Source organism: Maylandia zebra, linkage group LG19 (genome assembly GCF_041146795.1).
Source record: "Maylandia zebra isolate NMK-2024a linkage group LG19, Mzebra_GT3a, whole genome shotgun sequence".
Classification (NCBI taxonomy): domain Eukaryota; kingdom Metazoa; phylum Chordata; class Actinopteri; order Cichliformes; family Cichlidae; genus Maylandia; species Maylandia zebra.
The window spans coordinates 17,158,220-17,210,291 of NC_135185.1; the positions used below are offsets into that span (position 1 = coordinate 17,158,220).

Genomic DNA, 52,072 nt, shown 5'->3' on the forward strand with positions numbered 1-52,072 from the left:
TAAAAAAAATCTGTCTTCTACATTTATAGAAAGTAACCAATATTGGAATTTTGACTGATATCTGGTTAAAATGTAGTAAGTTCAACTAAATATGTTGCACCAGAAAAACACCCACAGTCTAAGCAAAAGACAAAGACGTCCTGTATACATACATTTACTATATATATATATATATATATATATAATTTTTTTTTTTTATGTATCAAAAAGCCTGCTGAGGGGAGATTGATAAACATTTAAGAATTTAAGAATTTAGCTTTAGTTTATCCTTCACATGATCAAGAATCATTAACTATGACTTCAGACATGTGTATTTAAGTTTTGTTTTGTTTTAATCAAGTATTTCTTACAGTTATTTTTTAAAAAGAGTTGGCCCATTCACATGGCAAGAACAAAGGCGCTGATGTTTTTGTTTTTTCTAATATTACTAGTATTAAACTACATTTAAGTCCCCAACAGATAAGGATTGTATGAATGAATGTTCAAATGTTAAAATTAATGACAGCACAAGAAGAAAAAACACTGAACAAGCACAGCTCGTTTGGGAGGGTTTTCATGAGAAAGCTTCTCTGATAAACATGGCAGCACTGCTTAGGTTTGTAAAGCAACATTTGATAAAACCACAAGACTTGTAGAGTAATCTGTTTTTTTACAGATGAGACCAAATTGAAGATGTTTGGTCATAATACACAGCACCACATTTGGAGAAAGCCAAACACCATGCCAACTGTCAGCACAGTGGTGGAGAAGTAATGATTTGGACCTGGGCATCACCTCGCAGTCATTGAGTTGACCAAAATCCCTCTGCATATGAAAGTAGCACAAGGTGACACTTTTTTGTTGTGCCATTCGCTTAGCTAGTTTCACCAATGTATAATTCGCAGCAATTTTCTTGGCACTTAGCACCAACACTGCATTTTCTCTTCCATGGCTGCTGTGTCTGTTGGGAAGGTGTTAGTTCTGTGTGGCAATGTCCTGATAACACAATGAGCTTGCATCAAGACGTTAGGTTAACTGCCCTTTCTAAATTGCCCATATGTGCAGATTCGAGTGTGCGTCTCTGTCTCTCTATTATGGCTTGTGACTAACTGGCAACCTGCCCAGTGTGTACTCCACCTATCACATTGCGTTACATGTGATGCCTTTCAGACTCTCCCACAACTTCAAGAATAAGTGGTCACGAAAGTGGGAATAAAATAATTGGCACATAATTTGCCCTTTTCAGGTAATGAAGTTACAGGCAAGTCTTACTGATAACAATACAGGAGCTGTCTATATTCAGTTACCTTGCAGCCTCTATGAAATATTCTTAGCTTCGTCTACACCTCACACCTGATATCTGAGGGATCTCATGGTCAGTGAACAGTTATATAATTTCAATATTTGTTGCTGTTATAACCATTGTATCCTTCTTGGAGCTCTATTTTATTATTCTGTAAACAACTTTGTAATTATATTTTGAAAAGCTTTACACAAAGCTTTTTAGTATATTAAGTTGTAGATCTCAAAGCCCACTAGGCCATAACTGTCTTCACAAATTATTAATCTCAGTGAGACCTACCTGAATAAATAAAGGATATAGATATTAATACTTTGACATTACTAGTGGTAACACTGATAGACTTTTTCACGACAGTTCATCAGGCAAAATCCCTTCTCTCAGATGAGGTATTTTGGACACTTTTGCCTACTGCTCTGCTTTCTGACTTTCATGGCTGCAGACACATAGTATAGACAGATGCCAAAGAAATACTTCAAGACCACCAATCAAATCTATTGATTGTGCTAGACAGCAGAGTTTCAGAGATTACTCTTTTGGGGAATATGCAATAAAAATGAGAGACCTTGTGAAACAATCCTTATTATTTCTAAAGAGGTGGAGAACTTTTGTGGACTCCTCCTGTCTTATGTGACCATTTTTTGTTTGTGTTATAAGTTCTGGTGTACTCCTAATGTAGGTATTTAAAACTTTCCTGAGGCTGCTATATGAGTCATCTTGTTAAGCCCCATCAAGGCAGGGTTTCAATTTAGAATTCCTAACATCAGTAAGTAAAGACACAACACAACTTCATTCAACTTCATTCGCTGACTTCATTAAACAATCAGAGTAAAAAAATGTGCTGGGTGTGTGTGGGAACTAAAACACTGGTCTAAAAATAAACACTTAAACACTGGTGGAATTATTCTGCGAAATTATAACTACAAACAGGTCAAATGTGCAGTAGGAAACCTCCGTGGTACATCCGTCTTACTGATTTATATAAGTCTTATTTTCTGACACCATGTGTGAAATATAGTGCCTTTGTTTAAATAGCTATGTTGCTGTAAGAATATCTACATTCCTCTGGTATTTTCTAAAAAAGTAAATTCTAAAGTAAAATGAGTGATTTTTTTTTCTGTCGTTGCTGTCATGTTATAAAGAAAGTACAGCGCAACCAAAAAACATTCAAGAACATTCAATCTTCCTAGAAGTTTTTGTCTCAGCAAATTCTTCCCAAGGTCAGACCATGCAGAGTGCAGATAATACGTAAGTTCAAGACTGTACTTTCCTCAGTTAGCATGATAAATGTTTGAGTTCGTGACAGTACAATCAGAAGAAAGCCTGAGCAAGTAACGGAAGGCTCGCCAGGAGAAAGGAGGATTTAAGTTTCTAAAGTTGATAAACCACAAGACCTCTGTAAAAATTTTGTCTGGATAGCTGAGATGTTTGGAGAAAAACAAACATCCCATACTGTCTGTAAAACATGGTGGTGGAATGTCTGTTTTGCAGTCACAGGACCTGTACAGTCATAAAGTAGACCAAGAACTCCTATGTATACTGTACCAAAGTGATCTAGAGTCAACTTTGAGGCCATCTAAAGCTTGGCTGAAATTCTATCATGCAATAGCAAAATGATCCCAAGGTGTCGTAATTATCCAGAAACTGTCCAGACCTCAACCAGATTCACATGCTGTAGGAGGGTCTTAGGAGAGACGTGGATAAACAAATGCCTTCAAACTTTAATGAACAGCATTTTAAAGAAGAGTGACCCAAAAGTCTTCTACAAGAACATGAGGAACTAACAAAGTTATTTTGCTGCTGAAGGCCATAATACACACTGTTGAGTGATGGGAAGTACCTTCTTTTGCTCCTTCATTTTGAGACATTTTTTGTTAAGTAAATGATACAGTGTAACACTGATAAGTGTAGAAATATGTATCCTCTATGGAAAATGTGGCATTTTAGGTAATGGATCTTACATAGAATGACCATGAATAATGCTTCCACAATACAAATCTAACCACTAACCAATAGAAATGTGGCATGAAATGACATGCTAATATATTCAACACTGGCCCAATGCACAAAAAAGCTTAACAAACCTAAATGAGCTAGATAAGGGGAAAACGTACAAATATTTGTTTAGGATGTCAAAAAGAAGATACTCTAGTCACTTTTAGCAACCAGTGGTTGCATGGGAAAAATGTTTATTCCACAGCTGGTTGCAGCTGGTTGTTTGACAGTCACTGTGAAATTGATTGCTAAAATAGTAACTAAGTCTCAAGACTGGTTAATGACTCAAATTCAAATCAAATTCAAATTTTATTTGTCACACACACACAACCATACACAGTATGACATGGGGGTGAAATGCTTGTAGCTGTACAATGCCCGACCATTAAATGACAGACGAAAAGTTTTACAATATTTACAATTTACAGTTTACTACAAAAATTTACAAATTAACTTAGGAATTTACAGTAAAGAATGTGCAAATAGCAGAAGAGATTATAAAGATAAGGATTATAAATTATAGGAATTATAGGATTATAGGAAATGTGTGGTGGTGCGTGTGGTGACGTGTGTGAGAGTCCAGTGTTATTGTGACGTGTGTGGGAGAGTCCAGTCCTACACCTGGTTCAGGGCCCGAATAGCCTGGGGGAAGAAGCTCCTCCTCATTCTCTCTGTTTTGGCCTTAAGGGAGCGGAAGCGCTTCCCAGACCTCAACAGTGAGAAGAGTCCATTGTTGGGATGGGAGAGGTCCATCATAATCTTCCTAGCTTTGGACTTGCACAGCTTGGTGTAGATGGACAGCAGGTCAGGGAGCTCTGATTGAATGATGCGTTCTGCCGAGCGCACCACCCTTTGCAGATCTCGTCTGTCCTGCTTGGTGCTGTTCCCAAACCAGGTGCAGATGTTTGCCGTCAGGACGCTCTCGATGGTGCAGGAGTAGAAGTTCTTGAGCACCTTCAGTGGCAGACGGAAGTCTCTAAGTCTTCTGAGGAAGAAGAGACGCTGACGGGCTTTCTTAACCAGGTAACCACCTGTTATGCTAACGTGTTTGTTTATCCACCTTGAGGAATCACCAGTTAAAACACTTTATTATGATTATTATTTATTAAAGCACTGAACAATTAAAAATTATCATGTACATGGATCTCTTCTGTTTAGAAATTTGATAGGCTGTAAAAGAGTTAGCTGGAGTCAATCTTCCCAGAAGAGAATAACCTCAATTCACGGATTTTTATATGAGAATTTGCATCTATCTGATCAGTTAAAACCGATGAGGAGAAGCTACTTGCTTTGCGGGACTGAGCTTTAGGAGGTGGCCGTGACCGATACCAGGCGCCAGTTATCGTGCCTTCAGCTGCCCCCGCACATTCTTTTATAGTAATATGTCTGCAGGTTTCTAAGTAATTATTCAATCAGTAAAAACTTATAGATTCTACTAATCCTAAATAAAGATCAAACCCATCAGCTGCTAGAAAATATTCATACTCTTTGGTCCAGTCATGACAGGCCTCAGTTACACAGGCCTAGAGACCAGTCAGCGACCCTCTATCCTTTATTAGTCTATAGAATATATTTCCTGACTGGTTAGTAAATGGTTGCTTGTAACGCGTTACTGTAATCTGATTACTTTTTTCAAGTAACGAGTAAAGTAAGGGATTACTATTGCAAAAACGGTAATTAGATTACCGTTACTTTCCCGTAGGAACGCTGCGTTACTGCATCACTAAAACCGTGATTTTTTTGCGAGAATGTCTCACGACAGTGACGTAAGCGAGTGCGCTGTTCGTGACAACAGCTGTGTGCAGATCAACAATGGATCACATATCGATTGTGGGAGAGAGTATGAGCGTGCAGCGTTTAAAGGGTGGAAGTACTGACCTTACTTTGAGTTTGATTCCATAAAAAGTGACAAAAACATTAGCGTCCATCGTGCGTGGGAAGAAAACTTCTTTTTACAGCGAAAAAAAACCCTAAACTTCCGAGCAAGCGCGGAGTGCGCTATGACGTAATGAGAAATTCACAGAGAAACTCGCGGATTCTTCCATTGACCGCGGCACACCTTTGACTTTATTTATTTTCTGCTGTGTTTTACTTGCATCTATTTGAAAGACTGAGTGTAAACACAAAAATATTTTATTTTATGTGCTGGAATGTATAGAAAATAGGTTTAAATGTTAAACTAATTTATTCAAGTCAGAGAATGTTGCTTATAGTTTAATTTTTACTTGATGCATAAAGTTAAAAGATTAAAACTAATAAAACAAGTTAAAAAAAGAGACTTTTCCATTTGATTACATTTTGTATGATGGATTATGCAGAAAAAGTAGAATTGGGCTGAAAGATCTATCTCTTTATCACCTATTCAGGTTGTAAATCGTGTTTTTAAAAAGTAACTAAGTAACTAAGTAATTAATTACTTTTGAAAATAAGTCATCAGTAAAGTAACGGGATTACTTTTTGGGGGAAGTAATCAGTAATTAGTTACTGATTACTTTTTTCAAGTAACTTGACCAACACTGCTCTTGATGAAATTATTCTTGTTGGGTTATATATAAAGTATTTCAAAGACAAACAAGTTTTTACTTGTACAAGTATGCTGGGAAATTCAATGATATCCATTCAATTTATTCATATGACTGTAGCTAGAGTATAACACTGCTCCAGTAGGCAGTATTACAAAAACTCCTTGCAGCCGTCTGACTTTTCTGCATGACACAACTGGTTTCTATGAGGTGCCGTAAGGGACATTATTACTGAAACGCTCTCACACACACAACTGAAACGCTCTCACACACACTACTGAAATTTTAGCTCTCACACACACTACTGAAACGCTCTCACACACACTACTGAAACGCTCTCACACACACTACTGAAACGCTCTCACACACACAACTGAAACGCTCTCACACACACTACTGAAATTTTAGCTCTCACACACACTACTGAAACGCTCTCACACACACTACTGAAACGCTCTCACACACACTACTGAAACGCTCTCACACACACAACTGAAACGCTCTCACACACACTACTGAAATTTTAGCTCTCACACACACTACTGAAACGCTCTCACACACACTACTGAAACGCTCTCACACACACTACTGAAACGCTCTCAGACACTACTGAAACGCTCTCACACACACTACTGAAATTTTAGCTCTCACACACACAACTGAAACGCTCTCACACACACTACTGAAATTTTAGCTCTCACACACACTACTGAAATTTTAGCTCTCACACACACTACTGAAACGCTCTCACACACACTACTGAAATTTTAGCTCTCACACACACTACTGAAATTTTAGCTCTCACACACACTACTGAAACGCTCTCACACACACTACTGAAATTTTAGCTCTCACACACACTACTGAAACGCTCTCACACACACTACTGAAACGCTCTCACACACACTACTGAAATTTTAGCTCTCACACACACAACTGAAACGCTCTCACACACACAACTGAAACGCTCTCACACACACTACTGAAACGCTCTCACACACACAACTGAAACGCTCTCACACACACTACTGAAATTTTAGCTCTCACACACACAACTGAAACGCTCTCACACACACTACTGAAACGCTCTCACACACACTACTGAAACGCTCTCACACACACTACTGAAACGCTCTCACACGCACTACTGAAATTTTAGCTCTCACACACACTACTGAAACGCTCTCACACACACTACTGAAACGCTCTCACACACACTACTGAAATTTTAGCTCTCACACACACAACTGAAACGCTCTCACACACACTACTGAAACGCTCTCACACACACAACTGAAACGCTCTCACACACACTACTGAAATTTTAGCTCTCACACACACTACTGAAACGCTCTCACACACACTACTGAAACGCTCTCACACACACTACTGAAATTTTAGCTCTCACACACACAACTGAAACGCTCTCACACACACTACTGAAACGCTCTCACACACACAACTGAAACGCTCTCACACACACAACTGAAACGCTCTCACACACACTACTGAAATTTTAGCTCTCACACACACACAACTGAAACGCTCTCACACACACTACTAAAACGCTCTCACACACACACAACTGAAACGCTCTCACACACACAACTGAAACGCTCTCACACACACTACTGAAACGCTCTCACACACACTACTGAAACGCTCTCACACACACAACTGAAACGCTCTCACACACACTACTGAAATTTTAGCTCTCACACACACTACTGAAACGCTCTCACACACACTACTGAAACACTCTCACACACACTACTGAAACGCTCTCACACACACTACTGAAACCAGAGGCATTTCCGCTGAACAGGAAGTTGTTTCCTGACAAGGAAACTGATGGAAAAAGTGGTATATTTCAAAACACTACAAGGATGTCTACTCAGCAACCTGCTAGTACAGCAGTCCCCAACCTTTTTTGCGCCACGTAAACGATATAAAAATAAAAAAACGATAAATACCATGAAAACCATAAATAGAAATGTGTTCGAATTTTTGTGGAGGAATAAAACCCATTACATAGAAAGATCTCAGCTTGTGAAGGGATACAATAAAGGTGGTATCAAAACTCCAGAATTAGAATTTATGGTTGGCACCCTTAGAATTAAATGGTTAAAATCTTGTCTGTCACAGCCAGACTCTACTTAGCTCCACATCCCATGATTCTTGTTTAATAAAATAGTATACAGGATTAGACTTTATTTTGAAATGTGATTTTGCGGCAAATAAAATCCCCATAAAGATATCAAACTTTCCAAAACAGACGTTGCATTTTTGGGAAAATGAGATTTACCCACAACTTCTCCCCATAATTCAACCTTATGGAATAATAGGGTAATAACACTTAATCAAAAATCAATTTTCAAGAGTGACTGGTTTGAACAAAAATATTATATTCATAACAGATTTGTTGGATGATAAAGGTGTCATTCTAAGTTACACAGAACTTTCAGAAAAATATTGTCTAAACTGTTCTCAAAGAGAATATAACAAATTTTGTGAACTGGTCCCACTGCCTCTGCTTCATTTGATTAAAATTTTTATGATATACAATAATTTCTCATCAGTGCTCCAAAATTTATTGCTAGGGCAATGTCAGCTGTTTGATAAAAATGCAATAAGAAATTTGTTAGTAGTTTCTTCAAAGACAAAATATTTCATAGTTACAACAGAATGGTTACATGGCATGGTTCTAATTTAGTTATTTCATATACACTGGATAAAGCATACTAAAAATTTATGAAATAGCCTATTCTACCTAAAGTTAAAGAAACACACTTTAAACAAAACGAATACTGTGGCAGAATTTCTAAAAAAAGAGATTTGGCTTTGAGGTGGATCAGTGTTCTTTTTGTACTGATGAAAATGAAACCCTAGAACATCTTTTTTTTTCTATGCCCTATCACACAATGTATTTGGTGCAACTTAAAAAATTCGATTTCCCTAAATATTAATTTGAAATTTTGTGAGGTTTCACCAGAGATTCTGGCATTTCGGGCAAAATAAATTTATATTAAAAAAATCGATTCAGGATTTTAATGAATCGATTTCACGTTATCCAAAGCCAGAATCGATTTTAATCAATAAATCGATTATAAAAACCCACCCCTAACTAACAGGTTGCTGAGTAGACATCTGTGTAGTGGTTTGTTTGAAATCTAACACTTTTTCCTTCAGTTTCCTTGTCAAGAATTAACTTCCTGTTTAACTGAAATGCCTTCCTCTTCAACTGAAACACCTTCCTGTTCAACTGAAATGCCTTCCTGTTTAACTGAAATGCCTTCCTGTTCAACTGAAATGCCTTCCTGTTTAACTGAAATGCCTTCCTGTTCAACTGAAATGCCTTCCTGTTTAACTGAAATGCCTTCCTGTTCAACTGAAATGCCTTCCTGTTTAACTGAAATGCCTTCCTGTTCAACTGAAACACCTTCCTGTTCAACTGAAATGCCTTCCTGTTTAACTGAAATGCCTTCCTGTTCAACTGAAATGCCTTCCTGTTCAACTGAAATGTCTTGGTTTTTCAGTAGTGTGTGTGAGAGCGTTTCAGTTGTGTGTGTGAGAGCTAAAATTTCAGTAGTGTGTGTGAGAGCTAAAATTTCAGTAGTGTGTGTGAGAGCGTTTCAGTTGTGTGTGTGAGAGCGTTTCAGTAGTGTGTGTGAGAGCTAAAATTTCAGTTGTGTGTGTGAGAGCGTTTCAGTAGTGTGTGTGAGAGCGTTTCAGTTGTGTGTGTGAGAGCTAAAATTTCAGTAGTGTGTGTGAGAGCGTTTCAGTTGTGTGTGTGAGAGCGTTTCAGTAGTGTGTGTGAGAGCTAAAATTTCAGTTGTGTGTGTGAGAGCGTTTCAGTAGTGTGTGTGAGAGCGTTTCAGTTGTGTGTGTGAGAGCTAAAATTTCAGTAGTGTGTGTGAGAGCATTTCAGTAGTGTGTGTGAGAGCGTTTCAGTTGTGTGTGTGAGAGCATTTCAGTAGTGTGTGTGAGAGCATTTCAGTAGTGTGTGTGAGAGCGTTTCAGTTGTGTGTGTGAGAGCATTTCAGTAGTGTGTGTGAGAGCATTTCAGTAGTGTGTGTGAGAGCATTTCAGTAGTGTGTGTGAGAGCGTTTCAGTTGTGTGTGTGAGAGCTAAAATTTCAGTTGTGTGTGAGAGCATTTCAGTAGTGTGTGTGAGAGCGTTTCAGTTGTGTGTGTGAGAGCATTTCAGTAGTGTGTGTGAGAGCATTTCAGTAGTGTGTGTGAGAGCATTTCAGTAGTGTGTGTGAGAGCGTTTCAGTTGTGTGTGTGAGAGCTAAAATTTCAGTAGTGTGTGTGAGAGCATTTCAGTAGTGTGTGTGAGAGCGTTTCAGTTGTGTGTGTGAGAGCATTTCAGTAGTGTGTGTGAGAGCATTTCAGTAGTGTGTGTGAGAGCGTTTCAGTTGTGTGTGTGAGAGCTAAAATTTCAGTAGTGTGTGTGAGAGCGTTTCAGTAGTGTGTGTGAGAGCGTTTCAGTAGTGTGTGTGAGAGCTAAAATTTCAGTAGTGTGTGTGAGAGCGTTTCAGTTGTGTGTGTGAGAGCTAAAATTTCAGTTGTGTGTGTGAGAGCTAAAATTTCAGTAGTGTGTGTGAGAGCGTTTCAGTTGTGTGTGTGAGAGCGTTTCAGTAGTGTGTGTGAGAGCTAAAATTTCAGTTGTGTGTGTGAGAGCGTTTCAGTTGTGTGTGTGAGAGCGTTTCAGTTGTGTGTGTGAGAGCTAAAATTTCAGTAGTGTGTGTGAGAGCATTTCAGTAGTGTGTGTGAGAGCGTTTCAGTTGTGTGTGTGAGAGCATTTCAGTAGTGTGTGTGAGAGCATTTCAGTAGTGTGTGTGAGAGCGTTTCAGTTGTGTGTGTGAGAGCTAAAATTTCAGTAGTGTGTGTGAGAGCGTTTCAGTAGTGTGTGTGAGAGCGTTTCAGTAGTGTGTGTGAGAGCTAAAATTTCAGTAGTGTGTGTGAGAGCGTTTCAGTAGTGTGTGTGAGAACGTTTCAGTAATAATGTCCCTTACGGCACCTCATAGGTTTTGTCACATTACCCACAATGCATCATTGTTGCTTAACAGCTTAACATTGAATACAGAACAGTGTGCAGTGGCCAATGAGATCTCTAGCCTTAATAAAGCTGTAGTTCTGCTTTAATCAGTTCATGACTTTCTTACGTTTTAGCCTCAAACCTCATTCCCTCACCCAGCTGGATTTTAGGTCGCAAGCCACCCAAAACTTGCTCCATGCACCACTCAGCAGGCCATTTGTAAATATGTGTACAAATGGTTGGTTTTTTGTACTGTTTTTATCAATAAATGTCAGCAACAAAGGACATACACCCATGTGTGTTGATTTCTCCCTAAGATGGCAAACTGAAACACTCCAAGTTGGTGACTTTTGGAGATTTGTTTCCCTGGATGATTGAGAATGCATCAAGATGAAACACAAAAGGAAGCTCACCGCTTTTAGCAGCTCCCCCACCCCGTCAATCACTCAGTGAGTGATTGAGGGGGTGGGGGAGTGGAGTGTTTCAGTGTTTCAGTTTGCCATCTTAGGGAGAAATCAACACATGTCCTTTGTATGTCCTTTGTTGCTGACATTTATTGATAAAAACAGTACAAAAAACCAACCATTTGTACACATATTTACAAATGGCCTGCTGAGTGGTGCATGGAGCATGTTCATTGGTTCATGGACCTCCCTGAACTAATGGCATTTATGGCAGCAACAAAAGCGGTGAGCTTCCTTTTGTGTTTCATCTTGATGCATTCTCAATCATCCAGGGAAACAAATCTCCAAAAGTCACCAACTTGGAGTGTTTCAGTTTGCCATCTTAGGGAGAAATCAACACACATGGGTGTATGTCCTTTGTTGCTGACATTTATTGATGAAAACAGTACAAAAAACCAACCATTTGTACACATATTTACAAATGGCCTGCTGAGTGGTGCATGGAGCATGTTCATTGGTTCATGGACCTCCCTGAACTAATGGCATTTATGGCAGCAACAAAAGCGGTGAGCTTCCTTTTGTGTTTCATCTTGATGCATTCTCAATCATCCAGGGAAACAAATCTCCAAAAGTCCAAAAGGTAACGACCTAATATACATATGAATGACTCCAGCATTTGACTGACTGCTCTCCGGCTTTTAAAGGTAGAAACGCAAAATGATGACTCCGCAGGGGTCTAAGGTAGAAAACCAAAATGACTGCTCTCCGGGGGTCTAAGTGTTAAAGCCAATGATTAGTTTCATGGAGCTGCTTTGTTTTCCCAAACTAATGAATCAGTGATGAAAAAAATATCTCACATATGTAGCAAATACTCACATCAGTCAGTCATATGAGCATGCACATAATCCCATTTGGAGTTTATATGACATGCTTTCAAGAAAGCAAAAGATGGAAGATGCTTGCACCTTCATGCTGTAAGTATGAATAGGTGTCAGTTATTATCCATCGAGAGTTTACTGACTAAAACAGTCCACTGCAGATTACAACTAACTGGTAAAGACGTACCTTTTTCTAGAACTTATAGAAGTTATTATATGAAATCTGGGTAGAGTTCATGCAGGATATTATTTAGGTATCTATAGTGAAAAGCTTGCTCTTATTTTAAATAGATTGTTTTAAATAGATGTTTTTTAAAATTTTCCTTTCCAGTCACCTTTCTCACTCACTATGTGTTAATAGACCTCTCTGCATTGAATCATATCTGTTATTAATCTCTGGCCGCCCCTCCCTGAGCCTGGTTCTGTCGGAGGTTTCTTCCTGTTAAAAGGGAGTTTTTCCTTCCCACTGTCACCAAAGTGCTTGCTCATAGGGGGTCATATGATTGTTGGGTTTTTCTCTGTATCTACTGTACAATATAAAGCGCCTTGAGGCAACTTTTGTTGTGATTTGGCGCTATATAAATAAAATTGAATTGAATTTAATTGAAAATTCATCTAAATCCTTGACCTACTCTGATGCATGCTCATGTAGCTGAGCACTTGAACACAGTTGAGTGCCACTGCCAGAAAGATGGAAAAATACAGGAAATCTTTAACCTCTCATAGCACCAGCAGTAACTTTCGATTTAAGCTCCTTATTGTATCATATTTTGACTTTGGTTTACTGAGCTCTTCACTTTTTCTTAAGTTTATTTTGTAATGTTCCATACTATATTGTATTTCTTTTACTGAGCAAATTTGTTTTTCATATTTTTCACAACACATAATATATACACAACACACAAAACAGTAATTTCCTAACATTGGCCATAGCTATTATCTTGGCGACCGTGGCTCAGGGGGTTGGGAAGCGCATCTCAAATCAAATCAAATCAAATCAAATCACTTTTATTGTCACATCACATGTGCAGGTACATTGGTACAGCACATGTGAGTGAAATTCTTGTGTGCGAGCTTCACAAGCAACAGAGTTGTGCAAAATACAAGAATGGCTACATCTGAAACGAATAAATATATGTACAATATATAATAGTATATGCATTTCTGGATGTTGTGGAGCAGGGAAATTATTTTACTGCTATTGTTAAATATTCATCATTATTACCATTGCATTAATAATATAATCTGGAGTTTATATTGCATTCAGGGGTTGAACAGTGTCTCTTTCAGAAAGACTGAGTTGCAGGCTGACAGGAAGTTGTATGCAGAAGTGAAAGCAGATAGTTATTTTGAGGAGCAGGCCAGACGAGGCCATTTGAATTACTAGGTTATTCAAAATGATCATTGCTTTAACAATGTAACAGATAGCTTTAAGAAGGCCTTAAGCAGTTATGACTATTTTATACACAATGCATATCTGTGCTTATTAAAGAGTTGGAGCTCGGTCAATTAATTGGGGGTCGGAAGCTTTGTTCGGCGCGATGTTCGGACAATCTATTGTGCAAGTGACTTGGAGCCATAGAAGGAATTGCAATACATGCTTACAAAACACTTATATATCAGATCATTTTATATTAAGGTTTTAGTAGAGGTTCTTGGTTAAAACATTTATTTAGTAGAAGACATACACATAGTCTCAGTGAGCTTCTGGTCTAGTGAAAGGTCAGAAGTGCAACAGGTGAATTGAGAAAGAGCATTTGAGGACGAGACACAGACAGTAGGTGAAGAGGTGACACAAAGAGCATGTGAGGTCAACACATACACACACATTAGTTAGATTTATTTAGAGAAGAGGTTACTCATGTCTGGCTGTAACTGCAAAAGTGTCTCGGTAAAAGAGGAACCGTTCCTTGTTGTCTCGGCAAGAAAGAGGAACAAGACAAGAACGGAAAGTACCAGCCATGAAAATAGAAGATGATCTTCTGGGGTAAAAGCCAGAAGATCATCTTGTATAAATCTATGTATAAAATGTATCTGTGACGCATGAAGGGGCGTCAGTAAATCAAACCCTGATGCTATAAAATATCTGTTCATGCTTTGATTAAGTCGAGGACTACTGGCTGTCTGCGTACAGAGTGTCTTCCCACACGTGTGTTCATTAAAATCATTGTTGGACCAAGATCCTCTGGACCAAGAGTGGTTTGTACTCTCCCTCCTCAATTTTGAACCTTAACAATGTGTATACTAAATATTTTTCTACATGTGTGTGTGTGTGTGTGTGTGTACACATATTTTACAAATTAAATAGAGTAAACAATAAATAAAATATATAAAAATATACAGAGTTGAGACATGTGCAAAACAGTGGCATTACTGTACAGTATGGAGTGCATAATGTTAAAGTTCCAGTAGTGAAGCTGAGGTGTCTATGACGTGTTCAGGAGTCTGATGGCCTGGTGGAAAAAGCTGTCTCTCAGTCTGCTGGTACGGGACCGGATGCTGCAGAACCTCCTTCCTGATGGAAGTAGTCTGAACAGTTTATGGCTGGGGGGACTGGAGTCCTTGATGATCCTCCTCGCTTTCCTCAGGCAGCGCTTCCTGTAGATGTCTTGGAGGGAGGGAAGCTCACCTCCAATTATCTATAACCGGAAGGTCGCCGGTTCGATCCCTGGGCTCTCTGTCCTGGTCGTTGTGTCCCTGGGCAAGACACTTTACCCTACTTGCCTACTGGTGTTGGCCAGAGGGGCCGATGGCGCGATATGGCAGCCTCGCTTCTGTCAGTCTGCCCCAGGGCAGCTGTGGCTACAACTGTAGCTTGCCTCCACCAGTGTATGAATGTGAGAGTGAATGAATAGTGGTATTGTAAAGCGCTTTGGGTGCCTAGAAAAGTGCTATATAAATCCAATCCATTATTATTATCTTACCTTACCAATGACCGGCTTGTGCTTTGAAGATTGTGATAGCTTCTCCTTAGCTTTGTGCAGTCTGTCAGTGTGCATTTCAGTGAGCATTTGAAAAATGTAGTCTTTTGTAACGTTATTCCTGAAGGTTTTGCACAATAGATATAACATAAACATCAAAACCCTCTCAAAATTTTCACAACTCTTTGCATCTCCTGGGCAACAAACGTTATCACTGAACATCTGATAACTATAAGATATTAATAAGTGATGGCAATGCACATAAGAAAGTGAAAATTTGTTTTTCTAGAATGTACCAAATTTTCAACGTCTTGATGCATGCTCAATCATCCAGGTGAGGAAAACATTAATTCTGTTCATCTAGACGTAACGTTTTCATTTCGTCACTCCTCCAAGTGACTTCTTGAGTCTCAGCTAACTGGAGGTTTCCCCAACCTTATAAACAGTACCTTTGCAAAATGACTGAAACTAGCACCACTGAATGAAACATGGGCAGTGAGGTCAGATTCTTGATCATTAATATGCAAATTGTCATGACCATTGATCAACAACAACGTCACAATATGACGTTTACAATTCTGGGTTCCAAAGATTATACTACCCCTTTTCCCTACTTCTTTTTAGACAATATGTGAAAATGTGTTTGAATGGGAATCCTGCTGCGTGGGTGTCACAGGGGTGAAGAACAGTAACGCTTTCAATAATTTAGTAATGACACAACAGTAATTGCACCTGAAAAAACAGGTTTAACTGTGGTTTTGCTTTTTAGGCGTGTCCTTTTTAGGCGTGTCCTATTTTAACACATTAGAGTTACTGGCATCAAAGACTAAGCGCTACGTTGGAATGTTAATAGGTGAATATGCGATTGTATAGGAATTTCTTTTCTTTATGTATTAATCACATTATTTTATTGTATAATGCCTTGGTGCCACCCATACTGAAGACAAATGATGGGGGTGTAGTAGGGCTGCACGATTAATCGTTAGAAAATCGCGATCTCGATTCATACTTATGTGCGATCTCATTTCCAAATGACAACGATTCAAAAAAAAAAAAAAAAAAAGACGACTATTGTACCGCATTTTGATCCGGGACGTAATCTGCATGAAAACAAGCGCTCACTCTTCCTGCTCAACAAATGACAAGGGTGGAGCCTTATACCACGTGATACAGAAGCTGTGCCGTGTGGTGCTAAAATTAGCAGGGAAAAAACAACGGAGAGCACGTCAGGGATGACGAAAAAGTGACAGGAGAAAATCCGTCCCGGTCAACCACCCAAACATCAATAACGGGAACCTTATACAGCGCTTCCCTATACCCGTCGAACTCCCGCAGGCACAAAGAAATTTTGGAGGCTATCACTTATCACCTGACCAAAGATATGGCTCCCATCAACACTGTGCAAAACGAGGGATTGATCAACATCCTAGACAAACGCTACACAGTGCCGTCCCGCAACTATTTTTCTATTGTTGCACTACCTGCTCTATACACTCAGTGTCTAGCAATGGTGGAGACGGAATTTCAAGCAGTACAACATTTTGCGGCAACAGCAAAACGTGAGACATTTGTTGTTTTTATGTTTGTTTATTGTTTTTATGTTCAGTCTCAACTGTTACGAAGTTGATGTGCAGTTAATAAGTGCAATAAATATTTATACTGGAAAAGAAAATCGTGAGAGAATCGTGATCTCAATTCTAAGCCAAAAAATCGTGATTCTCATTTTATGCAAAATCGTGCAGCCCTAGGGTGTAGTAAGGAAGTTGGGGGAAGCAGACCAGAGTCTTTTGTCTCTTTGAGGACTCTGGGAAGTAGCAAGGGAGTGTGAACCTTAAGGTGTGAAACAGCTGTGTACTGCCTTTTGTTCCTGAAGAAGGTATTTAACTGAGAGCCATTCTAGGCTCAGTGAGAACTCTGCTGACCGTCTGTCCCGCGGACATGCAGGGGCTCCATCTAGTTTGGTTGTCTGTTGTCTTTGTGTGTTTGGATTAAAGAATGTTAGCTACTGCTCACCGCTCGTCTGCAGGCTTTATTTAAATGGAAAACTTCCACAACACTATCTGAAATGGTGTCACGTTTTATCACCACATAATACAACGCTGCATTTTCTGTACATGCTCTGGTCACGTGTCAGATTGATTATTACAATTCTATCCTTACAAACGTCTCTATAGACATCAACTGGTGTAAAATGCAGCTGCTCATCGTATTACCAGACCTTTCTATAGAAAATATTAATACTTTCTTTCAACAGCTTCACGGGCTCCCTGTAAAAATACTGCATAAATGTTAAGATTCTGTTTCTTACTTTCAAATCTCTCCATGATCTCATACCTCCATTTATCTCTGATCTTCTGCACATGGCCACTCGTTCCTGTACTCTGAGATTTTCCTTTTCGGTTGCTCTTGTTATATTCCCTGCTCGCCTGACTATCTGAACACTATGAGCTTTCAGCCAAGTGGTGCCTCATATTTGGAACTCTTTCACACCACATTTGCATTATTGACCCCCTATCTCCAAAGCCAATGTTAAAACACATCTTATCAAGCGTTCCTATTCTCTTTGATTCTTTATTGCTGACTTTTTAATTATATGATGTTTTCCAACTGTTGGAACCTCTTGCATATTGTGATTTTGGTAGTTATTTCCCCAAAAGTTCATCTGGAAGTAGCGTTTTCAGTGGGATAAACATTTCATTACTCATCACAGTGACTTCTTTAGGTATTTAATTGCTTGTAAGGTGTCTTTGAGTGTCTTGAAAAGCACTTTGGTCTCAGAATCTCATCTCTGCTTTTCTGGTTCTGTTGGCTTCATCGGGTGATGGCCTCCAGCTCGCACTGGAACGGTTTGCAGCCGAGTGTGAAGCAGTGGGAATGAGAATCAGCACCTCCAAATCTGAGGCCATGGTCCTCATACGGAAAAGGGTGGAGTGCCCACTCCAGGTCCGGGACGAGTTCCTGCCCTAAGTGGAGGAGTTTGAGTATCTCGGGGTCTTGTTCGCGAGTGACGGGAGAAGGGAGCAGGAGATCAACAGACGGATTGGTGCTGCAGCCGCAGTGGACGCTGCACCAGTCTGTTGTGGTGAAGAGGGAGCTGAGTGTAAAAGCGAAGCTCTCAATTTACTAGTCGATCTACGACACTACCCTCACCTATGGTCACGAGCTGTGGGTACTAACCGAAAAAACAAGATCGCGGATGCAAGCAGCGGAAATGGACTTTCTCCAAAGGGTGGCCGGCCTCTTCCTCAGAGATAAGGTGAGAAGTTCAGTCATCCAAGAGGGGCTCAGAGTAAAGCTGCTGCTTCCTCCACATCGAAAGGAGTAACAGTTTTAATAATTTAGTAATGACACAACAGTAATTGCACAGCTTCACTTTACTTTCGGTCGTAAAACCAAAACTTGACGATGTTACTGTTTTATTGTAAATTTTGTGAATGGTTTTGTTGGGACGTATCAGTATAACTTTCTGACCAGTTTTATAGTCAAAAATATAACCATGTCAACAACAGCTCCAAACGACACTCATGTAGCCTACGTAGATTTTGCATAACATTGAAACTCATCAACCCGGTTGTACTAGTGTTTGTTGAGCCCAGAAGCAAATTCTTTACGATCTTCCAACTACTACTAAACAACTACAGTGACTGGGCAGAAACAGTGATGTGTTTCAGCTTTTAAGAAGTATGTTTGGTCTCAAGAAAAGTAAAGTCAAAATTAAGGAAGGTGTTTTTGAAATCTTTTCCTAAAGTCCATGAACTAATGCTTAATGATGAGTTCAAAAGAAAAAGCCAGCTGAATTAAAAGCTTAGGAAGCATTCAAGCAGATAGTCCAGAATTTTCATGGCAATTACAGAACAGAGATTTATGCTAGACTTGTGTATAAGATCCTAAAAGCATATCAGGTACCAAATCTGGGAAATGTCAGTGATAAGGACACAGAATTGAGGATATTTTCAGGTAACGAGATTATTATTTGAGATGCATGAGATTTGCCTAGGTGCCTAGGTGAAGGAAGAAAAAACCAATGGAGGCTAGATTGAAGACCAACTCAGGGAATAGACAGTTCATGCTTGCATCGAAATTATTGCCAGTACCACTACAGTATATGTAAACTCTAAAAGGTAACGATGGACTGCCTTCATAAGGGGTAACAATTTTATTACTCAGCAGTTGCTGAGTAATGTGAGACTGAGGTGGAAAAAAGGAGGTCTAGGTAACCCAAAATGATATCCTTTTTGTTTTCTTTTTAGCCATAAACATTGATTTTGCCAAACTTTATCCAAAATCATAACATTTCCTTTAACCCCGTTGTAGGTAGTTATAAACAAAGCATTTACATATCAACAGTCCTTAATCATATTTCGCAAATTTCATGTTCTGTTGACTGAATAATGATCATCTATCCAAAGTGTAGTCCATACTGTTTGTGCACAGTGTTTGGCAATGTGTTTACCCAATGGAATCTTTTAGAACATTCTCAGCATGTTTTGCTTCATCTGCTCTAATTTTCTTTTACTCCACCCAGTATATACCTGCTTCACCACTAACAGCGATCTTCAGTCTTCTCTCACAGAGTGAAGGAGTTCGAGAGGTGAGTTCAACCAGTTAAACATCTTTCTATGGCTTATCTTGCTTTCTGATATACTCTGTTATTAATTTATAATCACTATACAGAAGTAAGAAATAATCCATACTATTTAATCTTGCTTTTAGCTTTGGAGGGATTAAAAAGAAAATGTATGTATTGTGTATGTATAACATGTCATTCAAACGTCATACTTTTATGTTCTTTACTATTGAGTTTCTGTATCAACAATTCTTAGATCTAATGCACTGCAATAATTAAAATGCACTTTTATCACTTCATTTTTCTTTTCCAGTATCACTTTACATCTTTATCTAAAATAAAAATTAAATAATCTGAAAATCAACTGAGGGGCACAAAAAAAAAGTGAGAACTGAGTTCTCACGATGGGTGGCATAAAAATGTCAGTGCAAGTTCTGCTACTGTCATCTATTGGCATTGGTAAGTATCTCTGAACATTCAATTAGTCATTTAATAGAATATATATCCTTATCTAACACTTTTCTTTTTTATAAAAAAAATCTATTGTATGTATGTCAGGACTGGTCTCTGCAACTGTAAGTGTTTTTTTTTTCAAGATTAAATAATTAAATCAAAAACAATGAAATGCAATGAAATACTGAATTAACATGTTCTTCTATAAATTTACATTACAGTCCAACACAACAGAAGGTAAGTTTTTTTTATACATATAAACCATATGCAATTTTATATGGATATAAAATAAAATGTCACCTTTTTCCTCTTTTAAAAGTTAATCCATTAACATCATTCTTATCCATTTTCCATTAATTATTAATTTGAAAATGTTAATACATGTGTTCATTCATTTTCTTTTTTGCATTTTATAGGACCAGGTTTATCTGAAAACAGGTAGGCATGCAAACTCAAATAACAATTTGTAGACATAATACATTCCAGGGATGTTATTTTAGTTAAAGATGACTTTATTATTCATTTCTGTTACCGTGTTTTTTCTTCTTTAAGCAAAGCCACCACTCATACCAACGGTTTCCAGGAAACTTGCCATGCAGCAAATCTACAAGATGCCATTCAAAGAGTAAGCCTTTTGGAATTAATTTGAGTAAAAAATGATAAATTCATCTTTAAACCTTAAATTATTAAATGTCACCACAAAGCATTGTTGATAAATGACTCCCCCTTGTGCTAAGTTACTGACAGTAACCCAGTCCTTTCACCTGGTCTATGTGTTCTTAGATCTCTGCTGCAGTGGACACACTGACAGGCGAGCTATCCTGTAAAAGGGGTAAAAATGCAAGCTTAACAGATGAAAAGTCGAGGATGGTGGAACAAAATCTCAGGCAGATTGTAGAGTCGACTTTACAAGTGTTCTTTGACCTGGTAAATGAGCTAATGCTTTACTTCAGTATAGTGTAGGTGTAAAACATGTAACAGCTTTTAAGAATGGTAAATGGCAAATTTGTCTTGTAACAGAACAACAATGTCCCTGGATTTGATGTTCTGGATATATTTGGAGTTCTGGACAGCCTTCGTTTGGGTAATGACAGTGACCCCGAATTCATCAGGCTGTGGTTCTCTGTGAAGATGATTCCTCTTTTGCCTTATGTCAATGGAAACTTCCTAAACCAGCTCAGCAAGCAGAACTTCAGCTGCACCTCTTTCCAAGAGATGTAAGTGAATAAATTCCATTTTACCAATTATTGCTGGTGACTGCTGTTAACTGCTTATGGAAATCATTAAAGACATAAACAATTTTAATTGAATATTCTAACATGTAACACATTTCTCACTGTGTATTGCATTGAATGTTGATGTCAGGGTCCCAAAGTCCACTGAAATCACTACTAAAAGGAAGAAAGAAATATGTATATCACCTGATTGTTAAATTACAAGTCAGACCAAACAAGTTATGACTGTGTGACCCAGCTGTTGTAGAAGAGGCATAGACCTTAATATAAGGTGGTCGTTCGTGAAGCTGTTTTCTTTAAAATAAGAATGTTATATAATGATTCAAAAATTATGTAATTGAAAACAAGTCAATAGGAGAATTTCAACTGAAAATTGCTACCCACGATGTAAAACGCGGTTGGAAACTTTTCCAGACATGAAAAGACTGAGGTTAAAAGAGTTCACTATCCCATATTAGAATACCATATGAAATTAGCAAATTATCAAAGGAAATGAAAGTGTGGATGAATAAACGAAAGAAAAAAAGGTCTTATTCTGTGTAGAAGAGGTTGTGACAAAATGTACCAATTTGTTGATTACGATGATTTAAAATATCAATGGGATTTAAGTTTGAAATGTTTGTGATTGAATTATGTTGAATTTTGAATATGTTGAGTAATTAGTTATTGAAAGCTTTCTCTCAAATGTAGCATTCAGGCATTTGGAAGCCAAAAGGCATCCATGGACAGAGACACACAGCAAGCAGTCTTCACTCACTTCATCAAACCGTTCTTGTCAAGAAATGACTCAACAGGTAAAAGGAGAAACTCAAGCTCACTTTGGTTTTTCCATGACATCATGTGGTATATTACCCTGTCAATAACTTTCTTGCTTTTTCTGCAGATCCTGGCTGTGTCTCATCTATCACGGGGAGCCAAGCGTGGCTAAAGGCAAACCTTGGCGACTTCTCTGATTTTGCAACTGTGCAGGACTTGCAAGCCTTCAATCCTAATTTGTCCACTGTGAGTGCCAACTGCAGATGTACATCTTCCTGTAAACGGAATTCTTTTACCCAGAACATTTCCATGACTGCTGTCTTATATTATGCTGGTTCTCTTTTGTAGGCTGAATTGTTGTCAGTCCTCAGTCCTTCTCAGGTGGCACAGCTGGTACTGAGTTTGGGAGCCTCCAATAACACAGATTTGATTGATCGTGTGTTTGAGCGACTGCAAGAGGGCAACGCTCTAAAAAATGTGGATGGATTCCTCACACAACTGACAACCAATGGACAGGTATGCTAGGCTTCTAAAAGGGTGAAGGAGGACAATCCTGGTGTTTTATTCCAGCAGGATAAGACAGAATAAGACATTTGCTAAACCGCTACACAAGTCTTCAAGGAGTCTATCATAGAAAAGAATTGCTTGCAGCCTTTGTGCTGTGTTGTATGAGTACATTTGCAACATGCAGTCTCTGTATTGCTTAGCTTCTTTTCCACCTCAATTTCACAGATGCCAATTTTCGAGCCTGTTGTGAGAGATCGGATCATGAATACGACCTTCATCATCATCAGTCCACATTTCTCCACTTTCACGACAAACGACTATGAACTTTGGTTCCATGTGAAACTGATTCCTATCCTTGCCAGTTTTACTCCAGAAATGCTCATAAACGCAACCACAAAAATAAGCTGCACGAACTACCAAGTCATGTGAGTAGCTTTCTTGGAGCAATCAAGATTTTGTTGCAAATGAAAATGACAATAGTGACAAAGAACAGCATGAGAACGTTTTCTTTCAACTGTTGCAGTGTGAGTGGGTTGGCTTTAGTTATCCAGGAGATGCCACTGTACAGACGGCAAGAGATCACACATGGTCTGCTGGGCTATCTAAGAAATGCTGAAAATGCCATCAATGAGCCAGGTAGGGCAGACATAGGGTGCGTTATGTGCTTTCCAGTGTGAAATGTCTTGAAAAGCACTCAGACAAAAAACTTGCCCACAAATTCTTTCATGTCTACCAGTCAGAAACTTTCCTACATTGAGCACATCCTAACTTTTGTTTGTATGCCTTAGCTTGCAGGCAACAAAATGAGAGTGATGCCCAATGGGTTAAAGCAAATCTGGGTCCATTCGTCCAATATACAGCGTACTCTGACCTCAAAGACTTCAACATCTCTACGGTAAGCCCTACATTGCACTTCTAGTCCTCCCTTAAGAACAGGAAAACAAAATTGTAGACTTAAGAAGACAAACACAGGAGTTTATTTTGCCATATAAAAAATACAAGCAAATCATAGAGCACACTTTCTTTGGTTGCAAACTATAATCCTTTACCCACAGCATTGGTCATTACTGCTGTCTGATATTATGTTGATTCCTTGTTGTAGGCTGGATTGTTGTCAACGCTCAATCCCTCTGAGGTGGCACAGCTGCTACTGAGCTCTGGAGCCTCAAATAACACAGATTTTATTGATCTTGTGTTTGAACAACTTGAACAGGGCAACGCTCTAAAAAATGTGGATGAATTCCTGACACAGCTGACAGCCAATGGACAGGTAGGCTAGCCTCCTAAAAGGGTGAAGGAGGACAATGCGGATATTTGATTCCAGAAGTAAATACAGAATAACACATCGGTCTCAACCGCTACATCCATTGTTGGCTATTGTATCTTAGAAAACAAATGGTTACAGCTTTTGTACCATGTTGTATGGGTGTACTTCCAACATGCAATCTCACATTTGCTTATGTCTTTTTCCACTTTAATATGACAGACCCCACATTTCCAGCCTGTTGTGAGAGATCGGGTCATGAATACGACCTTCATCATCATCAGTCCACATTTCTCCACTTTCACGACAAACGACTATGAACTTTGGTTCCATGTGAAACTGATTCCTATCCTTGCCAGTTTTACTCCAGAAATGCTGATAAACACAACCACAACCATCAGCTGCACGAACTACCAAGTCATGTGAGTAGCTTTCTTGGAGCAATCAAGATTTTGTTGCAAATGAAAATGACAATAGTGACAAAGAACAGCATGAGAACGTTTTCTTTCAACTGTTGCAGTGTGAGTGGGTTGGCTTTAGTTATCCAGGAGATGCCACTGTACAGACGGCAAGAGATCACACATGGTCTGCTGGGCTACCTAAGAAATGCTGACAATGCCATCAATGAGCCAGGTAGGGCAGACATAGGGTGTGTTATGTGCTTTCCAGTGTGAAATGTCTAGAAAAGCACTCAGACAAAAAACTTAAATTCTTTCATGTCTACCAGTCAGAAACCTTCCTAAATTGAGCACATCTTAAGTTTTGTCTGCATGTCTTAGCTTGCAGGCAACAAAATGAGAGCGATGCCCAATGGGTTAAAGCAAATCTGGGTCCATTCATCCAATATTCAGCGTACTCTGACCTCAAAGACTTCAACATCTCTACGGTAATCTTCATATTACTCTTCCTGTCTTTCTTGAGAATAGCAAAGCAAAATTCTGGAAATTATACAAAAGACATGCATTTCATGAATTCTACTTTTTTGTATCCATAGCTGACAGTTCTGGACGTTCTTTCACCATCGCAGAAGGCTGAACTAATCCTAGATCCAAACAGTGGTGCTTTAAACGATGCACATGTTGTAAGGGAGGTGTTGACAAGCTTGACAGAGACCAGTGATTATGAGCAGCTCAACCAATTCTTCCAGGCTTTTGCAAACATCAACAAGCAGGTGAATTCTCATTGGTAACCTTACCTCAGTGCAAACATCAACAAATGTTAACAGTGTTCTTTCATAAGCCTGCTCAAGTGTTTAACTCAAAATGATCCATTTCTGATATGCTTCATGCCTTGAGGCATCCCTGCTGTACAGAAGTACAAAGATTTAGTTTAGATAAGCTCCCCCTCACCTCCACATTTCCACAAAGACTTCAGGACTTCCTCTCTGACCTTATTATGATCCCCTTCTCTTTTCAGAGAAATGTCACCTTCATCCAAAATCCAGATGTGCGAGACACCATTTTGAACCTGACCTTGACAGCCCTTGCTCCTCAGCTTAAAGACTTTCAGCCAGAAGACTATCAACAGTGGTTCCGGGTTTATTTGGTTCCTGTGATGGCGAGCATCCTTCCTAGCAGCTTGCGGGTGATCCCCAGTAACATCACCTGTGAATCCTACCAGGCTATGTAAGATATTTCTGATATCCACAGTTAGACATTTGGGTGTGCACAATGCCAAGCTGAGGCTCCTGACAAGTCACAATGAATTCTTTTCTTCCTTTAGATACGATGGTCTTGCGCAGAGTTTGGCAGCATTGCCACTGGACCTTTCACAGGGCGTGAGATCAAGCAAGCAGTACCTCCAGGACACATTCCCACGTATGTGGCAAATAGGCTTTCCTGACTAAACTTTTCTCAAAAGCCCAGTACCAGCACTGTAATGACTACTCCATTGATTTATTTCCTTTCTTTTTCTTCCCAAACAGGCTGCTCAGTTCCAGCTTCCTTTGTGGTAAGATTAGTTTTTTGGGGTGTGTGTGTGTGTGTGGGGGGGGGGGGGTGTCTTGCATGGGTTATCCAATATTTGATCCAGGTTTGGCACACTAATTGGGCCAACTGTGACAAAGTCAAGGTATTTACACTTGAAGAAGATGTTTCCACTATACTAACAATCATATTTTCTTTGTCTTCAGTGCAAGGTGACCCCAGTTCATGGTGAGTCTGTCTAAAAGTAGACATTTCAACTCTAAGGATATAAATGCATTCTGAAGGACTATTATCTGACACACAACCATTCTCTTTTCACAGTGAATCTCATTTGTGATGGAGTTGATGGGTGGGTGAAATGCCGTTTTGTTCAATGTTGATTCTGTCTAGGTAAAATTCGTTAACACAGTGCAATTAAGGGGACATTGGATTTCAATTTATTGTGTTTTTTCCACAGTTCAAAACTTGAACAAATCCTGTCAGCTGGCAATTCCTCGGCAGCCCTGTGCAATTTCACCATCACAGAACATGCCTGTTCCTCTGTAAGATTCCTTTTTAAACTCCAAAAACAGAACATAGATTTTGCCCCATTATGGTTCTGAGACAAATCTCCATGAGCTCTGACAAAATGGCTGTATTCTTTGTCAACTTTCTTTTTCAAGGCTCCCTATCTCACATCCAGCAACTTGGTCACACTGCTGAACTGCACACTGAAAAGCCAAAACATATACCCAGTAGAAGTCTGGAAGCTTTTCTTCCAAAAAGCCTCTGCTGTACTGGACCAGGCCCTTGAGACATTTGCTAACATGGTAAGTACAAAATCACATTTTCACAATATTGCCGTTTCCCTGCGTGAAGTTTGGGTCCAGCTACAATTATTTTTCTGCCAATTCAAGGCCAGCAACAACACTTACCCGACCTCGTCAAATGTGCTCGAGGCTCTTGGAGAAGTGAGAATTGACAACTTCAACCAGGCACAACTACAGAGTGAGGAGTTCATTACCAGCTGGTTCAAAACAAAGATCCGTCCGTTTCTGGCCGTTCCATCTTTCAACTTCCTATTTTGCCTTAGCTCCAAAAACTTCAGCTGCCAGACATACCAGACTGTGTAAGTAAATATGAGACATATTGCTCTATTCTGCAAACTTGCAGTTGACTAGAAGTTTAGATGTTGAAAGCTTTCTCTCAAATGTAGCATTCAGGCATTTGGAAGCCAAAAGGCATCCATGGACAGAGACACACAGCAAGCAGTCTTCACTCACTTCATCAAACCGTTCTTGTCAAGAAATGACTCAACAGGTAAAAGGAGAAACTCAAGCTCACTTTGGTTTTTCCATGACAACATGTGGTATATTACCCTGTCAATAACTTTCTTGCTTTTTCTGCAGATCCTGGCTGTGTCTCATCTATCACGGGGAGCCAAGCGTGGCTAAAGGCAAACCTTGGCGACTTCTCTGATTTTGCAACTGTGCAGGACTTGCAAGCCTTCAATCCTAATTTGTCCACTGTGAGTGCCAACTGCAGATGTACATCTTCCTGTAAACGGAATTCTTTTACCCAGAACATTTCCATGACTGCTGTCTTATATTATGCTGGTTCTCTTTTGTAGGCTGAATTGTTGTCAGTCTTTAGTCCTTCTCAGATGGCACAGCTGGTACTGAGTTTGGGAGCCTCCAATAACACAGATTTGATTGATCGTGTGTTTGAGCGACTGCAAGAGGGCAACGCTCTAAAAAACGTGGATGGATTCCTCACACAACTGACAGCCAATGGACAGGTATGCTAGGCTTCTAAAAGGGTGAAGGAGGACAATCCTGGTGTTTTATTCCAGCAGGATAAGACAGAATAAGACATTTGCTAAACCGCTACACAAGTCTTCAAGGAGTCTATCATAGAAAAGAATTGCTTGCAGCCTTTGTACCATGTTGTATGAGTACATTTGCAACATGCAGTCTCTGTATTGCTTAGCTTCTTTTCCACCTCAATTTCACAGATGCCAATTTTCCAGCCTGTTGTGAGAGATCGGGTCATGAATACGACCTTCATCATCATCAGTCCACATTTCTCCACTTTCACGACAAACGACTATGAACTTTGGTTCCATGTGAAACTGATTCCTATCCTTGCCAGTTTTACTCCAGAAATGCTGATAAACACAACCACAAAAATCAGCTGCACAAACTACCAAGTCATGTGAGTAGCTTTCTTGGAGCAATCAAGATTTTGTTGCAAATGAAAATGACAATAGTGACAAAGAACAGCATGAGAACGTTTTCTTTCAACTGTTGCAGTGTGAGTGGGTTGGCTTTAGTTATCCAGGAGATGCCACTGTACAGACGGCAAGAGATCACACATGGTCTGCTGGGCTATCTAAGAAATGCTGAAAATGCCATCAATGAGCCAGGTAGGGCAGACATAGGGTGCGTTATGTGCTTTCCAGTGTGAAATGTCTTGAAAAGCACTCAGACAAAAAACTTGCCCACAAATTCTTTCATGTCTACCAGTCAGAAACCTTCCTAAATTGAGCACATCCTAACTTTTGTTTGCATGCCTTAGCTTGCAGGCAACAAAATGAGAGTGATGCCCAATGGGTTAAAGCAAATCTGGGTCCATTCGTCCAATATACAGCGTACTCTGACCTCAAAGACTTCAACATCTCTACGGTAAGCCCTACATTGCACTTCTAGTCCTCCCTTAAGAGCAGGAAAACAAAATTGTAGACTTAAGAAGACAAACACAGGAGTTTATTTTGCCATATCAAAAAGTACAAGCAAATCATAGAGCACACTTTCTTTGGTTGCAAACTGTAATCCTTTACCCACAGCATTGGTCATTACTGCTGTCTGATATTATGTTGATTCCCTGTTGTAGGCTGGATTGTTGTCGACGCTCAATCCCTCTGAGGTGGCACAGCTGCTACTGAGCTCTGGAGCCTCAAATAACACAGATTTTATTGATCTTGTGTTTGAACAACTTGAACAGGGCAACGCTCTAAAAAATGTGGATGAATTCCTGACACAGCTGACAGCCAATGGACAGGTAGGCTAGCCTCCTAAAAGGGTGAAGGAGGACAATGCGGATATTTGATTCCAGAAGTAAACAGAATAAAACATCGGTCTCAACCGCTACATCCATTGTTGGCTATTGTATCTTAGAAAACAAATGGTTACAGCCTTTGTACCATGTTGTATGGGTGTACTTCCAACATGCAATCTCACATTTGCTTATGTCTTTTTCCACTTTAATATGACAGACCCCACATTTCCAGCCTGTTGTGAGAGATCGGGTCATGAATACGACCTTCATCATCATCAGTCCACATTTCTCCACTTTCACGACAAACGACTATGAACTTTGGTTCCATGTGAAACTGATTCCTATCCTTGCCAGTTTTACTCCAGAAATGCTCATAAACGCAACCACAAAAATAAGCTGCACAAACTACCAAGTCATGTGAGTAGCTTTCTTGGAGCAATCAAGATTTTGTTGCAAATGAAAATGATAATAGTGACAAAGAACAGCATGAGAACGTTTTCTTTCAACTGTTGCAGTGTGAGTGGGTTGGCTTTAGTTATCCAGGAGATGCCACTGTACAGACGGCAAGAGATCACACATGGTCTGCTGGGCTACCTAAGAAATGCTGACAATGCCATCAATGAGCCAGGTAGGGCAAACATAGGGTGCGTTATGTGTTTTCCAGTGTGAAATGTCTTGAAAAGCACTCAGACAAAAAACTTGCCCACAAATTCTTTCATGTCTACCTGTCAAAAACTTTCCTAAATTGAGCACATCCTAACTTTTGTTTGTATGCCTTAGCTTGCAGGCAACAAAATGAGAGTGATGCCCAATGGGTTAAAGCAAATCTGGGTCCATTCGTCCAATATACAGCGTACTCTGACCTCAAAGACTTCAACATCTCTACGGTAAGCCCTACATTGCACTTCTAGTCCTCCCTTAAGAACAGGAAAACAAAATTGTAGACTTAAGAAGACAAACACAGGAGTTTATTTTGCCATATAAAAAATACAAGCAAATCATAGAACACACTTTCTTTGGTTGCAAACTGTAATCCTTTACCCACAGCATTGGTCATTACTGCTGTCTGATATTATGTTGATTCCCTGTTGTAGGCTGGATTGTTGTCAACGCTCAATCCCTCTGAGGTGGCACAGCTGCTACTGAGCTCTGGAGCCTCAAATAACACAGATTTTATTGATCTTGTGTTTGAACAACTTGAACAGGGCAACGCTCTAAAAAATGTGGATGAATTCCTGACACAGCTGACAGCCAATGGACAGGTAGGCTAGCCTCCTAAAAGGGTGAAGGAGGACAATGCGGATATTTGATTCCAGAAGTAAACAGAATAAAACATCGGTCTCAACCGCTACATCCATTGTTGGCTATTGTATCTTAGAAAACAAATGGTTACAGCCTTTGTACCATGTTGTATGGGTGTACTTCCAACATGCAATCTCACATTTGCTTATGTCTTTTTCCACTTTAATATGACAGACCCCACATTTCCAGCCTGTTGTGAGAGATCGGGTCATGAATACGACCTTCATCATCATCAGTCCACATTTCTCCACTTTCACGACAAACGACTATGAACTTTGGTTCCATGTGAAACTGATTCCTATCCTTGCCAGTTTTACTCCAGAAATGCTCATAAACACAACCACAACCATCAGCTGCACGAACTACCAAGTCATGTGAGTAGCTTTCTTGGAGCAATCAAGATTTTGTTGCAAATGAAAATGACAATAGTGACAAAGAACAGCATGAGAACGTTTTCTTTCAACTGTTGCAGTGTGAGTGGGTTGGCTTTAGTTATCCAGGAGATGCCACTGTACAGACGGCAAGAGATCACACATGGTCTGCTGGGCTACCTAAGAAATGCTGACAATGTCATCAATGAGCCAGGTAGGGCAGACATAGGGTGTGTTATGTGCTTTCCAGTGTGAAATGTCTAGAAAAGCACTCAGACAAAAAACTTAAATTCTTTCATGTCTACCAGTCAGAAACCTTCCTAAATTGAGCACATCTTAAGTTTTGTCTGCGTGTCTTAGCTTGCAGGCAACAAAATGAGAGCGATGCCCAATGGGTTAAAGCAAATCTGGGTCCATTCATCCAATATTCAGCGTACTCTGACCTCAAAGACTTCAACATCTCTACGGTAATCTTCATATTACTCTTCCTGTCTTTCTTGAGAATAGCAAAGCAAAATTCTGGAAATTATACAAAAGACATGCATTTCATGAATTCTACTTTTTTGTATCCATAGCTGACAGTTCTGGACGTTCTTTCACCATCGCAGAAGGCTGAACTAATCCTAGATCCAAACAGTGGTGCTTTAAACGATGCACATGTTGTAAGGGAGGTGTTGACAAGCTTGACAGAGACCAGTGATTATGAGCAGCTCAACCAATTCTTCCAGGCTTTTGCAAACATCAACAAGCAGGTGAATTCTCCTTGGTAACCTTACCTCAGTGCAAACATCAACAAATGTTAACAGTGTTCTTTCATAAGCCTGCTCAAGTGTTTAACTTAAAATGATCTATTTCTGATATGCTTCATGCCTTTAGGCATCCCTGCTGTACAGAAGTACAAAGATTTAGTTTAGATAAGCTCCCCCTCACCTCCACATTTCCACAAAGACTTCAGGACTTCCTCTCTGACCTTATTATGATCCCCTTCTCTTTTCAGAGAAATGTCACCTTCATCCAAAATCCAGATGTGCGAGACACCATTTTGAACCTGACCTTGACAGCCCTTGCTCCTCAGCTTAAAGACTTTCAGCCAGAAGACTATCAACAGTGGTTCCAGGTTTATTTGGTTCCTGTGATGGCGAGCATCCTTCCTAGCAGCTTGCGGGTGATCCCCAGTAACATCACCTGTGAATCCTACCAGGCTATGTAAGATATTTCTGATATCCACAGTTAGACATTTGGGTGTGCACAATGCCAAGCTGAGGCTCCTGACAAGTCACAATGAATTCTTTTCTTCCTTTAGATACGATGGTCTTGCGCAGAGTTTGGCAGCATTGCCACTGGACCTTTCACAGGGCGTGAGATCAAGCAAGCAGTACCTCCAGGACACATTCCCACGTATGTGGCAAATAGGCTTTCCTGACTAAACTTTTCTCAAAAGCCCAGTACCAGCACTGTAATGACTACTCCATTGATTTGTTTCCTTTCTTTTTCTTCCCAAACAGGCTGCTCAGTTCCAGCTTCCTTTGTGGTAAGATTAGTTTTTTGGGGTGTGTGTGTGTGTGTGTGTGTGTGGGGGGGGGGGGGGGGGGTGTCTTGCATGGGTTATCCAATATTTGATCCAGGTTTGGCACACTAATTGGGCCAACTGTGACAAAGTCAAGGTATTTACACTTGAAGAAGACGTTTCCACTATACTAACAATCATATTTTCTTTGTCTTCAGTGCAAGGTGACCCCAGTTCATGGTGAGTCTGTCTAAAAGTAGACATTTCAACTCTAAGGATATAAATGCATTCTGAAGGACTATTATCTGACACACAACCATTCTCTTTTCACAGTGAATCTCATTTGTGATGGAGTTGATGGGTGGGTGAAATGCCGTTTTGTTCAATGTTGATTCTGTCTAGGTAAAATTCGTTAACACAGTGCAATTAAGGGGACATTGGATTTCAATTTATTGTGTTTTTTCCACAGTTCAAAACTTGAACAAATCCTGTCAGCTGGCAATTCCTCGGCAGCCCTGTGCAATTTCACCATCACAGAACATGCCTGTTCCTCTGTAAGATTCCTTTTGAAACTCCAAAAACAGAACATAGATTTTGCCCCATTATGGTTCTGAGACAAATCTCCATGAGCTCTGACAAAATGGCTGTATTCTTTGTCAATTTTCTTTTTCAAGGCTCCCTATCTCACATCCAGCAACTTGGTCACACTGCTGAACTGCACACTGAAAAGCCAAAACATATACCCAGTAGAAGTCTGGAAGCTTTTCTTCCAAAAAGCCTCTGCTGTACTGGACCAGGCCCTTGAGACATTTGCTAACATGGTAAGTACAAAATCACATTTTCACAATATTGCCGTTTCCCTGCATGAAGTTTGGGTCCAGCTACAATTATTTTTCTGCCAATTCAAGGCCAGCAACAACACTTACCCGACCTCGTCAAATGTGCTCGAGGCTCTTGGAGAAGTGAGAATTGACAACTTCAACCAGGCACAACTACAGAGTGAGGAGTTCATTACCAGCTGGTTCAAAACAAAGATCCGTCCGTTTCTGGCCGTTCCATCTTTCAACTTCCTATTTTGCCTTAGCTCCAAAAACTTCAGCTGCCAGACATACCAGACTGTGTAAGTAAATATGAGACATATTGCTCTATTCTGCAAACTTGCAGTTGACTAGAAGTTTAGATGTTGAAAGCTTTCTCTCAAATGTAGCATTCAGGCATTTGGAAGCCAAAAGGCATCCATGGACAGAGACACACAGCAAGCAGTCTTCACTCACTTCATCAAACCGTTCTTGTCAAGAAATGACTCAACAGGTAAAAGGAGAAACTCAAGCTCACTTTGGTTTTTCCATGACAACATGTGGTATATTACCCTGTCAATAACTTTCTTGCTTTTTCTGCAGATCCTGGCTGTGTCTCATCTATCACGGGGAGCCAAGCGTGGCTAAAGGCAAACCTTGGCGACTTCTCTGATTTTGCAACTGTGCAGGACTTGCAAGCCTTCAATCCTAATTTGTCCACTGTGAGTGCCAACTGCAGATGTACATCTTCCTGTAAACGGAATTCTTTTACCCAGAACATTTCCATGACTGCTGTCTTATATTATGCTGGTTCTCTTTTGTAGGCTGAATTGTTGTCAGTCTTTAGTCCTTCTCAGATGGCACAGCTGGTACTGAGTTTGGGAGCCTCCAATAACACAGATTTGATTGATCGTGTGTTTGAGCGACTGCAAGAGGGCAACGCTCTAAAAAACGTGGATGGATTCCTCACACAACTGACAGCCAATGGACAGGTATGCTAGGCTTCTAAAAGGGTGAAGGAGGACAATCCTGGTGTTTTATTCCAGCAGGATAAGACAGAATAAGACATTTGCTAAACCGCTACACAAGTCTTCAAGGAGTCTATCATAGAAAAGAATTGCTTGCAGCCTTTGTACCATGTTGTATGAGTACATTTGCAACATGCAGTCTCTGTATTGCTTAGCTTCTTTTCCACCTCAATTTCACAGATGCCAATTTTCCAGCCTGTTGTGAGAGATCGGGTCATGAATACGACCTTCATCATCATCAGTCCACATTTCTCCACTTTCACGACAAACGACTATGAACTTTGGTTCCATGTGAAACTGATTCCTATCCTTGCCAGTTTTACTCCAGAAATGCTGATAAACACAACCACAAAAATCAGCTGCACAAACTACCAAGTCATGTGAGTAGCTTTCTTGGAGCAATCAAGATTTTGTTGCAAATGAAAATGACAATAGTGACAAAGAACAGCATGAGAACGTTTTCTTTCAACTGTTGCAGTGTGAGTGGGTTGGCTTTAGTTATCCAGGAGATGCCACTGTACAGACGGCAAGAGATCACACATGGTCTGCTGGGCTATCTAAGAAATGCTGAAAATGCCATCAATGAGCCAGGTAGGGCAGACATAGGGTGCGTTATGTGCTTTCCAGTGTGAAATGTCTTGAAAAGCACTCAGACAAAAAACTTGCCCACAAATTCTTTCATGTCTACCAGTCAGAAACCTTCCTAAATTGAGCACATCCTAACTTTTGTTTGCATGCCTTAGCTTGCAGGCAACAAAATGAGAGTGATGCCCAATGGGTTAAAGCAAATCTGGGTCCATTCGTCCAATATACAGCGTACTCTGACCTCAAAGACTTCAACATCTCTACGGTAAGCCCTACATTGCACTTCTAGTCCTCCCTTAAGAGCAGGAAAACAAAATTGTAGACTTAAGAAGACAAACACAGGAGTTTATTTTGCCATATCAAAAAGTACAAGCAAATCATAGAGCACACTTTCTTTGGTTGCAAACTGTAATCCTTTACCCACAGCATTGGTCATTACTGCTGTCTGATATTATGTTGATTCCCTGTTGTAGGCTGGATTGTTGTCGACGCTCAATCCCTCTGAGGTGGCACAGCTGCTACTGAGCTCTGGAGCCTCAAATAACACAGATTTTATTGATCTTGTGTTTGAACAACTTGAACAGGGCAACGCTCTAAAAAATGTGGATGAATTCCTGACACAGCTGACAGCCAATGGACAGGTAGGCTAGCCTCCTAAAAGGGTGAAGGAGGACAATGCGGATATTTGATTCCAGAAGTAAACAGAATAAAACATCGGTCTCAACCGCTACATCCATTGTTGGCTATTGTATCTTAGAAAACAAATGGTTACAGCCTTTGTACCATGTTGTATGGGTGTACTTCCAACATGCAATCTCACATTTGCTTATGTCTTTTTCCACTTTAATATGACAGAGCCCACATTTCCAGCCTGTTGTGAGAGATCGGGTCATGAATACGACCTTCATCATCATCAGTCCACATTTCTCCACTTTCACGACAAACGACTATGAACTTTGGTTCCATGTGAAACTGATTCCTATCCTTGCCAGTTTTACTCCAGAAATGCTCATAAACGCAACCACAACCATCAGCTGCACAAACTACCAAGTCATGTGAGTAGCTTTCTTGGAGCAATCAAGATTTTGTTGCAAATGAAAATGACAATAGTGACAAAGAACAGCATGAGAACGTTTTCTTTCAACTGTTGCAGTGTGAGTGGGTTGGCTTTAGTTATCCAGGACATGCCACTGTACAGACGGCAAGAGATCACACATGGTCTGCTGGGCTACCTAAGAAATGCTGACAATGCCATCAATGAGCCAGGTAGGGCAAACATAGGGTGCGTTATGTGCTTTCCAGTGTGAAATGTCTTGAAAAGCACTCAGACAAAAAACTTGCCCACAAATTCTTTCATGTCTACCTGTCAGAAACTTTCCTAAATTGAGCACATCCTAACTTTTGTTTGCATGCCTTAGCTTGCAGGCAACAAAATGAGAGTGATGCCCAATGGGTTAAAGCAAAGCTGGGTCCATTCGTCCAATATACAGCGTACTCTGACCTCAAAGACTTCAACATCTCTACGGTAAGCCCTACATTGCACTTCTAGTCCTCCCTTAAGAACAGGAAAACAAAATTGTAGACTTAAGAAGACAAACACAGGAGTTTATTTTGCCATATAAAAAATACAAGCAAATCATAGAGCACACTTTCTTTGGTTGCAAACTGTAATCCTTTACCCACAGCATTGGTCATTACTGCTGTCTGATATTATGTTGATTCCTTGTTGTAGGCTGGATTGTTGTCAACGCTCAATCCCTCTGAGGTGGCACAGCTGCTACTGAGCTCTGGAGCCTCAAATAACACAGCTTTTATTGATCTTGTGTTTGAACAACTTGAACAGGGCAACGCTCTAAAAAATGTGGATGAATTCCTGACACAGCTGACAGCCAATGGACAGGTAGGCTAGCCTCCTAAAAGGGTGAAGGAGGACAATGCGGATATTTGATTCCAGAAGTAAACAGAATAAAACATCGGTCTCAACCGCTACATCCATTGTTGGCTATTGTATCTTAGAAAACAAATGGTTACAGCCTTTGTACCATGTTGTATGAGTGTACTTCCAACATGCAATCTCACATTTGCTTATGTCTTTTTCCACTTTAATATGACAGACCCCACATTTCCAGCCTGTTGTGAGAGATCGGGTCATGAATACGACCTTCATCATCATCAGTCCACATTTCTCCACTTTCACGACAAACGACTATGAACTTTGGTTCCATGTGAAACTGATTCCTATCCTTGCCAGTTTTACTCCAGAAATGCTCATAAACACAACCACAACCATCAGCTGCACGAACTACCAAGTCATGTGAGTAGCTTTCTTGGAGCAATCAAGATTTTGGTGTAACAGAAAATGACAATAGTGACAAAGAACAGCATGAGAACGTTTTCTTTCAACTGTTGCAGTGTGAGTGGGTTGGCTTTAGTTATCCAGGAGATGCCACTGTACAGACGGCAAGAGATCACACATGGTCTGCTGGGCTACCTAAGAAATGCTGACAATGTCATCAATGAGCCAGGTAGGGCAGACATAGGGTGTGTTATGTGCTTTCCAGTGTGAAATGTCTAGAAAAGCACTCAGACAAAAAACTTAAATTCTTTCATGTCTACCAGTCAGAAACCTTCCTAAATTGAGCACATCTTAAGTTTTGTCTGCGTGTCTTAGCTTGCAGGCAACAAAATGAGAGCGATGCCCAATGGGTTAAAGCAAATCTGGGTCCATTCATCCAATATTCAGCGTACTCTGACCTCAAAGACTTCAACATCTCTACGGTAATCTTCATATTACTCTTCCTGTCTTTCTTGAGAATAGCAAAGCAAAATTCTGGAAATTATACAAAAGACATGCATTTCATGAATTCTACTTTTTTGTATCCATAGCTGACAGTTCTGGACGTTCTTTCACCATCGCAGAAGGCTGAACTAATCCTAGATCCAAACAGTGGTGCTTTAAACGATGCACATGTTGTAAGGGAGGTGTTGACAAGCTTGACAGAGACCAGTGATTATGAGCAGCTCAACCAATTCTTCCAGGCTTTTGCAAACATCAACAAGCAGGTGAATTCTCCTTGGTAACCTTACCTCAGTGCAAACATCAACAAATGTTAACAGTGTTCTTTCATAAGCCTGCTCAAGTGTTTAACTTAAAATGATCTATTTCTGATATGCTTCATGCCTTTAGGCATCCCTGCTGTACAGAAGTACAAAGATTTAGTTTAGATAAGCTCCCCCTCACCTCCACATTTCCACAAAGACTTCAGGACTTCCTCTCTGACCTTATTATGATCCCCTTCTCTTTTCAGAGAAATGTCACCTTCATCCAAAATCCAGATGTGCGAGACACCATTTTGAACCTGACCTTGACAGCCCTTGCTCCTCAGCTTAAAGACTTTCAGCCAGAAGACTATCAACAGTGGTTCCAGGTTTATTTGGTTCCTGTGATGGCGAGCATCCTTCCTAGCAGCTTGCGGGTGATCCCCAGTAACATCACCTGTGAATCCTACCAGGCTATGTAAGATATTTCTGATATCCACAGTTAGACATTTGGGTGTGCACAATGCCAAGCTGAGGCTCCTGACAAGTCACAATGAATTCTTTTCTTCCTTTAGATACGATGGTCTTGCGCAGAGTTTGGCAGCATTGCCACTGGACCTTTCACAGGGCGTGAGATCAAGCAAGCAGTACCTCCAGGACACATTCCCACGTATGTGGCAAATAGGCTTTCCTGACTAAACTTTTCTCAAAAGCCCAGTACCAGCACTGTAATGACTACTCCATTGATTTGTTTCCTTTCTTTTTCTTCCCAAACAGGCTGCTCAGTTCCAGCTTCCTTTGTGGTAAGATTAGTTTTTTGGGGTGTGTGTGTGTGTGTGTGTGTGGGGGGGGGGGGGGTGTCTTGCATGGGTTATCCAATATTTGATCCAGGTTTGGCACACTAATTGGGCCAACTGTGACAAAGTCAAGGTATTTACACTTGAAGAAGACGTTTCCACTATACTAACAATCATATTTTCTTTGTCTTCAGTGCAAGGTGACCCCAGTTCATGGTGAGTCTGTCTAAAAGTAGACATTTCAACTCTAAGGATATAAATGCATTCTGAAGGACTATTATCTGACACACAACCATTCTCTTTTCACAGTGAATCTCATTTGTGATGGAGTTGATGGGTGGGTGAAATGCCGTTTTGTTCAATGTTGATTCTGTCTAGGTAAAATTCGTTAACACAGTGCAATTAAGGGGACATTGGATTTCAATTTATTGTGTTTTTTCCACAGTTCAAAACTTGAACAAATCCTGTCAGCTGGCAATTCCTCGGCAGCCCTGTGCAATTTCACCATCACAGAACATGCCTGTTCCTCTGTAAGATTCCTTTTGAAACTCCAAAAACAGAACATAGATTTTGCCCCATTATGGTTCTGAGACAAATCTCCATGAGCTCTGACAAAATGGCTGTATTCTTTGTCAATTTTCTTTTTCAAGGCTCCCTATCTCACATCCAGCAACTTGGTCACACTGCTGAACTGCACACTGAAAAGCCAAAACATATACCCAGTAGAAGTCTGGAAGCTTTTCTTCCAAAAAGCCTCTGCTGTACTGGACCAGGCCCTTGAGACATTTGCTAACATGGTAAGTACAAAATCACATTTTCACAATATTGCCGTTTCCCTGCATGAAGTTTGGGTCCAGCTACAATTATTTTTCTGCCAATTCAAGGCCAGCAACAACACTTACCCGACCTCGTCAAATGTGCTCGAGGCTCTTGGAGAAGTGAGAATTGACAACTTCAACCAGGCACAACTACAGAGTGAGGAGTTCATTACCAGCTGGTTCAAAACAAAGATCCGTCCGTTTCTGGCCGTTCCATCTTTCAACTTCCTATTTTGCCTTAGCTCCAAAAACTTCAGCTGCCAGACATACCAGACTGTGTAAGTAAATATGAGACATATTGCTCTATTCTGCAAACTTGCAGTTGACTAGAAGTTTAGATGTTGAAAGCTTTCTCTCAAATGTAGCATTCAGGCATTTGGAAGCCAAAAGGCATCCATGGACAGAGACACACAGCAAGCAGTCTTCACTCACTTCATCAAACCGTTCTTGTCAAGAAATGACTCAACAGGTAAAAGGAGAAACTCAAGCTCACTTTGGTTTTTCCATGACAACATGTGGTATATTACCCTGTCAATAACTTTCTTGCTTTTTCTGCAGATCCTGGCTGTGTCTCATCTATCACGGGGAGCCAAGCGTGGCTAAAGGCAAACCTTGGCGACTTCTCTGATTTTGCAACTGTGCAGGACTTGCAAGCCTTCAATCCTAATTTGTCCACTGTGAGTGCCAACTGCAGATGTACATCTTCCTGTAAACGGAATTCTTTTACCCAGAACATTTCCATGACTGCTGTCTTATATTATGCTGGTTCTCTTTTGTAGGCTGAATTGTTGTCAGTCTTTAGTCCTTCTCAGATGGCACAGCTGGTACTGAGTTTGGGAGCCTCCAATAACACAGATTTGATTGATCGTGTGTTTGAGCGACTGCAAGAGGGCAACGCTCTAAAAAACGTGGATGGATTCCTCACACAACTGACAGCCAATGGACAGGTATGCTAGGCTTCTAAAAGGGTGAAGGAGGACAATCCTGGTGTTTTATTCCAGCAGGATAAGACAGAATAAGACATTTGCTAAACCGCTACACAAGTCTTCAAGGAGTCTATCATAGGAAAGAATTGCTTGCAGCCTTTGTACCATGTTGTATGAGTACATTTGCAACATGCAGTCTCTGTATTGCTTAGCTTCTTTTCCACCTCAATTTCACAGATGCCAATTTTCCAGCCTGTTGTGAGAGATCGGGTCATGAATACGACCTTCATCATCATCAGTCCACATTTCTCCACTTTCACGACAAACGACTATGAACTTTGGTTCCATGTGAAACTGATTCCTATCCTTGCCAGTTTTACTCCAGAAATGCTGATAAACACAACCACAAAAATCAGCTGCACAAACTACCAAGTCATGTGAGTAGCTTTCTTGGAGCAATCAAGATTTTGTTGCAAATGAAAATGACAATAGTGACAAAGAACAGCATGAGAACGTTTTCTTTCAACTGTTGCAGTGTGAGTGGGTTGGCTTTAGTTATCCAGGAGATGCCACTGTACAGACGGCAAGAGATCACACATGGTCTGCTGGGCTATCTAAGAAATGCTGAAAATGCCATCAATGAGCCAGGTAGGGCAGACATAGGGTGCGTTATGTGCTTTCCAGTGTGAAATGTCTTGAAAAGCACTCAGACAAAAAACTTGCCCACAAATTCTTTCATGTCTACCAGTCAGAAACCTTCCTAAATTGAGCACATCCTAACTTTTGTTTGCATGCCTTAGCTTGCAGGCAACAAAATGAGAGTGATGCCCAATGGGTTAAAGCAAATCTGGGTCCATTCGTCCAATATACAGCGTACTCTGACCTCAAAGACTTCAACATCTCTACGGTAAGCCCTACATTGCACTTCTAGTCCTCCCTTAAGAGCAGGAAAACAAAATTGTAGACTTAAGAAGACAAACACAGGAGTTTATTTTGCCATATCAAAAAGTACAAGCAAATCATAGAGCACACTTTCTTTGGTTGCAAACTGTAATCCTTTACCCACAGCATTGGTCATTACTGCTGTCTGATATTATGTTGATTCCCTGTTGTAGGCTGGATTGTTGTCGACGCTCAATCCCTCTGAGGTGGCACAGCTGCTACTGAGCTCTGGAGCCTCAAATAACACAGATTTTATTGATCTTGTGTTTGAACAACTTGAACAGGGCAACGCTCTAAAAAATGTGGATGAATTCCTGACACAGCTGACAGCCAATGGACAGGTAGGCTAGCCTCCTAAAAGGGTGAAGGAGGACAATGCGGATATTTGATTCCAGAAGTAAACAGAATAAAACATCGGTCTCAACCGCTACATCCATTGTTGGCTATTGTATCTTAGAAAACAAATGGTTACAGCCTTTGTACCATGTTGTATGGGTGTACTTCCAACATGCAATCTCACATTTGCTTATGTCTTTTTCCACTTTAATATGACAGAGCCCACATTTCCAGCCTGTTGTGAGAGATCGGGTCATGAATACGACCTTCATCATCATCAGTCCACATTTCTCCACTTTCACGACAAACGACTATGAACTTTGGTTCCATGTGAAACTGATTCCTATCCTTGCCAGTTTTACTCCAGAAATGCTCATAAACGCAACCACAACCATCAGCTGCACAAACTACCAAGTCATGTGAGTAGCTTTCTTGGAGCAATCAAGATTTTGTTGCAAATGAAAATGACAATAGTGACAAAGAACAGCATGAGAACGTTTTCTTTCAACTGTTGCAGTGTGAGTGGGTTGGCTTTAGTTATCCAGGACATGCCACTGTACAGACGGCAAGAGATCACACATGGTCTGCTGGGCTACCTAAGAAATGCTGACAATGCCATCAATGAGCCAGGTAGGGCAAACATAGGGTGCGTTATGTGCTTTCCAGTGTGAAATGTCTTGAAAAGCACTCAGACAAAAAACTTGCCCACAAATTCTTTCATGTCTACCTGTCAGAAACTTTCCTAAATTGAGCACATCCTAACTTTTGTTTGCATGCCTTAGCTTGCAGGCAACAAAATGAGAGTGATGCCCAATGGGTTAAAGCAAAGCTGGGTCCATTCGTCCAATATACAGCGTACTCTGACCTCAAAGACTTCAACATCTCTACGGTAAGCCCTACATTGCACTTCTAGTCCTCCCTTAAGAACAGGAAAACAAAATTGTAGACTTAAGAAGACAAACACAGGAGTTTATTTTGCCATATAAAAAATACAAGCAAATCATAGAGCACACTTTCTTTGGTTGCAAACTGTAATCCTTTACCCACAGCATTGGTCATTACTGCTGTCTGATATTATGTTGATTCCTTGTTGTAGGCTGGATTGTTGTCAACGCTCAATCCCTCTGAGGTGGCACAGCTGCTACTGAGCTCTGGAGCCTCAAATAACACAGCTTTTATTGATCTTGTGTTTGAACAACTTGAACAGGGCAACGCTCTAAAAAATGTGGATGAATTCCTGACACAGCTGACAGCCAATGGACAGGTAGGCTAGCCTCCTAAAAGGGTGAAGGAGGACAATGCGGATATTTGATTCCAGAAGTAAACAGAATAAAACATCGGTCTCAACCGCTACATCCATTGTTGGCTATTGTATCTTAGAAAACAAATGGTTACAGCCTTTGTACCATGTTGTATGAGTGTACTTCCAACATGCAATCTCACATTTGCTTATGTCTTTTTCCACTTTAATATGACAGACCCCACATTTCCAGCCTGTTGTGAGAGATCGGGTCATGAATACGACCTTCATCATCATCAGTCCACATTTCTCCACTTTCACGACAAACGACTATGAACTTTGGTTCCATGTGAAACTGATTCCTATCCTTGCCAGTTTTACTCCAGAAATGCTCATAAACACAACCACAACCATCAGCTGCACGAACTACCAAGTCATGTGAGTAGCTTTCTTGGAGCAATCAAGATTTTGGTGTAACAGAAAATGACAATAGTGACAAAGAACAGCATGAGAACGTTTTCTTTCAACTGTTGCAGTGTGAGTGGGTTGGCTTTAGTTATCCAGGACATGCCACTGTACAGACGGCAAGAGATCACACATGGTCTGCTGGGCTACCTAAGAAATGCTGACAATGCCATCAATGAGCCAGGTAGGGCAGACATAGGGTGCGTTATGTGCTTTCCAGTGTGAAATGTCTGGAAAAGCACTCAGACAAAAAACTTAAATTCTTTCATGTCTACCAGTCAGAAACCTTCCTAAATTGAGCACATCTTAAGTTTTGTCTGCATGTCTTAGCTTGCAGGCAACAAAATGAGAGCGATGCCCAATGGGTTAAAGCAAATCTGGGTCCATTCATCCAATATTCAGCGTACTCTGACCTCAAAGACTTCAACATCTCTACGGTAATCTTCATATTACTCTTCCTGTCTTTCTTGAGAATAGCAAAGCAAAATTCTGGAAATTATACAAAAGACATGCATTTCATGAATTCTACTTTTTTGTATCCATAGCTGACAGTTCTGGACGTTCTTTCACCATCGCAGAAGGCTGAACTAATCCTAGATCCAAACAGTGGTGCTTTAAACGATGCACATGTTGTAAGGGAGGTGTTGACAAGCTTGACAGAGACCAGTGATTATGAGCAGCTCAACCAATTCTTCCAGGCTTTTGCAAACATCAACAAGCAGGTGAATTCTCCTTGGTAACCTTACCTCAGTGCAAACATCAACAAATGTTAACAGTGTTCTTTCATAAGCCTGCTCAAGTGTTTAACTCAAAATGATCCATTTCTGATATGCTTCATGCCTTGAGGCATCCCTGCTGTACAGAAGTACAAAGATTTAGTTTAGATAAGCTCCCCCTCACCTCCACATTTCCACAAAGACTTCAGGACTTCCTCTCTGACCTTATTATGATCCCCTTCTCTTTTCAGAGAAATGTCACCTTCATCCAAAATCCAGATGTGCGAGACACCATTTTGAACCTGACCTTGACAGCCCTTGCTCCTCAGCTTAAAGACTTTCAGCCAGAAGACTATCAACAGTGGTTCCAGGTTTATTTGGTTCCTGTGATGGCGAGCATCCTTCCTAGCAGCTTGCGGGTGATCCGCAGTAACATCACCTGTGAATCCTACCAGGCTATGTAAGATATTTCTGATATCCACAGTTAGACATTTGGGTGTGCACAATGCCAAGCTGAGGCTCCTGACAAGTCACAATGAATTCTTTTCTTCCTTTAGATACGATGGTCTTGCGCAGAGTTTGGCAGCATTGCCACTGGACCTTTCACAGGGCGTGAGATCAAGCAAGCAGTACCTCCAGGACACATTCCCACGTATGTGGCAAATAGGCTTTCCTGACTAAACTTTTCTCAAAAGCCCAGTACCAGCACTGTAATGACTACTCCATTGATTTGTTTCCTTTCTTTTTCTTCCCAAACAGGCTGCTCAGTTCCAGCTTCCTTTGTGGTAAGATTAGTTTTTTGGGGTGTGTGTGTGTGTGTGTGTGTGTGTTGGGGGGGGGGGGGGGGGGGGGTGTCTTGCATGGGTTATCCAATAGTTGATCCAGGTTTGGCACACTAATTGGGCCAACTGTGACAAAGTCAAGGTATTTACACTTGAAGAAGATGTTTCCACTATACTAACAATCATATTTTCTTTGTCTTCAGTGCAAGGTGACCCCAGTTCATGGTGAGTCTGTCTAAAAGTAGACATTTCAACTCTAAGGATATAAATGCATTCTGAAGGACTATTATCTGACACACAACCATTCTCTTTTCACAGTGAATCTCATTTGTGATGGAGTTGATGGGTGGGTGAAATGCCGTTTTGTTCAATGTTGATTCTGTCTAGGTAAAATTCGTTAACACAGTGCAAATAAGGGGGCATTGGATTTCAATTTATTGTGTTTTTTCCACAGTTCAAAACTTGAACAAATCCTGTCAGCTGGCAATTCCTCGGCAGCCCTGTGCAATTTCACCATCACAGAACATGCCTGTTCCTCTGTAAGATTCCTTTTTAAACTCCAAAAACAGAACATGGATTTTGCCCCATTATGGTTCTGAGACAAATCTCCATGAGCTCTGACAAAATGGCTGTATTCTTTGTCAATTTTCTTTTTCAAGGCTCCCTATCTCACATCCAGCAACTTGGTCACACTGCTGAACTGCACACTGAAAAGCCAAAACATATACCCAGTAGAAGTCTGGAAGCTTTTCTTCCAAAAAGCCTCTGCTGTACTGGACCAGGCCCTTGAGACATTTGCTAACATGGTAAGTACAAAATCACATTTTCACAATATTGCCGTTTCCCTGCGTGAAGTTTGGGTCCAGCTACAATTATTTTTCTGCCAATTCAAGGCCAGCAACAACACTTACCCGACCTCGTCAAATGTGCTCGAGGCTCTTGGAGAAGTGAGAATTGACAACTTCAACCAGGCACAACTACAGAGTGAGGAGTTCATTACCAGCTGGTTCAAAACAAAGATCCGTCCGTTTCTGGCCGTTCCATCTTTCAACTTCCTATTTTGCCTTAGCTCCAAAAACTTCAGCTGCCAGACATACCAGACTGTGTAAGTAAATATGAGACATATTGCTCTATTCTGCAAACTTGCAGTTGACTAGAAGTTTAGATGTTGAAAGCTTTCTCTCAAATGTAGCATTCAGGCATTTGGAAGCCAAAAGGCATCCATGGACAGAGACACACAGCAAGCAGTCTTCACTCACTTCATCAAACCGTTCTTGTCAAGAAATGACTCAACAGGTAAAAGGAGAAACTCAAGCTCACTTTGGTTTTTCCATGACAACATGTGGTATATTACCCTGTCAATGACTTTCTTGCTTTTTCTGCAGATCCTGGCTGTGTCTCATCTATCACGGGGAGCCAAGCGTGGCTAAAGGCAAACCTTGGCGACTTCTCTGATTTTGCAACTGTGCAGGACTTGCAAGCCTTCAATCCTAATTTGTCCACTGTGAGTGCCAACTGCAGATGTACATCTTCCTGTAAACGGAATTCTTTTACCCAGAACATTTCCATGACTGCTGTCTTATATTATGCTGGTTCTCTTTTGTAGGCTGAATTGTTGTCAGTCCTTAGTCCTTCTCAGATGGCACAGCTGGTACTGAGTTTGGGAGCCTCCAATAACACAGATTTGATTGATCGTGTGTTTGAGCGACTGCAAGAGGGCAACGCTCTAAAAAATGTGGATGGATTCCTCACACAACTGACAGCCAATGGACAGGTATGCTAGGCTTCTAAAAGGGTGAAGCAGGACAATCCTGGTGTTTTATTCCAGCAGGATAAGACAGAATAAGACATTTGCTAAACCGCTACACAAGTCTTCAAGGAGTCTATCATAGAAAAGAATTGCTTGCAGCCTTTGTGCCATGTTGTATGAGTACATTTGCAACATGCAGTCTCTGTATTGCTTAGCTTCTTTTCCACCTCAATTTCACAGATGCCAATTTTCCAGCCTGTTGTGAGAGATCGGATCATGAATACGACCTTCATCGTCATCAGTCCACATTTCTCCACTTTCACGACAAACGACTATGAACTTTGGTTCCATGTGAAACTGATTCCTATCCTTGCCAGTTTTACTCCAGAAATGCTGATAAACACAACCACAAAAATCAGCTGCACAAACTACCAAGTCATGTGAGTAGCTTTCTTGGAGCAATCAAGATTTTGTTGCAAATGAAAATGACAATAGTGACAAAGAACAGCATGAGAACGTTTTCTTTCAACTGTTGCAGTGTGAGTGGGTTGGCTTTAGTTATCCAGGAGATGCCACTGTACAGACGGCAAGAGATCACACATGGTCTGCTGGGCTATCTAAGAAATGCTGAAAATGCCATCAATGAGCCAGGTAGGGCAGACATAGGGTGCGTTATGTGCTTTCCAGTGTGAAATGTCTTGAAAAGCACTCAGACAAAAAACTTGCCCACAAATTCTTTCATGTCTACCAGTCAGAAACCTTCCTAAATTGAGCACATCCTAACTTTTGTTTGCATGCCTTAGCTTGCAGGCAACAAAATGAGAGTGATGCCCAATGGGTTAAAGCAAATCTGGGTCCATTCGTCCAATATACAGCGTACTCTGACCTCAAAGACTTCAACATCTCTACGGTAAGCCCTACATTGCACTTCTAGTCCTCCCTTAAGAGCAGGAAAACAAAATTGTAGACTTAAGAAGACAAACACAGGAGTTTATTTTGCCATATCAAAAAGTACAAGCAAATCATAGAGCACACTTTCTTTGGTTGCAAACTGTAATCCTTTACCCACAGCATTGGTCATTACTGCTGTCTGATATTATGTTGATTCCCTGTTGTAGGCTGGATTGTTGTCGACGCTCAATCCCTCTGAGGTGGCACAGCTGCTACTGAGCTCTGGAGCCTCAAATAACACAGATTTTATTGATCTTGTGTTTGAACAACTTGAACAGGGCAACGCTCTAAAAAATGTGGATGAATTCCTGACACAGCTGACAGCCAATGGACAGGTAGGCTAGCCTCCTAAAAGGGTGAAGGAAGACAATGCGGATATTTGATTCCAGAGATAAACAGAATAAAAAATCGGTCTCAACCGCTACATCCATTGTTGGCTATTGTATCTTAGAAAACAAATGGTTACAGCCTTTGTACCATGTTGTATGAGTGTACTTCAAACATGCAATCTCACATTTGCTTATGTCTTTTTCCACTTTAATATGACAGACCCCACATTTCCAGCCTGTTGTGAGAGATCGGGTCATGAATACGACCTTCATCATCATCAGTCCACATTTCTCCACTTTCACGACAAACGACTATGAACTTTGGTTCCATGTGAAACTGATTCCTATCCTTGCCAGTTTTACTCCAGAAATGCTGATAAACACAACCACAACCATCAGCTGCACGAACTACCAAGTCATGTGAGTAGCTTTCTTGGAGCAATCAAGATTTTGTTGTAAATGAAAATGACAATAGTGACAAAGAACAGCATGAGAACGTTTTCTTTCAACTGTTGCAGTGTGAGTGGGTTGGCTTTAGTTATCCAGGAGATGCCACTGTATAGACGGCAAGAGATCACACGTGGTCTGCTGGGCTACCTAAGAAATGCTGACAATGCCATCAATGAGCCAGGTAGGGCAGACATAGGGTGCGTTATGTGCTTTCCAGTGTGAAATGTCTTGAAAAGCACTCAGACAAAAAACTTGCCCACAAATTCTTTCATGTCTACCAGTCAGAAACCTTCCTAAATTGAGCACATCCTAACTTTTGTTTGCATGCCTTAGCTTGCAGGCAACAAAATGAGAGTGATGCCCAATGGGTTAAAGCAAATCTGGGTCCATTCGTCCAATATACAGCGTACTCTGACCTCAAAGACTTCAACATCTCTACGGTAAGCCCTACATTGCACTTCTAGTCCTCCCTTACGAGCAGAAAAACAAAATTGTAGACTTAAGAAGACAAACACAGGAGTTTATTTTGCCATATAAAAAATACAAGCAAATCATAGAGCACACTTTCTTTGGTTGCAAACTGTAATCCTTTACCCACAGCATTGGTCATTACTGCTGTCTGATATTATGTTGATTCCCTGTTGTAGGCTGGATTGTTGTCGACGCTCAATCCCTCTGAGGTGGCACAGCTGCTACTGAGCTCTGGAGCCTCAAATAACACAGATTTTATTGATCTTGTGTTTGAACAACTTGAACAGGGCAACGCTCTAAAAAATGTGGATGAATTCCTGACACAGCTGACAGCCAATGGACAGGTAGGCAAGCCTCCTAAAAGGGTGAAGGAGGACAATGTGGATATTTGATTCCAGAAGTAAATACAGAATAACACATCGGTCTCAACCGCTACATCCATTGTTGGCTATTGTATCTTAGAAAACAAATGGTTACAGCCTTTGTACCATGTTGTATGAGTGTACTTCCAACATGCAATCTCACATTTGCTTATGTCTTTTTCCACTTTAACATGACAGAGCCCACATTTCCAGCCTGTTGTGAGAGATCGGGTCATGAATACGACCTTCATCATCATCAGTCCACATTTCTCCACTTTCACGACAAACGACTATGAACTTTGGTTCCATGTGAAACTGATTCCTATCCTTGCCAGTTTTACTCCAGAAATGCTCATAAACGCAACCACAAAAATCAGCTGCACAAACTACCAAGTCATGTGAGTAGCTTTCTTGGAGCAATCAAGATTTTGGTGTAACAGAAAATGACAATAGTGACAAAGAACAGCATGAGAACGTTTTCTTTCAACTGTTGCAGTGTGAGTGGGTTGGCTTTAGTTATCCAGGAGATGCCACTGTACAGACGGCAAGAGATCACACATGGTCTGCTGGGCTACCTAAGAAATGCTGACAATGCCATCAATGAGCCAGGTAGGGCAGACATAGGGTGCGTTATGTGCTTTCCAGTGTGAAATGTCTAGAAAAGCACTCAGACAAAAAACTTAAATTCTTTCATGTCTACCAGTCACAAACCTTGCTAAATTGAGCACATCCTAACTTTTGTCTGCATGTCTTAGCTTGCAGGCAACAAAATGAGAGTGATGCCCAATGGGTTAAAGCAAATCTGGGTCCATTGATCCAATATACATCATACTCTGACCTCAAAGACTTCAACATCTCTACGGTAATCTTCATATTACTCTTCCTGTCTTTCTTGAGAATAGCAAAGCAAAATTCTGGAAATCATACAAAAGACATGCATTTCATGAATTCTACTTTTTTGTATCCATAGCTGGCAGTTTTGGACGTTCTTTCACCATCGCAGAAGGCTGATCTAATCCTAGATCCAAAAAGTGGAGCTTTAAATGACGCATGTTTTGTAAAGGAGGTGTTGAGAAGCTTGACAGAGACCTGTGATTATGAGAAGCTCAACCAATTCTTCCAGGCTCTTGCAAAGCGCGGCTGCTGAGTGAGCCCTCATCTGGGACTCTCATCAGCTCTTTCTGGGACAAGCGCGTTCATGCTCACAGGTGTACACACGGGTGCTCACAGACACAAACGACACCCTTTTTGGCTCCTACCTCAAAGCACACTGTGCGCTGTCGATCTTACACAATAACGTTTAATAAATAGCATTTACTGTTATATTCACATAAATCATCATGATGTTGTTTATTCTATTGCTCTCATTTTCTTCTGCTTGTTTTCTTGTTTCATTCTCAACAGGTGATCCAGGTGATTGATATATGTATTTTTTGTCTGCTTATTTTGTTGGTTTTTGTTTTTTGCCCTTTATCCCCGTCCCTCTTCTCCGCTGTTTTTCTTTCCCTCTTTCTTTCTCCCCTCTCTTTTCATCATTCAAGTCTGTCCCTTATCTAGCAAGTGAAAATAAAAAATAAAATAAACAATAAAAGATGAATCAAATAGACCATTACAGCACGGCTGGGAGGGTCCATTTGGTAAAGTAAATCCGTTGGGCATCTTTCTTCGCCTTTAGACAATAATTCTGATGGCAAAAGAACCAAACGGGACAGGCAAAAAAAAAAAAAAAAAAAAAACCAACACAAAAACAAAACAAAAACAAAGTGCTCGCTCGTAGGGGGTCATTTGATTGTTGGGTTTTTCTCTGTATGTATTATTGTAGGGCCTACCTTACAATATAAAGCACTTTGAGGTGACTGTTGTTCTGATTTGGTGCTATATAAATTGAATTGAATTGAATTGAATTAAATATATTCAATAATTTGGTGTTTTGATTATGATTCTAATTGTGGTCACTTTCCGTATGTTTATACATACATTGTGACTTTAAGTTTGGAGAACTGTTACTTCTTTAACAGCAAATGCCAACTATAGGTGTTGTTGGGTTATAAGAACACAGTTTATGGTACAGCTGTGCCAAACGTCATATTGAACTGACAACACTTAGAAATGAAGCTACAAAGCAAAGATGCCTCATTTTGTTAAATGCCTGTTTCCTCAAGTCCTCTTGTAGGATATCTTCCTCACCTCCTCTGCTTCCATCTCTGCAGGAGGCTCTGAAATGCAAGGAGAGGGGTCAAAAAGAGGAATCAAGGATGTGCAATCTGTAAAATAAAAAAAGGCAATGTGCGTGTGTCATTCAGTCACAGCATGCTGAGCTTGCATGAAAGGGAGAAGGTATAGCAGGTGTCCTTGTTACTTAACTTGGCACTAGTCCCCGAACTCAGTGAATGAACCATTCATGGACATTGTAAACACCGTGCCCTGTGAATCGAGACATTGTCACCCTGGACCACTCCCTAGATGGAAATTAATTCCTGGATGGAAATGAATGATTAAAGTGGAACAAATACCCAGAAGTACTTTTCAATTTTTTGCATGTAAGGGACAAAATGCTAAAGAAGAAAAAGGCCTCGGACAAAATTCCATTTTTTTTCTTTTATCAGCTTAATGACATAGATGCTTTTTTAAAATCAGAAAAAACAACTAAAACCAAGTGTTCTCATTTACAACCATTTAAGCACATTATAAATGTTATAAAATAAATGTACAATATGCTCTCTGAGTACAGCTTGCTAATACTGGTTGGACCTCTTTCAGAACTGCCTCAATACAGCAAAAATATTTACAATGCAAATAAAATGCATTTTGCATATTATTCAAATACAGTTGGTAAAAATATCCCTTTATAAAAAGGGAACTGAATCAGGCAGGTGATTTCTGACACTTGGCCTCTATGTCACCACTGGAGAGATGAGCATGGTTATTTCTTAAAGCATATAGTTAGGGCTGGACCAGGTGAGCCTGAATCCTCCCTTACTGCCTCAATACTTAATTGCACAAATTCACCAAGGAAATATTCCCCAGAGAACTTGGCAGCATCATGTAACTTTTGCAGATGTGTCAACATGATGTGAATTTCCTGTTCAACAAAATCCCAAAGATCAGAATCAGAATCAGAATGGGGTTTATTGCCAAATGTTGAGCAGGTTTACAACATTAGGAAATTGCTGCGGTGCTTCAGTGCAAACATGATGTCCTATTGTATTTATATGTGGTGACTGCAGAGGTGACTTAAACTCTTTTTTTGTTTCTGTTCTTGTCATGTTCAAGTTTACTTTCCAAAACCATAAATATACCATTCATTTAAATGCACATGATTTATT

The 52,072-nt window shown here is 40.4% G+C and overlaps 1 protein-coding gene across 1 annotated transcript; it reads left to right on the forward strand.

Moving 5' to 3' along the window:
- The first annotated feature begins 19,968 nt into the window (after positions 1-19,968).
- On the forward strand, positions 19,969-50,648 carry LOC143413942 (uncharacterized). Its single transcript, XM_076877421.1, has 110 exons — positions 19,969-20,065; positions 20,165-20,181; positions 20,281-20,296; positions 20,476-20,497; positions 20,612-20,684; positions 20,843-20,986; positions 21,080-21,276; positions 21,985-22,088; positions 22,178-22,296; positions 22,399-22,566; positions 22,783-22,982; positions 23,081-23,193; positions 23,346-23,452; positions 23,660-23,827; positions 24,044-24,243; positions 24,342-24,454; positions 24,601-24,707; positions 24,816-24,992; positions 25,238-25,446; positions 25,544-25,638; positions 25,746-25,771; positions 25,953-25,974; positions 26,068-26,095; positions 26,204-26,288; positions 26,409-26,555; positions 26,643-26,854; positions 26,942-27,045; positions 27,135-27,253; positions 27,356-27,523; positions 27,740-27,939; positions 28,038-28,150; positions 28,303-28,409; positions 28,618-28,785; positions 29,000-29,199; positions 29,298-29,410; positions 29,563-29,669; positions 29,877-30,044; positions 30,259-30,458; positions 30,557-30,669; positions 30,816-30,922; positions 31,031-31,207; positions 31,453-31,661; positions 31,759-31,853; positions 31,961-31,986; positions 32,181-32,202; positions 32,296-32,323; positions 32,432-32,516; positions 32,637-32,783; positions 32,871-33,082; positions 33,170-33,273; positions 33,363-33,481; positions 33,584-33,751; positions 33,968-34,167; positions 34,266-34,378; positions 34,531-34,637; positions 34,846-35,013; positions 35,228-35,427; positions 35,526-35,638; positions 35,791-35,897; positions 36,105-36,272; positions 36,487-36,686; positions 36,785-36,897; positions 37,044-37,150; positions 37,259-37,435; positions 37,681-37,889; positions 37,987-38,081; positions 38,189-38,214; positions 38,403-38,424; positions 38,518-38,545; positions 38,654-38,738; positions 38,859-39,005; positions 39,093-39,304; positions 39,392-39,495; positions 39,585-39,703; positions 39,806-39,973; positions 40,190-40,389; positions 40,488-40,600; positions 40,753-40,859; positions 41,068-41,235; positions 41,450-41,649; positions 41,748-41,860; positions 42,013-42,119; positions 42,327-42,494; positions 42,709-42,908; positions 43,007-43,119; positions 43,266-43,372; positions 43,481-43,657; positions 43,903-44,111; positions 44,209-44,303; positions 44,411-44,436; positions 44,637-44,658; positions 44,752-44,779; positions 44,888-44,972; positions 45,093-45,239; positions 45,327-45,538; positions 45,626-45,729; positions 45,819-45,937; positions 46,040-46,207; positions 46,424-46,623; positions 46,722-46,834; positions 46,987-47,093; positions 47,302-47,469; positions 47,684-47,883; positions 47,982-48,094; positions 48,247-48,353; positions 48,561-48,728; positions 48,945-49,144; positions 49,243-49,355; positions 49,502-49,608; positions 49,717-50,648. Exons 1-110 carry the CDS (start codon positions 20,011-20,013, stop codon positions 49,891-49,893), a joined length of 14,052 nt encoding a protein of 4,683 aa, XP_076733536.1. The 5' UTR covers positions 19,969-20,010; the 3' UTR covers positions 49,894-50,648.
- Positions 50,649-52,072: the final 1,424 nt, after the last annotated feature.

Excerpts from the sequence above, each read along its gene's own strand:
- LOC143413942 (XM_076877421.1), top strand. The coding sequence starts at position 20,011 with ATGGGTGGCATAAAAATGTCAGTGCAAGTTCTGCTACTGTCATCTATT. Across the intron at positions 22,983-23,080 it reads TGCACGAACTACCAAGTCAT|TGTGAGTGGGTTGGCTTTAG; the intron begins GTGAGTAGCTTT and ends CAACTGTTGCAG. Across the intron at positions 28,410-28,617 it reads AAGACTTCAACATCTCTACG|GCTGGATTGTTGTCGACGCT; the intron begins GTAAGCCCTACA and ends TCCCTGTTGTAG.